This window comes from Lagopus muta, chromosome Z (assembly GCF_023343835.1).
Source record: "Lagopus muta isolate bLagMut1 chromosome Z, bLagMut1 primary, whole genome shotgun sequence".
In the NCBI taxonomy this organism is placed as follows: Eukaryota; Metazoa; Chordata; class Aves; order Galliformes; family Phasianidae; genus Lagopus; species Lagopus muta.
Genome location: NC_064472.1, coordinates 46,898,898 through 46,970,986, shown reverse-complemented (window position 1 = coordinate 46,970,986; position 72,089 = coordinate 46,898,898).

The window sequence follows — 72,089 nt, the reverse complement described above, 5'->3', positions numbered from 1 at the left end:
GTTTCCTTCCACACTTTATATATTTATAAACGTTGATCAAAAATGCTTTCAGTCTTCTCTAGGCTGAACAGACCCATGTCACCAGCCTTTCCTTGCACGAGAGTTTTTTTAAATCAAATTCGTGATCCTTCACTGGACTCATTATAGGAGATCCATGTCTTTTTCTAACTGAGGAGTTCAAAAATGGACACAGTATTCCAATGTGGCCTCACTGTTTTGCTTTGGTTTGTGGTTCTTTTGTTGTTTTTTTTTTTGGTTTTTTTTTTTGTTGTTGTTGTTGTTGTTTGTTGTTGTTTTTCGCCAGGGAACAGATTTTATTTTTTAATTAATTGGTAAATAAAATAGCACAGAGAACACCTCCATGACATAACATTTATTTTCTATTTTAAATATCTTGAAATTCACAGGTCAGATAAGAGCTGAGTTTAAAAGTGTAAAAGTGTAGTAAGATATGACTCAATAGATATTACCCGATGTAGATTTTGGAAATGAAGTCAACCTGGATGATTCTAATGTCACACTGATAAATCAGAACTAATGCAGCCATATTCTTAGTGACATTTGAGAGTATGATATGAGAAAGGATATTAGTATCTATTCAATTAAGAGAAATGTCAGCCAGTAATACCACTTTATTAGAATCATAGAATTATAGAATGATAGAATGCCTTAGGTAGCAATGGAACATAAAGATCATCTAATTCCAGCCCCCTGCCATGAGCAGTGTTACCAGTCACTAGATTGTGCTGCCCAGGTGCTATCCAATCTGTCTTTGAATGCTGTCATGGAAGAGGCATCCTATTTCTCTGGGCAGCCTGGTATGTGCCTCACCACTCTCTATGTAAATAATTTCTTCATAATGTCTAACAAATTTCTCCTCTTATAGTTTAAAACCATTCTGCCTTGTCCTTTCACTATGAGACCATGCATAAATTGTGTACTCCTTCTGAATACAAGGTACTTTCAAGCACTGGAAAGCCACAAAGTCTCCCCTGAAGTTTGTCTTCCCCGAGCTAAACAAGTCCAAATTCCTCAGTCTTTCTTCACTGAGAGAGGTGCCTCAGAGCCATAATAATCTTCATGACATGCCTCTCTGAGCCCTATCCAATAGCTTCACATCCTTCCTGTGCTGGGGACCCCAGACCTGGACGCAGTACTTCAGATGGGGCCTTACAAGGGCAGAGTGCAGGAGAAAAATCACCTCTCATAGAATCACTCAGGTTGGAAAAGACCTTAAAGATCATCAAGTCCAACCATGACCTAAGCATATTACCTGTCATGGTTTAGTAATTTTTTGCTATCGGTATTCCACAACATAACATCATGTAAAGCATGGGTAATTAAAGAGTTAATATTCCAGGTCTGCAGACTGACAACTTTCTGGATACCTGGCTCTCAGAAGAGAAGAACTACAAGAACTACATATCCCAGGAGACCTCATGGTCAGAGAGGAAGATGAGTCATGGGAGAAGGGATGTCACGGGATCATGTTCTCTCTCTGGCTCACTGCCTGGGAGAGGGTATGGGTATGTTTCCAAGCCGTGCACCTTCAGTTCAAAGTAGGCTTTTCGATTTTGGAAAACTCTCTCTCTCTCTTATGTGATTTATTACCCTCAATTTCAATTAGATTGTATTATATTGTGTTATCTTGTATTCCGATGTCATAGTAAAAGAAGTTTTCCTCCTTATATCATTGCTGCTGTCCTGCTTTTTTGTTTGTTTGTTTTTCTGTTATTTGATTTTTGTTTGTTTGTTTGTTTGTTTTGGTTTTGAGCCCACCTCCCATCTCCCTACCCTTCTCTTCTCTTTCTCTCCATTTTTTGGGGGCCAGGGTGCCTACAGGTTTACTGCCTCCCCTGTCATGGGCATAGATTGATCTAGATAACTCAGTGACAGTACCCTAACTCTATCAACCCTCTGCTAAATCATGTCCATGAGCACCAGATCCAAACAATTTTTAAACCCATTTAAAAATGGTGATTCAACCCCCTCCCTTGGGAGCCTATTCCAGTTCTTAACAATCCTTTCTGTGAAGGTTTCCTGATATCCAACTTAGACTTACTCTGACTGAACTTAAGGCCGTTTCCCCTTGTCCTGTCATCTGTCACCAGTGAGAACAGCCTTGATCTCATGTAACACCTTTCACATCTTGGAAGAAAGCAATAGCGTCTCCCCTCAGCCTCCTTCTCCCCAGACTGAATAGCCCCAGTTCCTTCAGTCTCTCCTAGTAAGGCATATACTCCAAGACCTTCTTTGACCTTGTTGCCCTTCTTTGGACCTGCTCCAGCACCTCCATGTCCTTTCTGTACTGAGGTGCCCAAAACTGAACACAGTACTCAAGGTGGGGCCTCACCAGTGCTGAGTACAGGGGAAGGATGACTTCCCTAGTCCTGCTCACCACATCATTCCTGATAAAGCCAGGATGTTGTTGGCCTTCTTGGTTGCATGGGCACACTGCTGGTTCATATTCAGCCAGCTGGCCATCAGTACACAAAGATCCCTTTCCATCAGGCCTCTTTCCAGCCACTCCTCCCCATGCCTAGGGTTGCTGTGACCAAAATGCAGGACCTGACACTTGCCCCTATTGAAACTCATACAGTTAACTTAGTTTTATCGATCCAGTCTATCCAGGTTCCTCCATGGTGCCCTTCTCCTCTCAGGCAGATCAACACGCCCTCCCAGCTTGGTGTTGTCTGCAAACTTACTGGGGGTGCACTCAAACCCCTCATCAAGATTGTTAATAAAAATGTTAAATAGAAGTGGCACCAGTACTGAGCCCTGGGGGACACCACTCGTGACCGGCAACGAACTGGATTAAACTCCATTGACTACAACTCTTTGGGCCCAGCCATCCAGACAGTGCTTCTTGCCCTGGTGGCCAACCTTCTTCTCATGCAGCCCAGCATAAATTTGGCCTTCCAGACTGCAATTGTACACTACTGGCTCATAGCCAACTTTCTCCGCCAGTGTGGATAAAGATTTTTTTAAAGTAGGTGGAAAAAAGTGATACTAAACTTATTATTACTAAGAAAAGAGATACTACATTTTATCTTATATAAAATGTATATTTCAGATAAAATTCCAAGCTTTCATTGTAACACAAAGTGCAGATTTTATACTTAATATATGTAGAATCAAAGTTTTGAGGTAGATACAAACATATGTAATAAATATTTTATCAGTTAATAAAATATATTCTATTTGACAGGATAAAAAAAGGTTAAAACAAAACAAAACAACAAAACACTGAGAACATACATTGGAAAGTAGAAAACTGCTAAAACCTTGTCACAAACCAAGAAAGTATCACTGAGAACTGGAACACATTTTGTCCTTGGAGAATGTATTCATCCTGGAATTGCAAGTTAGTGGTCAAAGTAATAACAGAGGAACAAGATCAGTTGTATTAATTTATTATGAATAGTCTTTCATAGGAAAAATGAAGGTAGCCCACTGCTTATTTTAAGGTAACCTTTGATAAAATAGTTGTGGAAAGATCTTTCATAATATGATTGCTCTTGGTAAGAGGCCTATGTTTCGATAGTTAGGAAATACCCTACATTTCATGTCTGTAAAATTTTGACTAAGCAGCTTTTCAATGTATTGTCTAACCTCAGAAACTCAAAACTATCTGCCAGTTCACAGTGAACTCAAAGACATCATCTGCCTATTACTAAGAAGATGTCTGTTCTAGCAAACAGTACCAGCAGATGCTGGCAGGTGATTCTCTGCCTTTGTTTGATTTGTAGTTTTCACAAAATTACTGGTTAGAGGTGACACAAATGTGCAATCAGTCTTTTATCCCTCTTTAGTAGCAGGAGACAGATCATCCTATTACCTAGCATTTAGGGATTTACAGAGATGCTACTCAGGATGTAGGGGATTGTATTAAAAATTTGAATAAAACATTGAAACAAGCTCACACTTCTGAATACTGATGCAGTAGCTAATCAGTAAATGTATTGTGTATTTTTGGAAATAATGCTACAGAATTATTTATTCCACATCTCACTACCTCAAGTAAGAGCAACATGTACTTAAGGAGTACGAGGCAGCCAAAAAAAAACATCTGCAGTTTTAATTCAAGAATCTGATTTCAGGTATAATACAAACAAATAATTTTGATAATTGACATTGGATTGTTTTTTGTTTGTTTGTTTGTTTGTTTTTGTTTTTGCAGAAAGAATTCTAGTGCTTGTGTTCTGATCTAGATTTGAACTTTATTGTGGGGAAAATTGAATCCAGTTATCCAATTTCTTCTTGTCTCCTACTGCGAGTTTTCCCACTCCCGGTCTTATGGATATTTTTTTGGTGTTTATTTTCTTGCTCCCTTGTTTCTTGAAAACAAACACAAATAAATCAAATAAGCGCTGCAAATATTGTTCAGGTGACACCTATAATGATCCATCAAATTGTTTTTCATTGTCTCATAAGAATACTTGTTAAATATTTTTGCAACACACTTTTAAATTTTTTTTCCAGAGATAGTTTTAAAATGTCAGTTTTTTTGTTTCTTAAAAAACTTAGAAAACATATTTTCTAGGGATTACACAATCTACTTACTTCTAAACAACCCTAAGTTTTTGCTCATCCATCCCTACAGTTCTGATGATTTTCTTTAGTTATGTTTTATTTCTAAAATTTAAGCGAAGATGAAAAGAACAAAAATGGCTTGCATGAATGAAAATTATTTGGGTTTTAGAAGAGAGTCAGATAATTAAGGACTATATTTTATGTTCAGATATGTATTAGTGATTGTATATATATTAGTGAATTGTAAAGATTATTGTGCACAAGATTTTTTTTCCAGAAAAATATAATTGATTATACTTTACAACATCTGGATAGCTTCCATATTCACTACTTGAAATTAACCCATGATTCTACAATGCTGATTTGGATCTTGTGCAACTAACAGCACTGGATATGCAAGTAGTTTTTGCAGTCTGAAGATTGATTTCCAACACAGCAGGAAAAAATAGGCATTGATTAGTAGTGTAGATATAAAAAATACTGATATCTTAAAATTTCATTTTTTCAAATCTTGTCAACCATACTCTTCTACTACAAAAATTCAAAATGGATAGTCATGCTTTCTTCTCTGAATAAAAGCTGAAAGGATCTTTTCAAGGGTTATTTTGGGCAAGATTTTTATCTTTAAAAAAGTCTTTAAAAGGTGAGAAAGATTTCTGACTAAGAATATGTCTGTGTTAAAATTTGCATCTATAAATAACTGACTAAAGTACCTATTTAAACAAAGAGAGCATTATGTGTTGAGTAATTCACTCTTCTTAAAATTAAAATTATGAGTATCTTCTAGCTTTATGTAATTGAGACTGCAAGTGTTCATCTTTCAGACACTGCTAATAAATTGGAGGCATACCTTAAGTGGATTTTCCAGCCTGTGGTGAAATTACTTAGTTTTAAGAATAATGGTGTCTGAACCTTCCCCTGCAGCTATTCAGAAGAAGAAGAAGAAGAAAAAAAAAAAGAGTTAAAATTTTCTGAATGCATTTCTTTGGCTACAACTGTGAAATATGCTTTTGTTCACTTCAGAAGGAATGGGTAAATTCCTGCTACCTCACTTTTTGTAAATAATTCACAGAATCACAGAACCACAGGTGTTAGAAGGGACCTAAAGAGATCATGGAGTCCAACCACCCTGCTGAAGGAGGTACTCTACAATAGGTCACACGTGACAAGTCTTCTTGAATATCTCCATAGAAGGAGACTCCAGAACATTTCTGGGTAACCTGCTCTAGTTCTCTGCAACCCTTACCATAAAGAAGGTCTTCCACATTTTAGTACAAAACTTCCTATGTTCAAGGTTTAGGCCATTAATCCTTGTCTTATCTCTACACACTTAAAAGAAGAGCATTTGCTTCCCACCATGCTGTAGGTATTTATAAACATTTATCAGATCCCCTCTCAGTTCTCTTCTCCCCAGGCACACCCAAGAACAGACCCAAGTTACTCAGCCTTTCCATGTATAGGACATACTCCATGCCCTTAATCATATTTGGGGTCCTCTGCTGGACACCTTCTATGAGATCCCTGTCTTTTTTGAGCAAGGGATACCAGAAATGGACACAGTAGTCTAAATGTGGTCACACTAAGGCAGAATAGAGGGGGATAATCACCTCCATCAACCTGCTGGCCATGCTCTTTTTAATAGACACCAGGATACCATTGGGCTTCTTGGCTACAAGGGCACACTTCTGGTTCATGGTCAACCTGCTGTCGAGCAGAATCTCCTTGTCCTTCTCTGAAGAGCTCATCACCAAGATATCATTCCCTAATCTGTTTTGATGTATGCATTTTTTCCTCTCCAGGTGCAAGACTTTTCATTTGCCCTTTTTGAATGTCAGCAGGTTCCTGCCTGCCCAATTTTCCAGTCTGTCCAGATCTTGTTGAATGCTAGCACAGTTTTCAGGTGTGTCAGTCAGTCGCCCAGCTAATTATCTTCAGCAAACTTGCTGAGGGCAGACACTATCCCTTCATCTAGGTTGTAGTTGAAAATGTTGAACAAAAGCAGACCCAGCACTGACCTCTTACAAATACCTCTAGTTACAGGCGTCTAACCAGACTCTGAACCACTTATGACAACCCTCTGAGCTGTGTCGGTCAGCCAGTTCTCAGTCCACTCCACCATCCACTCATCTATCCAATGTTAATTTTCTGTCATGTTTACATGATTTTTGATTATCAGTATTCTACATCATAGCACCATGTAGTGCACTGGGAGTTAAAGTGTTAATGCTTCAGTTTTGGGTACCTGTCCAAGAAGAGAAGAAGAACTACATTCTCCGGAAGACTGTTCACTGTGTTGTTATCATTTCTGCTCAGGGGGAACAGATATAAGGCCTTGGTAGGTTATCTGACGTCTCTCTTTTTGATCGTCAGCCTCTCCTCCCTGCTGCTTGTCCCAACAGCACTCATCACCTCAGCACTAGCATAAGGACTACAGCTTTCAGATACTCTTATCATATTTGATTTATTGGCTTCAATTCTAATTATATTGTATTATGTGCTGCTATCTTGCATTCCGATACCATATTTAGTAAATTAGTTTGTTTCTCCTCAGATCATTGCAACTGTTTTTAATTATTTTGGTGTTCCCTATTTCCCTTTTGAAGAGGCATGGATTTCCCAAATTCCTTCTGCCCCGCTAGTGATGGAACCAGGCTGAACTAGCCCGTAAACCACTGACAATTTGGAGACAGGAATATTGTGGGAGATGGTGTCAAATGCCCCATTGAAATCAAGGTAAATACACAACATCCACTGTTCTTCTATATACCCAGACAGTGATGACATCATAGAAGTCTATCAGGTTGGTCAAGCTGATTTCCCCTTGATGAATCCACGCTGACTACTTCTGATAGCCTTCTTCTCTTCCAACTGCTTGCAGATGATATTGAAAAAAAGTTCTTCCAACATCTTTCCATGGTCAGTGGTGAGGCTAGCTGACCTGCAGTTTTGCAGATTCTTCTTGCCTTTTTTGAAGACTGAAGTGACACTGGTTATCTTCCACTCTTCAGACACCTCTTTTGTTTGCCAAGACCTTTCAAAGATTATAGAGAGAGGTTCAGCAATCAAATGGGAGCATCCCATTGGGGCCTGTGGATTTGTATGCCTTGATTTTGGCTAGATGCTCTCTATCAATGGAAAGTCTTCCTTTATCCAGACTCCCTTTCTTACCTCTAGCATCTCGAGCTCCTGAGGGTTAGTCTTAGCATTAGACTGAGGCAAAGAAGGTATTCAGACTATCTTCCTTCTGAGTGAACGCTGTTACCAAGGCACCCACCTCATTTAGTAGCAGGCATACATTTTCCCTAGCCTTTCTTTTACTGTTGACATACTTTAAAAAATATTTTATTGTTATCCTTTACCTTCTTCACAAATTTTAATTCCAAAAGGGCCTCGGCCTTTATTTTTGCATCCCTACAGGCCCTGACAACATTCCTATATTCTTTTCAGGTGGACGAGTCCTTTTTCCACATTTCATGGATCTTCTTTCCTTTCGGTTTATCCATGAGTTCCTTGCTCACCCACACAGGCCCCTTCCATATTTCCTGAGTTTCTTATTCTTAGGGATGCATCAATTTTGAGGTTGGAAAAAGTGATGCTTAAAGCACCAACCAGCTCTCATGGGCCCCTTCATCTTCCAGCGCTCTGGCCCATTAGACACCTCCAAGTAGGTCTCAGAAGAAATCAAAATTGACTTTCGAAAAGTCCAGGGTAGAAATTCTAGTTATTTTTTTGTTCCTTCCATACAAGAACTTGAACTCCACCATTTCATGACTGGTGCACCCCAAGCAACCCCCAGCCATTACATCCCTGGTCAGTCTTTCCTTGTTAGGAAGAACAAGGTCAGGTTGCACAACCCTCCTCATCAGTTCCTCCACCATCTGTGTCAGAAAATTACCATCAACACATTGTACATTGCCTGAACCATTTGTGCCAGCTGTGTTGCTTATCCAACAAGGATGGCTGAAATCTCCCCATAAGAACCTGTGCAAGGGATTATGAGGCTACTTCCAGATGTTTGTAGAAGGCCTCAGTCACTTCCTCCTCCTGAACAAGAGGTCTGTAGTACAATTCACTACAGTGTCACCTATGTTAGGCTTTAATTCTTACCTACAAGCACTCCACTTGTTCATCACCTCCCCACCAAGTGGAGTTTAATACATTTTAGTTGCTTTCTTGCATAAAGAGCAGCTCCACCACTGCTTCTCTCACCATTCTGTCTTTCCTACAGAGAACCTAGCCATCCATGACAGCATTTCTATCATGTGAGCTGTCCTACTATGTCTCCATGCTCGCAATGAAATCACAACTGTGAGATCACACACAGATCTCTAGTTCTTCCTTTTTTTTCTTGTAAGCACTGAACTTTTAGGGTAAACATGTAAGAATGCGTTGAATGACTGCTGTAAATATTCCATCCTTTTTAAGAAATTTTGAATGACTTTAAATTATCTCTGTAAGAATGTGACACAAATGCAAACACACACACAAAAAAAATGCCCATTGGCCTGCTCCACTCCCCAGACAGAAAGGCCCTTCCTTGCCAGTGCTGGGGAAGTCCCTACCTTTTCCAGGTTCCTAGCCCAGAACCTGGCACTGCCTTTGCTGGTGGCTGAAAGCCAGTACAGGAACATCTCTTCATTTGGGCAGAAATCATATGCACCCACAAGTATGTCTGATTATAGTAAAAGTAAAACCTACTAATGTACTTATGAGCAGGAATTCTACGTATGTATTGTCATCCTTTAAGCTTCAGTTTAAATAGTCCCTGTGAAAAGAGAAACTTTTAGTAGCAATTGATCTATTTTGATTGTAGAATTTATGAAACTTTCAGAGCCATTTGTTTAATCAGTCATATCAATCTCTGCAAGGACAGAGACAAGAAAAGAAAATTAATCAAGCTTAAGCCTTATTATGCGTATTTTTCTTTTTAATCATTTCAAAAGGTCTTTTATGTATCAGGAGAATATTAATTACACATGCTATAAAATTAATAAATAAATGAGAGAAAGACAAAAAGTGAGGAGGGAAGAGACAAGAGAGAAGAACTAGTACATAATTTTATGTTTAAAGGAATATTTGAGACAGATAGGATCATACTTTTACACAAAAATAAATGTTCAACTATGAACTGTTTAGAACATTGGTTGGGAGAATCAGTTGGGAATCAGTCTTGAAAGGCAAAGAAGGAATTAGAATTGTTAGTCTGGAGAAGAGGAGACTCAGAGAAGATCTTATCATTCTGTTCAGCTACTCAGTAGATGGCTGCAGCGAGGTTTGAATCTTCATCTTTTTCCAGCTAACTAACAATAGGACAAGAGGTAATGGCCTTATGTTGCACTAGGGAAGCTTTAGGTTGAATATCATGAAAAATCTCTTCTCAAAAAGAGTTGTGAGGTATTGGAACAAGTGGTGCAGGGTGGTGATGGAAACACCATCTCTAAAAGTTTGCAAGAAAAAGGTAGATGTCACTATGAGTGACATGGTTTAGGGTAGCCATAGGCATGGGTTGATGGTTGGACTGGATGATCTTACTGGTCTTTCCTACCTTAATGATTCTACAGTTCTATTCTATGATTCAGTGTCCAGACAGCTTTTAAATATATTCTAGGTGGGAGACTCCAAAAACTCTCTGGGCAACCTCTTTATAATGCTCTGTCACTCTCCTAGTATAGAATTGCTCCCCGATGTTCACAGAGAACATCTTGTGTTTCAGTTTGTTTGTGTTGTCCTGGCACTAGGCTCCACTGAAGAGAACCTGGCTCTGCCTTCTTTGACCCAAACTTAAGCTATTTATAGAATTAGTAAGGTCTCCTCAGAGCTTCTTCTCCAGGCTGTACAGCCCCAGCTTTCTCAGCCTTCTCTCATAAGAGAGGTGTCTCTTTCCCTTTCAACTTTGAGGCCTTTTGTTGGAAAATTTTCAGTATGTCCATAGCTCTCTTATACAGGGGAGTCCAGAACAGACAATGCACTCCAGTTACGGCTTCATCAGGGCATTGCCTCTCAAATTGTCAGTACTTTCTCCATTGTAGCCAGAAATACCACAGGTCTTCTTACAGGCAAGCACTCATTGCTCAGCAATGATGTTCAACCTGTTTATCTCCAGGACTATCAGGAAATTTTCTGAAAAGCTACTTTCCAGTTAGGCTGTCTCTGGCAAATCCTAGTGCTTGGGGTTGCTCCTTTCCAGTACAAGACTTGGATCTTCCATTTGTTGAAATTCTCTGGGATCTTATTGATCATTTCTTCAACTTACCCAGGTTCCCCTGGATAGTAGTATGACCCTCTAGCCCAAGTTTAATTTCTAAAAGCTTTGTGTAATCTGTCCCATCATCCAGACCATGATGTTAAAAAGGACTGGACTCCTAGAGTACACTACTAGTTACTGACTTTCAATCAGACTTTACACTACTAATCACCATACCTTCACCTTGGATGTTCAGCCAGATTTCAGTTCACTTGATTGGAGTTGACTTCATTCACTGATGTGGCTAGCAATTTCATTGTGGATGTTTACCAAGCTAGTTATGCAGAACTTCATGCTTGGTGAATCTATGCTGATCATTTTCTTGACCTTCGTGTATCTTAAACTGTTCCCTGTATTAGCTACTCTATAATCTTCCCAGGGATCAAATGAATCTGACCAGGCCATAGTTCTCAGGTTTCTCTTTCTTGTCCTTCTTGAAGATAGCAACATTACTTTCATCCAGCATTCAAACACTGGTACCAATTGCCACAATTATTCAAAGAATATTGAGAATGGCCTCGTAATGACGTCTGTCATTACCCTCAGCACATATGATTGCATCTTACTAGGGCTCATGGGCATACATATGTCCGGCAAGCTTAAGTGCGTACCCTGAAATCATCCCATTCTATCTTCTGTACTCCAGCTTTCTCTGTGATCTCTAGTACCTGGCACCCTTGAGGATCAAACTTCTTGGTAAAGATAGAGACAAAAAAAAAGTATTCAGCAGCTTGGCCTTTTCCCTGTCGTGTGTCACAATGTCCTCCACTTCATTTAGCAGAAGGTCCAAATTTTTCCTAGCATTTCTTTTGTCATGAATGTACTTATAGAATTCCTTCTCATCCTTGATATCCTGCTTATTAGTTGGATAATGATAATGAGCTGAGTACCCTAGAAGTCAATGCTGGATCAGTCTTGCTTAACAACTTCATTAGTGATCTGGACATTAGGTTAGAGTGTGCTCTCAGTAATTTGTGGATGACATGACATTGGGAAGAATGGCTTACTCATATGAATGTTGCTCATCCATCAAGCCCTTCATGATGACAGAGTATGAGGATCAGCAGAGCACCTCTCCTCATTGATTTCTCTATCATTTGGTAATACAATTTGAATTATCTTGAATTATCTTCAATGCATTCCAAGTATCTCTTGGATTATGTCCTACTGTACTTCCACACCGTCACCAGGGTGGTTTATGTCACCCAGGAGAACTTGTCCCTGTGGACCATTAATTCTATCTACTTGCAAGGGACATCATCTGCTTCTTGGTCTTGATCAGGTGATTTGCAGCAGACACCCACCAAGATGTTAATTTTCCATGTTCTTTCTTCAATCCAAGTCCATAAACTCTCAATTACCTTCTTATTCATCCCCAAGCAAGTCTCTAGTCTCTCCAGCTGCTTTCTAAACATGTGGGATAACTCCCTCTCGCTGTCTTCTCAGCCTTTTTTTGCCTACCTGATTTTGTCCAGGACTCCAGTCATCATAGGAGCCAGCCTACCATATCTCCATGATCCCAACAGGCTCATAGCCCTGCAACTGGACATAGATCTCTAATGTACTGTACTTATTTTCCACACTGCACGCATTAGTATTTGGAAATTTTAGAATACTTCAGTGTGTTGACTTCCTGGGAAGAGTTTGGACACTGTCTTTGCAAGAAAGTGCCTCCTAAATTATTCCTTGCTTATATGCAACTGCTGGAGGTGGCCTTGCCTAAGCTCAGTAGTAACAATCTCCCCTATAGAGATATTTGCTCATCATCCAGAATTATGCTCAGACTAATAATTTCATTGTAATATCATTCTATGATAACTTCTTAAATTGCCCAGAATAATCTGGACAAACTGTCAACATTTAATTTGAATGAAAGTAACTTCTGATTTCACTTTGTCATAATTATTTTATTGTCACCTTCATTTTAAGCTGGTTTTTTAATGATAATTTTCTCTACAGTGTAGACTTACCTGTCACACTGCATTGAGAAGTACCATGGAGCTGAATGTCATAGCTTCACATAAAATATATATATATAAATATATATATATATATATGGCTCCAGAAAAACACTTGTTTTAAACAATGTGCATTATCTGATAGTCTGTGATTTATAACCACCTTAGTGTTGCCTGTTGTTCGATTTCAGGGTTTATTATATTATGTAGTTCAGGAAAAAAATGAAATAAAGTGCACCACAGGATCCTTACATTACAAAACTGTTCATTTAACAGAGAATTAATACTTAGAGGTTCAGAGCTTTGCCACTAGTTTTTCCACAGAAGTGTCAAATTCAGTAGATACATATAATTCTTCATTCCTGATTTTCCCCCTTCTTTTTTTTTAATTTTTTTTTAATTTTTTTTTAATTTTGCTTTTTGTTGTTGTTATTTTTAAGTAGGAATCCCATATTTTCAATCTAATGTATTTTGAGGCTTGTGGTAATGAACTTTATCCCCAGCTTCCTAGAAGCCTAATAGCTATTCTCTCTTTTTTTTTTTTTCCTTTTATTCTCATTTCAAGAGCAAAAATACTACTTTGTAGCTACTGTTGTGTTTAAAATTTAACATTCTCTTGAAAAATTTGATGTTTCTGAGAAAAATGAGATGTATTTTCCTTGTTTCTTTTCATGATAAATGGAATATAGATAAGTCTTATATGAGGATTTGAATTTTGAATATTTGAAACAGATAGAAAATCTCCTGAAATTCTTCTGTGATGTTACAGAATAAAATCTTCAAGTTTCTGGAGGTTGCACTACTTTTTGTTTGTTTGTTTGTTTGTTTGTTTTTGTTTATTTGGGGTGGATTGATTTGGCTAGAGTGTGCTTCATTTTATTGCTGTTTTTAAAGGTTTTTCTTTTGTTTGTTTGTATTTTTAAAGGACAACTTTATTATATTCCAGTCTTTTTCATTTCTTCCTGACAATTTTGTTTTAACGTTATAAAAAAAGATGAAGCCACAAGACAGAAAGTAAATGTCTTACTTCTTCCTGTTCAGTACTTATATAACTGTATGGTCAAATATGTGGCTAGGAAATTTCAGAGATCAGTTTTTAACATAATATTTGATTTGTGATGTATATATAAAGAAGAAGCATCAGTACTATTTATACTATGCTTTGAAACTGATAGAACATCTTCTAAATGATTGTCTGCTGTAGTAGGATGTAACTTGTCACACTCTTTTAATACGTAACTATTTACTACTACTTCTAACATCCAATCGTTTTTAAAACTACATCTAAGGAACTTAGTATAAAATGAGATTACTTCAGGACAAGTGATTTCTGTTCAGAAAGGATCAGATAGTATCCCTCTACAATACCACTGTGTCATGCTATGCTATGCTCAAATACAAGAAGAGATAAGTATGTATTTGGAACTTTTGCTTTCTCTTTGATACTTCTGTGGTCTTTCTGAATGTCTTTCAGATGACAGCATGCTACTACAGGTATTTCCTTAAAGCAGACATGTCCAACCCACAGCCCATGGGCCAAGTCTCGCACAGCATGGCTACCCCCTGCCCTGTGTCACCATGGCGGTGGCTTTGCCCTGACAAGTAGACCAACCAGGCCATGGGCATGCAGCCATCACTCACAACAGCCATACATAGGTCTGTGATATTTACTGCCTGAGCTCAAGTGATTGAAAACAATTTTATGCATTTTGATACACTGGCTAAACACAGTCCCATGAACAATGAAAAACAGGCAACTGTGTTTTCTATCTTGATAAAGGAATTTGAGAATTGGTATATATTTATTCCATTCTCAGTCAACATAAATACATTAATTGCAAATTTTAGAATTGCAATCAGATATTCAACTCAAATATTGGATCTTGACTCTTTACAAGACTTTTAAAAGACCTATCTTATCAGAGAAAAATATCCCTCTCTTCACAATCACACCTTATTCATGTTATTGCTTTTTGGCTGTGGATAGATTTGCAAACTGTTTTAAAGGATGAAGCACAGGACAAGAAGAAGTCATTAAAGGGCTCTGACAACACAACTTGAGAATTCACTAAGAACTGCGACTACTTCCACTGAATCAGACTGATGCATCAGTTTCACAAAAGCATGGTCTAATATTGTGCCCTTTTTGGTTTTGTTACTTTCTTTTTTTCCTTCATTATGTTTTCATAATATATATATAAATCAAATATATTTTGTTACTAATACAGATTAACTATATTGTACGTTTTATATTCATCCCAAGAAATTTTCTTTATCTTCAGTGTGGCCCAAATAAACCAAAGATTTGGACACGTATTCCTGAACCAAAATCTCAGTTCAAATAGGTCCTTAGGATGTCTATATAGGTAGTGTATATACTATTACAGTCTCTCCTTTGGTGAATAATCTTATAACCACAGATTTGATCACAACAAATATGAGTTGTTAACAGTGATTTCTCTTACAGTAACATGAACTAACATATGGTCTCATTGCTGTAAAACTTCCTGCTTACGTGTTTTGAAATATAATTCCTTCTTCAGTTCATTTTTGACTATAAGTCTAATAAGCTACAAGAAGTGTAGTGTTCTGAGGAATTTTTCAGGTGGTAAGTGACAGGTATCAATTACTGTTATCAACTGCTGAAAATATGATAATAATAAATTCTGTGGGAATTGATGGAAAATATGCACTTCATTTTTTTTCTTCAGTGTAGAATTAATGTTTCTCTTTTGAGTACCATTTCATAGAAGTATACTCAGAATGCAAGAAAATTCTGACGACCTCTCTTTGCCAATTGATGCTAAAAGTTCTTTGCCAAATTAACAATGAAATCCAAGAGCTGAGGTTTGATCAAATTCAATCACTTATTTTTAAAATTAAGCTAATTATTTTAGTGAACTGATATTAACTGGATTCCTTTGACTTCATTTTAAGAACAAAATTTGGGAGTATAGAATCTTACAAATGATTCTGTTGAATTTCATTATGAAAACGATCCAACACTTCCTAATTGACTGAATATTAGTAAAACAATGTAAGAGACTTATTTTCTGTTAAAATACTCCCAGATGTTCTCACTGATCACTGCCCTGTGTTCAAAAGAAAATCAGACATTTCAAACTGTTCTGAAATGAGAAAAATACAAGAATGAAGAATTCCAATCTTCAATTCAGAGAGATTTCTGAGACATATAATTGGAAATGATTGGAAATTGTTTTAATAAATGGCATGGATTATTATCCTTGCACAAGCTGTGACAGTTTGAGATAAGCTTGCTGTTATTTGAAAACACCAAAACACAAGTAACTTCTGAGTCAAGAAAATAGCATATTGGAAACTTTTTCTTTCTGCTATAATATATCCTAGAGAATCCTGGAGAAAAATAAGCCTGATTTGAAAAGGAAGATGAAAGGCCTGAAGCAGACTTTCAGAACTCAGATAACATAGCTGACTGAAGACAGAGTAACTAGCAAGGTGATTAAATGTGATTCTGCAATTGAGGAGGAATACAGAGAATCTATTTGGTATTTGCAGGAGGTGATTTATCCTTTCACACCTGCCATGTGGGGCATAAGGAGGCCCATTCAAAGGTACAGCATCATGCTGAAAAACGATATATTTTTTGTTACTTCCAAGTAAATAATCTTATAACATCAGTGTGGAAAATCAACCTTTACTGACTAAAGAATGCCTTAGCATTTGCACATCCTTTAATAGTAACCATTGTGATACATATGCAGTCCTGTCATGAGTGGAAATTTGTTGGAAGTTGCAAAATTCCTGACATGTGCTTTAAGGTTATATCTTAATATAAAAATATGATAGTTGCAGCTGACAAATAGGAATGCAAAGTTGTATTGCTTGTTTGTTTGTTTGGTTGTTTTTGCCCTATTGTATTTTAACAAATGACCTTCTCTCCATCTCCCCATTTGTTTGGACAGCTAGTTTTTGCATGCAGATAATTAAATATTCTCTATGAGATCCACAGCTAATGAGTTCAAAATAAGCTTGAAGTAAATGCCAAGATAGTTAATATGTTCTGAATGGTCCTAAGTTACACGTATACTGGCACCTCTGACAGCTCTGTAATGAAAAGTTCTGACGAATTGTTACAGATATCCTTACACTAGTTTGAAGTGTATTGCAGGACACAAGAGTTTACATAGATCTGTAAAATACTAACATCAAAAAAAAGGTCATTAAGGTTATTCTGTCTTATCTCCTGCTTCTGTGATGATCAAATTCTAAACACTACCCGCAAATAATTCTGAAGAATAAATACATTTCATTATTTATGAATGGCAAACCTAATCCAATAAGAGTAAAATTGTATATCTACTGTGGAATTAGGTATGTATTGATTAAATTAACTGGAGATATTTGATTTTGAAATTATGATGCCTCTAAAGTAGATAGTGAATTTTTTGGCAAATATTTAAATAATCACACTCTAGGGAAAAAATAAAGTAGAAATGCAAAGTAATGTTCTCTAATATTATTGATGAATATTTATGTGTAAAGTAGTTCAATTTATCCAGATGATAAAATATTTTCTATCAACACTTCAATTTTGCTTCTCACTGCAAATTCCAGAAATATGGACCAAGTTCATAAAAATATTATAGATTCTCTGCTTTGAATCTGAAAGTGCTCACTTTGATCTGTTTTTGAGTGAGTGATGAAAGCTAGTTATTTTCTGATCTGCTGCAAGACCATTCATCTGGACTAAGTATTCCAAGGCAGCTGAATGTGGTACTGGCTACATAGGTCTGACATATATTGCTGGCTACAGGAAACTGGAACAATTTAATTTTGCCAACTGGTTTTTAAAACTCAGACTTTTTACCAGTATTAGAGATGTTATCAGCATATGTATAGTAAGTACTGCAAGGCAGGTTAAATTCTCATAATGCTTGATGTCTGATAATGCAGATTTAGAGAGATCTAGTCTTTCATGTTAATGAATATGGCAAGGATGTGAACTCAAGGACACATACCACAAATCCAGTGGGAGCAGACTAAGGCACATCGTATACATAAGTGAGAATTCATCAACTCTGCATATTTATTAGTTATTGAATTACTATAAGTTATATTGGAGTATTTTCAGATTTACTCTTGTGTGACTTATGTAGCTCACTGACTCTGTGAAAATTAACAAGTGAATTCATTCAAAAGGTCCAGGTAAAATATCTGATAAAGTGGGACAATATTGCTGTGTCAAAGCTAATTTCAGGCTTTGAATAAAGCTACCAGGATGCTTTTCCAAGACTGAAAGCCTGAAACAAAAAGATTCTAACAGTTAGGAAATGGTACTACGGAGAAAAACTAAGTAAACAAAGCTGAATTAGGCATTTCTAATCAATTATTAAGGATGGATGGTTATGTTTTGAATAAATTGTACTGTATACAAACTGTTCATTTGTTGCTTTAAGAAGCCTTATTGCTCCTTTCAGAAATAAAAATATTTTCCTTAAGAACATTGTTTGATCTCACTATCCACAGTCACAGTTCAAGAGAGGAAATTTGATAGTAGCCTATCAGGTTTGAACCAGATAACATTGTAGGGAAGAAAGGTTTCCAAGGAGAATCAAGCAAAGGATTTTATACCTGGAAAATAAAGTATCATAGAATCATAGAATCACTCTGGTTGGAAAAGACCTTAAAGATCATCAAGTCCAACAATGACCTAACCATACTACAGTAACTCTAATAACCCTCCATTGATCATGTCCTTGAGCATCACATCCAAACAGTTTTTAAACACCTTCAGGTATGGTGAGTCAACCACCTCCCTGGAGAACCTATTCCAGTGCTTAAAAACCCTTTCTGTAAAGAAGCGTTTCCTGATATCCAACATAAACTTCCCATGGCACAACTTAAGGCCATTTTCCCTCATTCTCTTACCTGTCACCAAGACCAGAGACCAACCCAGTTCTAGCTTTACGCACCGTTCAGGTATTGAAAGAGAGCAATAAGGTCTCTCCACACAGAGTCAGAATCACAGAATGGCCCGAGTTGGAAGGGACCTCAAGGATCATGAATATCCCTAGACTAAACAGCCCCAGTTCCTTCAGTCTCTCCTGGCAGGGAATATTCTCCAAGCAAGAATATAGAAAAGTCCAGAAAGAAATGAAAATGTTTTCCAGCTCATGGATCAGGAGGTAAGCTGCAGCCATAGCCTTAGTTTGCCTCCTCTTGTGTCCTTGATTTCCAGGAGAAGAAAACATTTACGTTAGACATAAGAAAGAGATGTTGTAACTAATTCCCTAATTTTAACAATTAGTAGACAAAGACTGTTTTTCTTCGTGGTGATGCTGCCAAAACACATCTTACTATAATAAAATGATCAAAAAGATCCCTCTAACTCATACACAAAAAAATTTACAAATCAGCTTTTCTACTTTTCTCTCCTCTGCAAATTGAAATATTTACTTTGTTCTGCAGGTTTTTTGGAATATGTATTTTCAAAAAACAAACAAACAAACAAACAGAATTTATTTCACTCTTAGTTTCCATTTAATTTTCCAGTTTTTCTCACAAAGCATTCGGACCGCAGGGTACCTGCAGATAACAATTTCTAGAAATAAAGGTTGTTAATTTATCTGTATGAATTTTATCTGGTCATTCCTTCTAGTTCTATGGAAGTTGTCCTTTCTAGCTAATTCACAGTCCATATTAGCACAGAATCACAGAATCACAGAATCATAGGGGTTGGAAGGGTCCTCCAGAGGTCATCGATCCAGCCCCCCTGCCAAAGCAGGTTCCATACACCACGTCGCACAAGTAGGTGTCCAGGTGGGTCTTGAATATCTCCAGAGAAGGAGACTCCAAACCTCCCTGGGCAGCCTGTTCCAATGCTCCATCACCCTCACCGTAAAGAAGTTCTTGCGCACATTTGTGCAGAACTTCCTGTGCTGCAGTTTCTGGCCATCCCCCCTTGTCCTATCTAGGACACACTGCTGAAAACAGTCTGGCCTCACCACTCTGCCCCCCACACCTTAGAAATTTATAGACCTGGATCAGGTCCCCTCTCAGTCTTCTTTTCTCAAGGCTAAACAGACCCAGTTCACTCAGCCTTTCTTCATAGGGGAGATGCTCCAGGCCCTTCATCATCTCTATGGCCCTCCACTGGACTCTTTCCAAGACATCCCTCTTGGGTCTTTTTGTACTGGGGAGCCCAGAACTGGACACAGTACTCCAGATGAGGCCTTACCAGGGCAGAGTAGAGGGGGAGGATCACCTCCCTCGACCTGCTGGCCACACTCTTCTTAATGCACCCCAGAAGGCCATTGGTCTTTTTGGCCACGCGAGCACACTGCTGGCTCATGGCCAACCTGTCGTCCACCAGGACACCCAGGTCCCTTTCCGCAGAGCTCCCCTCCAGCAGGTCATCCCCCAACCTGTACTGGTGCATGCAATTATTCCTCCCCAGATGCAAGACTCTACACTTGCTTTTGTTAAACCTCATCTGGTTTCTTACTGCCTAGCTCTCCAGCCTGTTCAGGTATCACTGAATGGAGGCACAGCCAGGTGTGTCAGCCAATCCTCTCAGCTTTATATCATCAGCAAATTGAGGGTGGCCACCTCATCAAGGTCATTGATGAATATATTGAACAAGACCGGACCCAGCACTGACCCCTGAGCAACACCACTGGTTACAGGTCTCCAACCAGACTCTGCACTGCTAATGACGACGCTCTGTGCTCTGCCAATCAGTCAGTTCTTTACCCACCTCACTGTTCATTCATCTATCCCACACTTGCTCAGCTTTGTTATAAGGATGTCACGGGAGACAGTTTCAAATGCCTTGCTGAATAAGTATATAAGTATACAGCAGATAAGTATACTCATATTTTGAGTAGGAACAAATTTACTAAATCTCAAATGTTACAATGTCATTCATTTAAAGTTAGTAACTAGGAAGATCAGGTGCCTTATTCTCAGAAGTAAATGATGTGCGCAAAGCAGCATAGCTGTTTAGACAATATCTATTCAGATCACTGGATTGCTTAAATAACATGTTGAGCTGTAAATAAGGAACTAAATACTTCCTTGTATCATTTTCTTATGACAAAGCCTGTAATCAGACCTGAGAACAGCACAGCTTGCTTCTATTCCAGTGACAATTACAAAAAGAGTAAGAAATGTTAAGAACAAAAACCCACTGCTTTATGTCTGTAATCATGACTGATGAAGGTCATGTGCTGCAATGAAGTGTGTCCTCACCATCACAGAACTGTATGTCAAAACAAATTTGTGACTAAATCCCAAAGCAGAAGGATGCTGAATAATTTTCAGAAAGAGATCTTCCAGGAAAACTGTTGCAGGCCATGTAGTTAACTCTGCAGTTCTTAATTCAAGGAGAGAGCCATTGTCAAATAAATACATGGTCACTTGTCTACTTATGAGCAGAGGTGAAGGCCAAGAGTAAGATAAGCAAATGAAAATAAGGCAGATAGAAAGGCCATGGAATTAAATATATTTTCTGGATAAAATATTGTTTCTTTACTTTATGAAATAATTTCATTACCACAGACATTGCTAATCCTTCTGCTTAAGATTGCATATGTGAAGTTGTAGTTAAATTATAATGAAACTAATTTAATTTTCTGGTTTTCTAATTGTTTTACTGTTGTTTTATCCCTATGTTTAAATTCCTCAAGTTGGTTTTCTCTTAGTACCTTTGCCTTAATAGTTGTGGATTTTAAGAGTTACAATCTAGTGCTAAAGGAACCAGAAATTAGAATGATTTAAGATATATATTGGATATGGTTTGCTTTTTTCACTTATCACTTCAAAATGCTTGTAGATTTATTCATGAGAGCTTTATTTACTGTCATTTTTTCCTTGTTCTCAACAAGGACCTCTTCTCTGACTCCTCCCCCTTTACTCTGCCCTGGTGAGACTGCATCTAGAGTATTGTATTCGGTTCTGGGCCCCTTAGTTCAAGAAGGATGGGGAAGTGCTTGAGAGCGTCCAATGCAGAGCCGCAAAGATAATTAAGGGAGTGGAGCATCTCCCTTACAAGGTGACGCTGTGGGAGCTCGGTCAGGAGACTGAGGGGTGACCACATTAATGCTTATGAACACAGAAAGGTTGAGTGTCAGAAGGATGCAGCCAGGCTCTTCTCAGTGACATCCAGTGATAGGACAAGGGGCAACTGGTGTAAGCTGGGACACAGGAGGTTCCATATAAATATGAGAAAAAACTTCTTTACGGTAAGTATAATAGGACACTGGAACAGGCTGCCAGAGAGGTTGCGGGGTCTCCTTTTCTGGACGCATTCCTGTGTGACCTAAGCTGGTTGTTCCTGCTCCAGCAGGGGCATTGAATTCGATGATCTTTCACGGTCCCTGATATTCTGTGATTCTGTTAAATTTTCTCGGTAAAGTGCCAAAAAATATTCCAAAATTTCAAGGTGTATATTGTCATGTTGCTTTAGGCTATTTATCACAAAGAAAGAGAAGACTAATATGAGAAACTAGAGATATTGTTATATCTTAAAAACAAAATAGAACAAAAAAAAAAAAAAAAAAAAAAAAAAAAAGCCACAGATTCCTTGAGCATTTCTGAAAAGGAACAGTGATGCATCATTCTTAAAAATATAAATGTATGGTAATTAATTTGTGTTTATCAGACTGAATTAGAAGTAATTCAATTCAGTGTCAAGTGCAGTGCTTGGAATTGTTCTGGGAATGAAAACTGGTTACAGCTATAGAGAATTTAAACCTCTAAAAGGTTTTCTGTCCATGTTTTCTTGAGTGTGAGCAATTTCAAAGCTGTAACTTTGCCTGTAAGCTCAAATATTCTCCATCTCCATTGTCCTTGGTCAAACAAGATATGAACAGACCTTTATGTGAATTATTGTAGCAGAAGCAGGTTAGCACTGCTAGATTTGTAATTCTGAAAGCAATAATGTCGACAATACTCTGAAATCAACGGCGGTCAGCTGCCTAATGTATCTTTAACTAGAAAGTTATTTCCTTTGTCCGCATGGCTCTTCCTGATTCCAGTGACTGGGTTGTATGTATTAAGGCAACTGCCACAGTAGCTTAAGAAAGAAAATACAATATGTTTTTGCACACACTCCAAAGATGTCTCAGTCTTTATTCTAGGCCTGAGCCATACCTACTATGACCAATTCTAACAGAAACAATCTGTCAGGTGAGGAGTACTCCTGCAAATGTAAACATACTGCAAGCTTCACAGAAAATCCTGACCAGATTAGATAAACAATCATTAACTGTAGTTTTTTTCTACCTAGACTTCTTCAAAAGATCAGGAGTCAGCAGTGGGAAACTAAATGAAGGAGACAAGAACAGCAATCTCGTTAGGATATCTCAGTGACTTCTATTCCTAGTTAGTATCTCATGCAATACAAAAAAATGCTACTTGCTTGTCAGCATACAGGAAACTAGTTTCTTATGAGCAGAATTTTTCTAAATTTGCTTAGTGAAAAGGTGTAAGATGATAGTCATTATTTGGCAAAGATGTTTCTCTGTATTATCTCTCTGACTTTTAAATCAACATGATGGTTGCTGTAAGATACAGCAACAATTTTACATTTCCACATGGGAGTACAGGTCAATCAGAGCTTGCAGAAACTTGCATATCTGCTGTGGGCCATAGTCGCTATCAATGTTGGACAGGTGTATTAGTGTTCACTTCAAATCAACAAGAATTCATAAATGATATTCCCTACTTTGGAGAACAACTGTTGACTTCCTGTCTTGTTTTTGAGTATGAATAACTCACAGACAACAAAACTAGACCAAAATGAATATGAAAGTGACTACCTTGCACAAATAAACACTTTCTATTAAAAGAGAAGGTATTCTGAAGATACTAGAATAATGTGCTTTTGCATTTTAGATTTTTTTTCTCCTGGGTCTATTTTTTACCTTATGGGTATCTTTATTCAATAGTTTTTTATATACATTATGTGCTTAAATTTAAACCCTTCATGATTCTGTGATAATTACAATAGCTTTCAGTTTGATTTTTTTTATTATTATTATTATTTTGTTCTGTCTGTTTTTAGGTATCTGGCATACAAGTATTAACCCTGGATGGAGTTGGATGCTCCATACTTAGAATAAATCTTAATTTTAGTAAGATTGTTCTGTGTCATTTTGTTCTAATGCTAAACTTGTAATGCCAAACTTGCTATTAGATATCTGTTTTAGTGAATTCCATCCTTCTTGTGCTCTCTCCCTTACTCTTCCCGTCCGTCTCCCTCCCCTCTCTCTTTGTTCCCAGTAATATATATGTAATTACAAGTAAGACTATTCTTTATACAAGTCACGTGTTTCTTATCAGGCTAGTAGACATGGTGTACCTTCCTGAATTCTGTAAAAAGAAATTGTATTTTTGCCAATCAAAATGCAATTCATCAATATGATGGAAAGAAAACAGGAGAAATGGTTTTAAAAAAGATAGCAAATGCTTATCATCCTTTAAGGGCCCTAAAATTTTCTTATTAAATGAGGAAATTGCTGAGATTATATTCTAACTATTTGCATTCCACTGGGCTTAATTTCAGGTAATTTTAAGTCATGTGTATATCCTAAGTTATGCCTCTAGGAGATGACCATAGCAGTTTTGGTTTGTGTGGATTTCTACCATCTTGTTAATATGCAGCCATGGCAGTCACTATATTCCAGGATGAATCTTCTTGGGCACTTAAAAAATAATGTCAAACAATACCAAGGTATTTGATATGCAACAGCCTTTTTTGACATTATCGAATGTACCTCTCTATCTCTAGAAACTGGAATAATTGAGAAGACCTTATATTATTCGAAAGACTGGAGAAATGTAATCTGCACATTGTCACAGTATATTTAGAATTTGCTAGCATTTTATAATTCCCTGCTAAAAACTGTTGAATTTATAATTCTCTTATTGTTATATTTCTTATTTTAATCCACTACGTTCTGATTGTCTACATATTCTCCTTATTTTATCAATTTAACCAAAAATTTCTCGGGTGACTTACTTATCCCTGTTGTAAGTTTTTCTCACTACCATTCCATATCACTTGTTTTCCTGTTTCCCACTTTCTTATTTGTTTTCCTCAGATTTGTACCACATACGTTCTGTCATCATTCCTTCTATATCTGGAAATTTTTACACTGCTAGCAAATTAATGACTAACCATATCTAACTCATTTGAAACCATGTATATTTGGGCACATTTTTTTCTATATTTTAATGATTAGTATGCTGTGTTTAAGCTAACAATATAAAGATAGGGAAACAACTAGACTGTTTGCTCCCCCATCTTTAAATATCAGTATTATAATGTTGGCTTCATTAGGTGTGTCTAGAGTGCTGCTGTGTGTACAGACTCATGACACACGATTGTAATACCTCAATCAGATCTGGCAAGGAATAAGAGCCTGAATTTAAGCTTTGCAGCCCTATTAAATAAAATAACACAGACTCTGAACAAAAAAATAATAACTGTTCCTCATGTTTCATGCACTGACTTGTAATGGTGCTTTGTTGTACCCAGCATGTCATGTAGCAGGCTGAATGATCTCATTAGCATGCATTCTCTTCCTATTTTGGTGTGCTATCTCATAGTTTATCACTATTGAACCTGGTTTCATTCATTTTCTCATGTAACATAGTGTAAGTCCTTACTTATCAGCCCTGCCAACAGATTTGGTATGCATCCTGTGATTGAAAAACCCAAATTCCGCCAGTGAAACCAGCCTTGGAGCCGCATGTTGATCTGGATCTACTGTGCCTTTTAATATAATCCTAATGCTGCAAAAATGAAGGATACCTTTAACCAGCTGTCCTAACACCCTGCTACTTCACCTCCACAGTATGAAAAAACAATACTGACTGATAATCAGAGGGTTGTACCAAACTAGAGTGTTTTCCAATAACCTTTCTCACCCTGGCCTCAGGGAGACAGCAGACTTCCCTATGGATAGGTCCTGTCAATATATCATGCTCTCTGAATCTTTAAAAAGGGAGTCTACAACAACAGCAGTTCTCTTTCTCTTGACAGAGATGGTTGATATGGGGGACAGGATGACTAGCTACAGGTAACCCCTCCAACCAAATGTAGACATAATCAATTGCCTACCAATCAAGTTCCAGAGCCTCATACTTATTATATAAGAACACCTGGGAGGGGGAGGTAGAGAGATGATGCAACTACCGGCTCAAGCAGAAACCTGTTTTAATTCCCTTCTGTCTCTTTGATCATCTCCTTCTGCCTGGTGGTGAGAAGTTCACATTTTACAGCTGGCTGACTCACTGGTTTCAGGTACAGCAGAGCACAATTCCACCATTTCATCTTCTGTGACTCCCTGATGCTCCTCAACCTGTCTACCTCCTCCAGAAGTTCTGTCCCGAGGATAGCTGTATAGACTGGGGAACAGCTTAATGGAAAGGGATCTTGGTGTTTTGGCTGATGGCAGATAGAATCTGAGTCAACAGTGTGCCCTGGCAGCCCAAAGGGCAAACTGTACCCTGGTGTGCATCAGGCCCAGTGCTGCCAGCTGGGCAAGGGAAGGGGCTGTCCTGTTCTGCTCTGCACTTTCTGTCCTTATCTCGTGTGTACATTTGGATGCTAAAACTATTGGAGAGTGTGTCTGAAAGAGGACTATGGAGATGGTAAGGGGTAGAGAGCAAGATGTAGGAGGAGTGGCTGAGGTCCTTTGGTTTGTTCAGCCCAGAGTAGAGGAAGCTGAGGGGAGCAAAGGGTCAGCACTGAGCTCTGCTCTCTGTTGACCATAATAGGAATAACAATACCTGAAGGAATGGCATAGAATCCTGTCAGGGGAGTGTTGAAGGGAACGGAATCCTCAGGACAGTGGGATCTGACAGATTTGTCAGATTTTCAGAAGCATTTAGGCAGTATTCTTAGACGTATGTCTTAATTTTGGGGTGGTCATATGTGGAGCCAGAAGTTGAATTCCATGATCCTAATGGGTTCTTTCAAAACAAGGATATTCTATGATTCTTGGCAAAGTATGTTTAGTTGTGCAAAGTCTGCATTTTTTGCACCTGTAGAGCACAGAAAATACATATGTGTATATATTTTACATTCAAACAGCCTGTTAAACTGCTTTAAGACTGTTAAGACTTCTTGAGTAGGAGATTCCATTATTCTATGATTTTATAATCACTGGTTTCTGAATACTTTTCTTGGTCTTGCTCTTCTATGTGAGACAGATATGAAACATAGTTGAACTTCTGCTTGCATATACATTTGCACTCTAGATATCTAGGAAAGACCAGAAAAAAAAACACTGAGAAATATAACTTGTTCTGCAGAAGAGGGAAATAATTACACTTGGGAACTTGGTTCAAGTCAATGAAGAATTTTTTCATCCTCTAAATTATCATTCATATGTCTACAATAAAGTTTCCATTATTTCAGAAGTGCTATTTAGGAAGTTGAGGGGAATAACAGTCCTTAGAGCTGTACCAAATTGAAAAGAAATGTTCCTTTGTACAGCTCTTCCTATTCACATCAGGTAAACAGTAACATCAAATATAATCATGAAGAATTTTCACTGCTTTTATAGCTATGATATCTTACTAAGCAATAAATTCAGACAAGCCAGGTGACCACAGTGCAAAATCTTGCATGCCAAATCTCTACATACAAAATACTTTCTGACTGCACTGTAGCCAGGGGACTATTTGAGCAGTGTGTCAGTACAAGTAGATCCACACCTTTGATCCAACTCAATGGAGATATTTCAGAGAAAGGAAGAATCACGAGGATAAGGAGCATTATTACAGTACATTTCCAAAGGAAGGGAAGCTACTACTGATTCCATATCAGTGCCTCAAACAGCAGCAGCAAAGACAAAGATTCGAAAATTTTCTGTGTTTGCTGAGCTGTGAGAAACTGCAGTAAAAGGGGCACTCAACCCTGCAATGCCAGACATTGAAGACTCCCATATTCAAAAGTTTCATTTGGTATCTAGATGTTTTGTGCAAAAAGTTTTCTTTATGTATTTAATCAGCCATAACTTACTATTTTCTGTCCCACTAAACTATAGTCTTATTAGATGTTGAAAACTTCTGCCAGAAAAAGCAATATCAGGCTTATCACTGGGCTTGGAGTACAGAAATAGCAGCACATATTGAAACTGCCAACAAGTGATAAAGAACAGCTCTGGCGTAAGGATATCTAACTCTGAGCAGCTGTTGAAACACTCCACAATTGGGCATACTGCTTGTTTTTTCAGTATTATGTGTTTTTTTCCCCCTAACTTATGCACAAAGATTCTAGTCATGTTTACTCTCAAACATAACATACAGAAGAACTAACTGAAGTAATTTCCACATTTTCCATGTTTACTACAGTGAGCTAATTTTGTAGTACAACTTCAGATAATTCCACATTAAATTGTGAAAGAGATACTAGGGAGAATAAATATGATATTATGTCTGAATTTTATAACTTGGGTTTTTCCAGGAATAAAAAGAAAAATGGTGTTCCTGAGAAATTTAACACTGTTACGCAGGGATAAATTCTGTATTTTGTTGTTTGTTTGCTTTTTTCTCTGCAAAAATGTCATATCTGAAGTGTATGAATATATATGTCTATACATCACCTGACTTTAGTGGAAGAGGTCTATGATCTGGGTTTCCAGAAAATGTGATTAAACATCCATGAGATAAGCATGTCATTGATCCAAATGAGTTACTGACAGAATATACTAGAGCATGATATTTAATCCAGATCAATTTATAAAGTCATTAATGGAAGAATGTCATTTGATTTTAAGAACAAGCAGACCGTTATGAATCACAATTTGGGAAATTATATATATTTTATAAAGTTTATGGGCTTCTTTTTACCTCCTTTAGAAATATTCTGGACATAGTTTGAATTGCTTAACCAGAGGATATTCAAAGTCCTCTTGTTCATTGGTGAAAATTAGAAGAGCTCTAAGACATAGCAAATGTGAGAAGTTAGGGAAAGAATATGCTTTAGTATTTAATCCAAACCAATGTGATCAAAACCAGAATATTTTAATAGTAGATTGATTTCCACATGGGCAAAAGAAGTGATAATTTTACTTTCTTCTGTACAATCAATAGTTTCCTTCTGGTAAACACATCAGTAAAACAAGCAAAAGTTTGAATAAAAATCCTGTTTGTATATAATGCTACATATTATGCTGCCAGTAGCCATTTCGATCATTGTTATTAGAGTGATATATAAATAAATCTAAAAACAAACTGTGTTGTAGAGGAAAACTGACAAAACAACCACAGGTGTTTCTGTACTTCAGGTCAGGTTACCCACAATTGTTCCAGCTTCAAAGGAGACATTACTTTTATTCAAATTGGGCTGTCCAGCCTTTAAAAATAAATAAAAAGAAGACTATAAAATATTGTAGCAACTTTGCAAAAAATTCTTAAAAATGAGATGTAGTCAGTCGCTTTGCACAACTTGCAACCCTCCCTATCTGTGGCAGAGAGGAAAGAAAGAAAAAAAAAAAAAGGGGGAGAATTCAGAATCTTCTGAATATCCTAAAGAGGGTTTTGTGTTTAGGCAGCCTTGAAAGTTATCTCCTTCTTCACCCTGTTATCAACTAATTTTTTCTTAACTTGCTTCTTGGCTTTGTCCTCTATATTTAATTTATTCCTTTACCAGCTCTCTTCTTTACTGAAATCTGGCTGTATGGTGACAAAAAAATATCTTCTCAACCCTTTTTTTCTTGCTGTAGCATCCAATCTGTACCAATTTTTAAATTGGTGTTTGTTTTCTGAGGTTTTACATGTGTTAAGGCATGAATCCTGTGTGCTTAGCTGAAGGTTGTCTTCTAGCTGCAAAAAATCCTGGAATGTCAAAAAGTTAAATTTTGTTACCCTATGGGTTTGAGGACAGTGGTTTGTAAGATTTGGGCAAAATATAGATTTTTTTTCTCTCCTGATAAATATTAAGTATAAATATAAATTTATTACATAAAGCATAGATGAAATCTCAACATAAATAGCAAGTAGTATTTCCAAAAACCTAACGTGAATCCAAGCATAGAACAGACAAACTAGGAACAAATTTTTCCACTTAATTTTTTGAGCTAGATTAAGCGTTTTTAATATTTCATTTCATATAATATTTTATAATTTTTTCATAAATCCACAGTTACTGGAGTCTCTCTGTTTCTATCATACTCCTACCTTTAAAATCAGCGAATCCTAGCTCTGCTTCTCTGTTATCATGGCAACAAGAGCTGCTACCATGAAGTCAGTCATGAGGATTTTATCAGGGTTTACTTTGATTTTCCTCCTCTATGTTATGACTCAGTATGCTTTTCATATTACACTGCACTCAAGCATTTAGTCTACATAACCTCAGGAGATTTTATGCAGAATCACAGTATGGTCTGATTTGGAAGAGACCTTAAAGATATCATGTTCTGCCTCCTTTACTGTGGGCAAGGACAATTTCCAGTAGGTCGGTTGCTCAACCTGGTCTTGAACTTCCAGGAGTCGGGCATTCTCAGATTCTCTGGGAAACCTCTTCCAGAGCCAGAAATACATCCAGAGATGTATTTCTTACATCTGTTGTAGTTTAACCTAACAGCAGATAAGAACCACAGAGTTGTGTGCTCACTCTCCCACCCCAGAAGGATGAGGAAGAAAACTGGAAACAAAATAGTAACTGTGGGGTGAGATAAAATCTATTTACTATGACAGAAAAGGATAAGAGAAAACAAAAAATAAATATGCATTTATACATATGTATGTACATGCACAGTAAAATTACTTGCAACTCATCAATTGACTAACAGCTGACAACACAATTGCTCACTGATTGACACCCCACTTAGCAATGCAACAACTCAACTGCTGCTGACTGATGCCCAGCTAATACCATAACAGTGGCCTGTCCTCAGCCAAGTTCTTACAGATTTTAGCCTTCATAAAATCATGGAATCACAGAACTGTAGGGTTTAGAAGAGCCGTCCAGAGATCATCAAGTTCAACACTCCTGCCAAAGCAAAGACTCCCTACAGCAGCTCGCACAGGTCACATTAGATGTCATATAATATTTAAGGAATAATCTGTGGATTCAGAGCAGATATCTGCCCCACCACTTTCTGCTGCACAATAATGGTGTCAGTTCTTCCCCATCTAGCATCCTAGGGCAGCCCAGACCCCAGCAAGAACTCATAGTTCAGTAGTAACTAAAATATAAATGTGCTGTTACCACTGTCTCAGCTGAAACTAGGACAGTGTCTAATCTAAATCAACAGCCTTTTAATTTAATACCATTCTCCCTTGTACTATTACTGTGCTGCTGGCTTATAAGGAATCCCTCCTCTTTCTTTCTTGTAGGACTTCTTTATACATTGGAATACCACTTCAAGATCTTTCCTGAACCTTGTCTTTTCTAAGATAAATAATCTCCCTTATTCAGCTTTTCTTTTTGGGAGATATGCTCTAGTCTCTGGTCATCTTCCTGCCTCATCTCTGGACTCATTCCAACAAATCCATGTATCTTTTATGATGGGAGTCCCAGAGCTGAATGCAGTACTGAATGCAGGTGAGAGAGCGGAGGAGAGTCTTATCAAATCCTAGAATCACAGGGATTTTAAGATACCTCTGGATTTTACGTAGTTCAATCACCCTGCTGAAACAGGCTCCATAGAGTTGATTGTACAGACAAATGTCCAGGCAAATTTAGATATATACAGAGAAGGAGACTCCACACACTTTCTGCCTTGTCACTCCTATAGTAAAGAAGTTCTTCCTCAGGTTTGTAGGGAACTGTTTGAATTCCAGTTTGTGCCCATTAAGCCTTGTCCTGTTGCTGCATACCACTGAAAAAAGTGTGGCCCCATCCTCTTGATTCCAGCACTTTTGATAGTATACATGCTGATAAGACCCCCTCTCTGTCTTGTCTCCCTAGGCTGAACAATCTCAGGTTTCTTGGCCTTTTCTCATAAGGGAGATGATCCAGATTCCTAATAAACTTTGTGTCCCTCTGCTGCACTCTCTTCAGTAGATCCCTGTTTCTCTTGAACTGGACTCTGTACTCTAGATCTGGCCTCACCAGTGCAGAGTAGAGAAGGAGAACCTGCTGGCCACACTTTTTAATGTAACCTAGGATACCATTGTCCGCCTTGGCTGCAGTGGCACACTTATAGCTCATGATCAACTTGTCGTCCACAAGAACATCCACATTCTTCTCCACAGAGCTTCTTTCCAGCATTCAATCCCTAATCTGTACTGATGTAGGCAGTTATTCCTCCCCAAGTGCTGAACTCTGCACTTGCCCTTGTTGAACCTCGTTAGCTTCCTCTTCACCCAACTCTCTTGTCTGTTAAAGTCTCATTGAGATTGCCTTATGCAGGTGCAAGACTTTGCACTTGTCTTTGTTGAGCTGCATTTTGTTTACAGGGGCTCAGTGCCCTTGTTGGTATCCCTTCCCTTCAGCATCTAGACTACACTGTGCAGCTTAATGCTATCCATCTTGCTGAAGGTGTATACTCGATACCATTGTTCATGCCACCAATAAAGATGCCAAATTGTACCAGTCCCCATTTGTGGGGCAACACTACATGCAGGCAGGTCAATGGCAGGAGAAAATTGAAAAAAAATTTTGGAAGTGTGAATAGGGAGATTTTACACAAGAATTTCAACACTTGATGTGTGGATTTCTGCTGTTAATTTTTTATTAGTAACACTGACACCAGTTTTAAACTTGCTAATCTATTGTAACTATTAAAAGTTATGTTTGCAATGCAGAAGATATGAAGCACAAAAACAGTAAGAACCACTACAGGATTGTGTCAGTAAAATCAAAGTCAGTATGACCAGGTTCTCACAACTATGTAATAAAAGAAATCATATCACCACAGGAAGATCTGCAAACAAATGATGTATTATTTTTGCCTGTGTGTATGTGCTATGTTTAGCTTGTTTATTACTTAAGAAAAAAATGACAGGTTGAAGCAATTTTAGAGCCATTTCAAAGACAAATATTTTTCAGATTTCTTTTTTATTGTGTGCATTTCTTTATGCGCATAATACACTGTTAAGAACCCCAAGTGACTTTGCAATTAAATGTTATGTACAAAATACCAGTGAGACGCAATGTAGTCTGATACTAAAGCTCTCCATATCTTTAGTGAAACCTTCAATTCTGGCCAGCAGGTCACAGTCACAGGTACTCTACTTTCACACATCTTGCTCTCTCTTCACTCCAACCACTACTTTTTCTGTGGTCTCTTCACTTCTGGCTATAGCTGGTGCTCTGATACTACATCTCTACTCTTTTTTCACAACTTCAGTTAGCCGAAGTTCAACTGAAGATGTATGAGTCATCAGAAAAATGGAATGCTCTGCCACTATCACGTAGACATAGGTAACCATGCTGAGAATCAATTTAAGCAAATGGAAAAATTCCTGAAGGGCTTTCTCTGTGTTCAGTTAAAGCAAAGGGTTTTGACTGCATTCAATTAAACCTTAATTATAACTAAATAGGTACCCCAAAGAGGTTTTAATTCACTGTAGATCTAGGGATAACTTGAATATATCTGGCAATGAGGTCTGTCTTTATTAGTGGTATAATCCATTACCAGTAGGTCTTGGCAGACTGTGAAAAGTTTGCTTCCCACCCACTAGTGATTAAATGAATAATTCCTAGAAACAGTAAAAGGTGGATGCTTCACATAGTATAGACAGAAATTATTGCACTTCATATAGGCTCGATAATACATATGTCACATGAAGCCAGTAGAACCAGGAGCAGAATCAGGACAAACACAAACAAAATCATCATTGTTTGGCAAGGGGTATGGTGACAAATTATTCTTGCAAAGTATGCTGTGAGGAAAGCTTAGGTGAGTTTGACAAACAGAAATACAGCAGAAGTTACTAAGGAGAGAGATGTCATATTTGGCTCACGTATTCTCTAAAAACAGTTATAAATTGGGACACACATCACACAGAATAAGTTATGATAACTAGAACTTCTGTAAAATAAACAAAATTCAGAAGTTGTAACAGATACTAAGCTAACCCAGCATACTATTTGTCAATTAGACTCTTGAAACTTTAGTGATATTCTTCCTTTTGCTCCTGTTTCTGGCAATCTTTTTTTCTGATGTGGTTTAATGGAATTAAGTGATTTTGTGCCCTTATTTATAAAGATAATTCAATTAACAAAGATAAATTCTCTGATGTTTATTTATTTCATGATTATTTGTACATAGTTGCTAGGTAGCAAGTTTAAATTAAGTTTAAATTAACCAACAAGTCAAATTCACAGAAAAAGCAATGTATAAAATAAAGAAGGAAAGAATGAGTGAAAATAAGCTTTGAAAAAGTCATTATCTTTTCAGAGAGGAGTTATATTTATACTATTTATGCATTTTATCTGGTTGTTGTCCTTTTTTTTTTTTCCCCCAGTTAAAATCTTCAGAGTACCTTACAGAAGAAAATAAAGCTTATGTTCCCCAAGAATGTTATTTCTGCATTACAAGAAGAGTCAGCATACAAATAATGGTACAGTTTCTTCATTAATATGCAAATGATCCTTGACTAGACACTGAAAGTTGATGAAAGATAAAAACTCATTACGGTGTTCAGATTCCTCAAGAAATTTCATTGTCAAACATCTATAAAGAGAATTATAAAGGTAAAACTAAGCAAAACATAATAAAAACAAACTCCTATAGGTCAAATTATAAGAAAAATGGTGGCATCTCATCTCTCACTTTCTGATTTATGTCCTTTTAGTCTGTTTAAAGTATGTCCGTTTACTATAACACAGATTCTGGTCTCTGATGTACTTACGCTTGTTAAATTCAGCCCTATTTTAACAGCAAAAACTGGTAAAGAGTAATAACAGCTTTGGACATATGAACTACAACCTATAGTGTATACAAATGTGTGCTAATGAAGCGAAAATGCTAGAGTCCAAATAGCTAAGTTGATCTAAAAATTCTGGTGCTAATTTCACCTGATATCTATAACTGTCCTAATTTCAGTGGAATCTTATTTTATGACGATTTTCATTCAGTTAGTCAGTTTTTCACTGTTTCATAATCAGTGAATATCAGTACCGTCTGGTTTTGATATATTTTTATTGGCCTGCAATCAGTTTGGTAAGATATTGAAAGTTTTCTGATTAGTTTAGTAAGCATTTAATTTCCTCCTCAAAGTTTTAAACCACTGAAATTTTTATATTACACACCATACATATCCAGCTATAAATCACTACTGGAAAAAAAAAAAAAAAAAAAAAAAAAAAGGTCAGAAAGTTCTAGAAATCTAAAATTTAAAATAAAAATTAATCTTTAGCTGATGTAAACATTTTCTGAACAAAAGCTTCAAAAAAAAAAAAATTTACATATATCCATTTTTGCATTGGAAATTCCATTTTTATGATTTATGCAGTAAAATCAGTGTTACCCAAATATTTTTGTCTGTTCATTTTACTAAATACACCCCGCTTTTATTTAATCTTGTTGGCTTAAAAAGAAATTATAAAATAGAATAAGATTCTATCTTAACTTCTTTCACATCTTTCGGATCTTTCTCATTCTGCTAGAGAGCTCATAGTAAAAGTAACTTCCAAAGAATTTTGGATAACCAAAACTAACCATCCTGCTTTAGGAATTTTTTCAGTGGTTTTCCTAGCAGACAGAAACAGGACCTGAGGTATTTCTATTATAATGTATTATGTATTTGAGAAAAACTGTGAAATAAAATTTGAAAATGAACTTTTTCTCATTTGAGAATCAATATATTCCTATTTTACAAGTCCTTCAACTGCAATATCCTAATTCCAAATAAGCTTACAATTCCAGTTCCAGTTCAGGTAAAAAAGGAATCATCACCTTAAAGTATTACTGTTATTTACAGTCTTTCCTGATCTTGAAATGCATTCATGTTGCTTGATGTGAGGTCTGTGATGTGATGAGAAGGAAAATATTTCTGCTTAGTTCAATTATTTTTTTCTATAGAATTTAGAACATTTTACATTTTTATTACCATGTTTTGATTTTTTCTGCCTGTTCTTAACAATAGTCATTTCTGGACAGGAGAATCCTGCATCCAGCACGTATGCTAGATAAAGAAATGCTTAAGAATTTAGAAATAAAAGTAGTTACCTAATTCCATATATTTAGTAATTAATTATTTTGAAAAAAGGTTAGTTTAAAAAAAAAAATCTTCGTGTTAGAGAACATATTCAGATAAACAAATTATTCTATTGTAAATTCTGTGTAAACTAAGATTTATCCTTGCACTCCAGAAAAATGTGGATAACATTTAGTTGTACGATTGCTAAAACTTTTCTGTCTCCAATTTACTTTATTATTTTTCTAAGGGTATTCAGCTATGTTTTTTAATCATGGTATTATTTGTGGCAAATATGAAATGTGTATACTTACTATGGCATTAGACTGTTGCTTACTCTTTATCTGGCTACTACCATAAAACTCATTGAAAACAGTCAGAATTCACTCATGTACATACAAACTGAATTCTCCACAGTACAAATAACTCAGACGTTGTCCTTTTTTTTTTCACTGTTTGTCTTTCCATTGAGTTCAAGCTTTAGGCCATTGCTCCTTTTCTTATTTCTACACACCACTCAGAGGAGCCTGGCTGCATTCATTTGCCTACCACCTCCCCATAGATATTTATAAACATTTATCGGATCCTCCCTCAGCCTTTTTTTTCCTCAGGCTGAAAAGACCCAGCTTATTCAACCTTTTCTCATAAGAGAGATCCTCCAGGCTCTCTAATATATTTGTGGCCTACTGCTGGACTCCTTCTAGGAGACCCCTGTCTTTCTTGAACTGAGGAGCCCAGAAATGAACACAGTAGTCCAGATGTGCCCTCACCAAGGCAGTGTATAGAGGAGAGGGGTGGGATCATCTATTTCAACCAGCTGGCCTCTCTCTTTTTAATGCACCTCAGAATAACACTGGCCTTCCTGGACACAAGGACATATTGATGATGATGATGATGATAATAATAATAATAAAAATCCAAAGAAGTAATGAGTGCAATTTCTCATGACCATCTGATTGATATCCAAGATCAGTTCCCAAGCAGAGGCTGCTCCGCACAGCATACCCCCGCCAGTGCTGCTTTTCAGCATGAACCTACTTGGTATGGGACTCTCCTTTTACCAGTTTGGGTCACCTGTTCTGACTTTCTCCCTTTCCAGCTTCCTGTGCGCCCCTGATACTCTTGCTGGCAGTGCAGTGTGAGAAGCTGAAAAGTCCTTGATTGTGTTCAACACTATTCTACAACAACAAAAACATAAATGTTTTATCAAAATTATTCTGATCCTAAATCCAAAATACAGCACAATGCCAGCTGCTGGGAAGAAAATCAACTCTATCTCAAATTAATCTGGAACAAATAGGTATTCTCACATTTCTCAGAACATTAGTCTGAAGAATTTCATCCTGATCTTTTCATTCCCACTAATGTTCCTATTAATTTAAACAAGAAAAAGGTATTCAAAATTAAACCTTACTTTTTCCCTATTTGCAGAAAAGGTGAAAATAAATGGTACAATATCTACCAGTGAGCCATAGTAATGACATTTGGTGAGATATCCTTAGATCACAGAATCACAAAATTTTAGAATGGTTTGAGTTGGAAGGGACTTCTAAGATCATCTAGTTCCAAATCCCCTGCTGTAGGTGGAACATCTACCTCTAGATCAGGTTGCTCAAAGCCCCATCCAGACTGACCTTGAATGTTTCTAAGGGGCATTCACAACCTCGCTAGACAACTTGTTCCAGGGTCTCGCTACCCTGAAAGTGAAGAATTTCTTTCCAATATCTGATCTAAATTGTCCATTTTCCAGTTTAAAATCACATATGTTTGTTCTGTCACTACATGCCCTCATAAAAAGTGAATCCCCACTTTTCCTGGAAGCCCCTTCAGGTACTGGAAGGCCTCTATAATGTCCCTCCCACAGCCCTCTCTTTTCCAGGCTGAAGATTCCCAACTCTCTCAACCCAGCCCCCTGAGTATCTTCCTGGCCTTCTTCTGGATCTGCTCCAACAGCTCCATGTCCTTTTTATGTTAGGGGCCTCAGAGATGAACTCAGTACTCCATGTGGAGTCTCACAAAAGCAGAGTAGAGAGACTGAATCTCTCTGTGCAAACCAGAATACGATTGGCCTTGTGGTCTGCAAGCTCACACTGACATACTGGGAGAACTCCTTGAGAGTAGCTCTGCAGAAAAGGACCTGGGTGTCCTGGCTGATAAAAAAAAAAAGAAGTGAATATAATCTAACAGTGTGCTCTTTCAGCTCAGAACACAATGGCGTCCTGAGCTCCTTCAGAAGAGAGTTGGCCAGCATGGACAGGGAGGTGATTTTACCTCTCCACTCTGCTCTCATGAGGTCCCATCCCAAGTAATGCATCCAGGTCTGGGGCCCCCAGTAAAGGAAATATGTGGAGATGATGAAGAGGTTCCAGAGGAAGACCACAAAGAAGATCAGAGGTCTGGAGCACCTCCCCTATGAAGACAGGATGAGGGAGCAGGACTTGTTCAGCTTGGAGAAGAGAAGGCTGCAAGGTGACCTCATTGCAGCCTTACAATATTTAAAAGAGGATTATAAACAGGAAAGAAATCAATTTTTTATTTAAGTAGATGGCGACAGGACAAGGAGGAATGGTTTTAAGTTCAAGGAGGAAAGATTTCAATTGGATATCAGGAGGAAGTTCTTTACAGAGAGAGTTGTGAGGCGCTGGCAGACTGCTTAGAGAGGTCGTGGATGCTCTGTCCCTGGAGGTTTCCAAGGCCAGGTTGGGTGGGGCCCTGGAAAACCTGGTCTAGTACCAGATCTGGAGGTTGGTGGCCCTGCCTGAGGGAGAGGAGTTATAACTTGATCCTTGGGGTCCTTTCCAAGCTAAGCCATTCTGTGATTCTATGGTTCTATGATTCTATGATTTCTGGCTCATGTTGAATCTTTCATTGATCAATACCCCCAAATCCTTCTCCTCAGGGCTACTCTCAAGCCATTCTCCACCTAACCTGTATTTATGCTAGAGATTGTCCTAACTCAGGTGCAGGACCTTGCACTTCGCCTTGTTGATTTTCATGAGGTTGGCTTGGGCCCACCTCTCAAGCCTCTCCAAGTTCCTCTAAATGGCATACCTTCTCTGTAGTACGTCAACTGCACCATTCATTTGATGTCACCTGCAAACTTGTTGAGGATGCACTTGATCCCACTGTCTATGTTGCCTACAAATATGTTAAATAACGGCACTGATCCCTGAGGATTGTCACCCATCACTATTTGAACACTGAGCCATTGAATGCAACTCTCTGAGTATAATCATCCAGCCAACTCTTTATATAGTGAGTGGTCCGTCCATCAGATCCATTTCTCTCCATTTTGATGATCAGGATGTCATGCAGGACAGTGTAAAATGCTTTGCACAAGTCCAGGCAGATCATAGAATCATAGGATCATAGGATCATAGAATCATAGAATCATAGAATCATAGAATCATAGAGTCACAGAATGGCTTGGATCCAAAGGGAGTTTCAAGCCCCCTGCTACAGTTGCCCCTACTTTATCAACTGACACTGTAACACCATCATGAGAGGCCAACAAGTTTGTCAGGCATGAATTTCCCTTGCTGAAGCCATGCTGGTTACCACCAATCATCTTTATTTCCCATGTGCCTTAGTAGGGCCTTCAGGAGAATCTGCTCCATGATCTTACCAGGCACAGAGATGAGACTGAGATGAGTAAGCAATATCAAAAATTAGTCAAATAGTTTTAGAAATCTGCTTGAGTTTCGTGGGGTGACTTTCACATGTATAAATAATTAACATTCTGCAGTGTGATCATCAACTGAAAGTTGTTACAAATATGATCAGAACAAACACACCATGAATGATCTAGTCTGTGTTACAAAATAACATCTATTAAAAACATATCTTTTTATGAAATCTTAATAAAGAGAACTGATAGATAGCAAGAGTGAAGATCTTTGTGTTATCAGGCCTTTTAAATTGATAGTAGCAAAGGAAACCAGATATCTGAAGTTATGTGGTTAAGTTGTCCATGAAAAGATCTGATGATGTGTTGGTCTTTAACCCATCACACAGCTAAGCTCCACTCAGCTGTTTGTTCACTCCTCTATCCCAGTGTGATGGGGGAAATGAGAAGAAAAAAATGAAACAAAAAACAAGGGAAGTAGAACTCATAGTTGAGATGAAAACTATTTATTAGGAAAGAAAAGGAAAGGAGAAAAAAATAATAGTAATTGTAATATTACATATAAAATCATAGAATCATAGAATCACAAGGTTGGAAATGACCTATAGGATCATCTAGTCCAACTGTCTCCTCATCACCATTGCCATCACAAAGCTACTAAACCATATCACACAGCTCCTCATTCAGATGCCTCTTGAACACTGCCAGGGACAGTGACCCCCCCATCTCCCTGGGCAGCCATTCCAGTGCCTGACCACTCTCTGAGAGAAATGTATATGTATATAGTATGTATATATATACTATATATACCATATATATACATAATATATACATATATAGTATATATATAGTAAATATACTATATATACTCTATATGCTATATACTATATATAGTATATATATACATAATATATACATATATACTATATACATATATACTATATATACATATATATACAAAATATATTTTGTAGAATAAGCGATGCACAATTCAGTTCTTCACCACTTGTTGAGCAATGGTCAGCCAGTTCCCAGCAGTAGCAGCCCTTGTCACCTGGACAACTTCCCCCAGCTTTACTATTCAGAATGACATCATATGGAATATCTCTTTGGCTAGTTTAGGTCAACTGTCCAGGTTCTCTCTCCTGCTATCTTCCTGTGCCGCTCAAGCGCTCTCACTGGTAGCACAGTACAAGAAGCTGAAATACCTTTGGTTCTGTGCAACACTGCCCTGCAACACTGAAAACACTAATGTGTTATCAAAATTTTTTTTCTCTTAAAGTCAAAGCATAACATTGTATGAGTCATGATGACTATAATCGACTCAAACCCAGCTGAAACCAGAGCATCATATCACTCTCAATCTTAATCAGTAAGTGTTTACTTCATAAACACAATATAACAGAAAGCTCGTACTGAATGTCAACCTCATTAAAAATATCAGACTGAATGGACTTGAAAACAGTCTGCTTGACCTTTATTGCTCCAAAATTCAGCTCCTTCTAGTCTTGGCTGATATTTTTTTCCAGGATATTTTTTCCCTGTAGAGAAGGACTCCAGTTCTGCAGCAAATCAATATCTTCAGTTGTTTTTGCTGTCTATCTAGTAACATTCATGGACAGTTTTGTTTTTTTTTCCACATTTGGGAAAAAAAAAGGAAATCAATTTGTCCTTCACCAAACTCTGCATGGAGCTCTAAGGCATATTCAAAAAGCACAGTTGTATCATACAAAACAAAAAGAAAGGAAAAAGCAAAGGGAAAAGGAAGAGGAAGAGGAAGAGGAAGAGGAAGAGGAAGAGGAAGAGGAAGAGGAAGAGGAAGAGGAAGAGGAAGAGGAAGAGGAAGAGGAAGAGGAAGAGGAAAAATACTTTCTCTATCTCCTCCATTTTAGTGGTGCAATACTTTCCATTTTCCATACAACTTTATGTACATTTATTTATTCAATAAATATTGTATTTCACAGGTAAGCAACAAAATGCTCAATAGAGTTTTGGTATAAAGACCATCACTAAAACATAAAACACACTCTCTAGCCTATACATCTGAATACCATAATCAGTAAGTGTGGTAGAGTACATCTAGAAAGGGGAAGAGAGGCCAAATGCTTTGGAAATTTGTTAAGCAAGTAAACCTGGGAGATCAGAGATTATGAAAATACAAGGATGATGGAGTTTTGAAAATGTGTATAAACAGACACTGCTGCAAATTGTCTGATTGGGTTTAAATCTTGAACAACAGAGTCATTTCTAGACGGGCAGAATTATACATGCAAAAAATATTATAGGAATGCAGCTGGAATATTGACTTCCTCCTTGCATTATTCAGTGGTTTAATTGGTATGAAAAGTTTGATTATAGCCTAAAGCATTGAACAAATGAAGAAGCATGGTTATTTTTGTTTTCAAAGATTCATATCAATAGAAAAGTCTATTTAAGATTTCACTTCTCCATACTCTGAATTTAGGAATCCACTGTCTGTACATTTAGGTGAGAGGACTACACCCATGGCAAAAATACAAAATCAGGTTTCAATAAATTTTCTAAAAATGTGTTGTATTTAAAATTAAGTACTTTAAAAGTAGAGTTACCTGGGATGACTGATTAGTACCTAGATCTGAAAACGTATTTCTTTCTACAATTTGCTTTAAAAGGAAAGTCGAAACAATTTTCACTGATCCTACAGTATAAAGCCAATCTAGTGGACTCAGAAAATAAGAGGTTTCCTAGTACATCCAAAATGCTGAAGTACATCCTGAAGTGCTATAGAATCCACTTTCTAATCTAAGAGTCATTAGCTCATTGTATTCTGTACTTCAGATTGTAACTAAACAAACAAATGAATCATAGAATCATAAGGTTGGAAAGAACCTATAAGATCATCTAGTCCAACAGTACTCCCATTAGCATTGCTATCACAAGCTACTAAACCATAACTTGCAGCTCTTCATCCTGATGCTTCTTGAACACTGCCAGGGATGGCAACTCCAACACCTCCCTGGGCAGCCATTCCAGTGTCTGACCACTCTCTGAGAGAAAAAGTTTCTCCTTAATCTAAGCCTCCCCTGATACAACTTGCGGCCATTTCCTCAGGTTCTTCTTCTGCAAGAAGAGGCCAAACTCCTCTTCAAAACAACAGGAAGCTGTAGAGTGCAGCGAGGTCTCCCCTGAGCCTCCTCTTCTCCAGACTGAACAATTCCAGCTCCTCATTCACACCTCGTAAGATCTGTGCTCCAGACCCTTCACCAGTTTCATTATCCTTCTCTGAGCATGTTTCAGGGCCTCAATGTCTTTCCTGTAGTGAGGGGCCCAAAACTGAACACAGTACTCAAGGTGCAGCCTCACCAGTGCTGAGGGGGATGATCACCTCCCTGTTCCTGCTGGCTATGCTATTTCTAATGCTGGCCAGGATAGCATTGGCCCTCTGGCCACCTGGGCACACTGTTGGCTCATGTTCAGCTGAGCATCATCCAACACCCCTAGGTCCCTTTCCTTTTCACAGTCATCCAGGCTCTCAGCCTCAAGCCTATAGCAACTGGGGGTACTGTGGCCAAAGTGCAGGATCTGGCATATAAACGCCTCAACAGTTTCTGAGAAGCACCTTATGCATTTACACTCTAAAATTTATGAGTTCATAAAAATGACAGAGAGTTTCGTCAGTATTATTTTCACTTTATTTGATTGGATTACTTCAGCAGCATCTTATGATTTTACAACTTAACAGGCTTAGTAGTAAAATATTATACAGCAAGTGAAATCACAGTATATTCAGAGCTTCTTCTGCAGACTTTTTCAATTTTTCCTCTCAGTAAGATGGAAAATTTTAAATGAATAACTTGAAAAGTGTATTTACATTCCAAACATAATTTTAAAGTTTTATCTTTTCATTACTATGATTAGAAAATTCTTTACAATGGCTGAATGATTAAGGAGGACCAGAAAATACTCACCTGCTTTAAAATGCTTCAAATGACAAAACTATTTTTTTATTATGCACTCTATTAATTTGTACATTTTTTCTGTAGTTCTCTGTGAAGTCTTTATTCATGTTACAACAGGGAAAACAGCAAATAATTCCCATAGATCTGAGAATCAAGCCATGAAATGTAAAATGGCTCGCCAGATGACAGCTATTTACATGCCATATACTGTCAGTACACACTTCCACAACTCATACGTCATATGATTTCAGTCTTCATTATAATTGTAAGCAGTAGGATAACCCCAATGAAAACTTCTGCATATTTGTGTTCATAGGCCTTCCCATATATTCATGTTTTCACTACTTCCCTTACCAACACCAAAAAATCTTTCTTCCATTCCAGTTTCTGTACTGTGGAAGTGGTGATGGAGGAGAAAGGAATGCAAAGGGAGAAACATACAGGTGTGGGAAGTCATTTTATGCTTGAGTAAGGGATAAAGGGATACCAGACCTGGGAGAAAATGGGTGGGTTATTGTTCAGCTAATACTCAATTTCATGCTGGTGTGGATTGCCTGTCTTGATGTAGAGCAGTGAAATAAAAAAATCACCAAAGTTTTCTCACAATTGAATTTTTCTACAGCAAACCTGTCTAGTACTTAACAAATTTTCTTTTCTTTTCCTGGTTTTATTCAAGCTCACAGATTCATTCAACACCCAAAAAAAAAAAAAATAAAATTATCAGACTGTCTAGTCATTCGCTCTTCCAAGGTGAATTTTTTCCTACTGTGTATTTACCAGTGTATTTACCAATTTCCCATTAGGCATACAGTCTAGCCTCATTTTACATCTCACTGTCAGGAAGCTTTTGCGTTAAATTCAGCTTGAGTTTTCCCTTTTTGAATCTCATCCCATTACTCAAGGGTGAAGCACCATAAACTAATATAAATATTTCTTCTCTTTCCCAACCATTAAACTTATGCAGGAGCTGTAAGCTGTCATCATGTTTCTCTATTAGTTATTAATCACACACTCTACAGAAGTATCATTGAATTCTGGTATTTTACTATAGAAGATATTAAAAACACTAGCCAAGGATCCATTCCAATTGCAGGAAGTTGCTGTTAGCCATATTTGTAATAAATACTCCTAGTATATATATCCAAATTTCTTCTACTGTACTAAAATCTCTACTGTCCTGTAGAATACATTCCTTCTGTTTCAGTTTTCCTTTCTTATTTTATTATTATTGCTGTTGGGTTTTTTTTGTTTGTTTGTTTGTTTTAATTATTTTGGGTTGTCTATTTAGCGTGCAAGAAATTTCAGTCTTTGAAAACATAAGTACAAAATGACATCTCAGATTAAATTTTATTTATCTAATAAACAGCGAACTGTGGTTAATCCATTTGTAGCTTCTGCTAGAGGAAGAAAAACTAATTGGTGAGTGACTATATGGCTATAAGTAGCTGGCTGCCTTTTCAAATATGTTGCCCTTGCTTTCAGGTAACCTATCACCTGACTAATCACTATTGGATGGATGAACCAGCATATTCAAAATGCAATCCACTCTTTGGCTATCCCTGCATATATACTTGTGTATATACATACATATATGCACATTATATATTTACGTGGCATATATATGCCAATTACAAAGAGAAGGTTAGAGAGAATGAGACAGTGAGAGAGGAAGGAATTCTACAGCGGGTGAAGAAAGCTAAATTATTTTCTTTAGCAAACTATGATCCTTTAATGTTTCATTATTTTGCTTCAACACATGGGCTTTTAGACCATATAGTGAATTCTTTGACTAAAATCTCAAGAGAAACTGGTTCATCTTATGTTAATATGTTAATGAACTTAACTGTGTAAAGTTCTTGCATAGAATGCTAGTGACATGTTGCAAATCATCATTATATGTATCCAAAATTAGAGTTACTTATCAGATGGAACTTACTAAAAAGAGAATATCTTCAGCATCTTCTCTCTGGAAGGTGACATGAAGTTCAAGAGTAAAACTGAATAAAGTCTCATAAAATCAAATCTCCTTTTACAAAATAGCAACCTTTTTACCAGTAGATGGATTTTTTATTTTAAATTATAGTCTCAGAAGGATTTATTCATTTGCAGTTATTTTTCATTTTGCAACTATCTTTACAACAACCAATTCTGAGGAGCAAAAAGAAACATATATTCAGAGGATGTCCACTTAGACATCTTCACACTGATGAAGTCTTTGTTTCATGGTGGCCTATAGCTCTTCATGAGAGAAGAGAAGGTTCGGCCACAGATCTCTCTGGTGACTGAGACAAGACCCAAGGGAATGGAGTGAAGGTGCATCATGGTATGAGGGGCAGGTTTTGTTTCAGAGAAAAATTCTTCACTGAAAGTGTTTTCTGGCACAGGAGGAGGCTTCCCAGGGTTGTGGTCAATGCCAATCCTACCAGAACACCAGAAGCATTTCAACAACACTAAGAAATATGGTTTAATTTGAATTCTGGGTGTTTCTACGTGGAGCCTGGAGTTGGACTCCATCGTTGTGTATTCCTTCCAGCTCTGAATATTCTATGATTCTAGGTGAAATATGTTTAATTTTATAGAATTTGCCATTTGTGTACTTGATGAACAGAGAGAATTATGGATTTTTTTTTATTATTATTATTTTTTTGAGTTACTGCTTCCAGTTAAACTGAGAAATTGCATTCCTTAAGTAGGATAATTACAATTGTACAGTTAATGCATAAAAGCTGTTCAATCATCTGTCATGTAATTCAATATTTTATCTTTTCAGAAAATATGTTAACAGATTACAAAAACCTTAAATAACTCTTTCTAAACTGTATTTTAAATTTTCCTTAGATCTGAACATGTGGATGTGGAGTTTCATCATTTCTATTGTATTCCAACCTTCAAATTAGAATTTCAGAGGCTCTTGACTTAACAAATGATCATAATTTCTAATTCTAATCTATGAGTCTATCTGCTGTCAAATAAGCACAAAACCAGAAGCTACAAAAGAAAAGTCTGTGTTGTGCCTGTATAATAATAGCATAATAGCAGTTCAGACAGCATATAAATATACTTTCACTAAAATAAAATAGCATGATCTCTTACTGTAAGTTCCCAGAAGATTTCAGCAAGACATTGCAATAAATTATGTTTGGAAAGTAATAATTAAGAATAACTGAATAATACAGATATTTCCTGCTGAAAATTATTACTGACTGAGTGTTGTAGGCGACTGCGAGACCCCCCCACGGGATGTGACGTGATAGGCCCTCTCTATGGCTCTATGATTGATGTGTGGCACGTGCCCTTAGGGGCGTAGACGAAGCGCATAGGTTATATAAGCTAGAGTTCACGTGTAATAAACACCATTTTGCTGTTCATCATGACGTGCAGTCATTTGGTCCTGGCCTGGTTTTAGGTCAGTACCATAGGAGGCAATGCAACACTGAGAACACTAGAGAAAACCAAAATGTTTATTCCACAGTTCAGATAAACAGACAAAGAAATAGCCTTCATCTCATAAGTAAAATGTTGCAATCCACTATAGACAACATAAATTTATTTTATATGTAGCTATTCTTATATATTCTACAAATATATACATAAGTTGATAAATACTTAAATTTCAACTCTGTTTCTTGATTTTATTGACAACTTTCCAACTGGTATCAAGCCCTGCCTTTTCAATCATTAATCACATTTTCATTTTGTCTTTAGTGCACAAAGCACTAAGCTTTTTTTTCAACCAGTCCCCATTGTTTTCCATACTTCTACTTTTTACATCCTCCAAATACATTTTCAGTATTTCCATCAAGCTTTTTCTCCCTCCTCTAACGAGCTGAATTTTCACGCCCAACCCATTGACCAAAATTGCTGTACTGTGTCCAGTCTTCATCTATTTGGCCTTTTATTTGTAGATATTATTTCTATGTTTTTTCCATCTTAGAGAGAAAGAATTTCCTGCAGCCATATTCTAACATAATTGTTGTCTTTCCCTCTATTGATATAGTTACTGTTCCCTTTGTCCTTCCCTTGCTGTAACTATTTTGGCATAAGCAGAGAGAGTCATAGTTATGCTTTTGCTTAGGTATGACAAGACAATGAACAGAGCAGTCACCGTGATGTGAGCATTCCTTATGAAACTGTTAACAGCGATCTCACTGTTAACTTGTGTGTTCCCTTTCTGCTCTGTTAAACTCAATCATGTTACTGCTCCTTAACTTTTTGTTATAAGCTCTAGGCTCCCTAATTTCCAATTGACAATAAGACTTTACCAATTCACTTCACTATAAGATAGGCAACTCCAGATAGGTGAGGTGAATTACCATTTAGTGGGTAATTATTCCATTACCTACAAATATATCTGAATAACCAGCTAGTGAAACATTGCACCATGTAAATAGCTAAGCTATAGGTGATGAAAACAAGTTATTTTCTAAGACATACTAGTTGACCTCATTGTATACTATCACATGATATTTTAGGTAATAAGGTAGAAAGCAAGAGTTTCCGTTATTATGTTCTAGGAGTCACTCCTGCACTCCAAAAAGACACCAAAATTGGAACTACAGTAGCACATTAAGGCTTCATCACAGTCTAATATCATACTAACTAGTCCTTCCTATAATTAAAATAATACAGGTTTAAACTACCATTATTAATTTAAACTTCAAGAAAGGAGATTACTGTGCACAGCTATCCAGAATGTGGCTTGTCTTCCATATCATTCACTGCCTCACTGTGCTAACATCCATTGTTTGGTTTCCATAAACATTCAGCAAACATTGATGAATGTCCAGTGGATGCTATTTTTTTCTGCATAGAGAAATTCAGTGACACACCTTTGCTTCATATGCACTTCCATAAGAGACTCTATTCTGTCAGACTGCCCTTTGGCTGCCATTGTCATCCAGCAACAAAATGGAACAACAAAAACTTTTAAAATGCACCATATCTGTCAGAAACTGTTCAATATTCAAACATCTTAAGGGAACATCTTTAGTTGTTACCAGAAGATTTTTCAAATGTAAGGAAAGAATGCTGTATGTTATTCACATCAATGAAATAGGCTGGCAGATATAATTATTAGTTCTGATCTATAAAACTGTTTTAAAAGTAAAGCCAACAGTCTTTGTAATTGAAAATGTAGTCATATGATTCATAAGATCGTCTAGGTTGGAAAAGACCTTCATGATCGTTAAGTCTAACTATCAAACTGACCTACGAGTCTCTGTGGGTACAAAATTGTCCACACCACATAGTGAGTTAAGTATTCTTTTAGCAGCAAAGTGAAATAAAATTGGAACAAGGACAGCTAGTTTCTGGCATATAGTCCATGCTCTCTGATGCTGCCAATGGCTAATGAAAAGCACATAGAGTATTTTGATTCCAGACCATATTATCTGTAAATATAAACATGAGAATGAAATTCCACTGCTATGCGAGTCTTCGACATGACCCAATAAACTGCTCTGGTATAATTCACTTAGTTAGTAGAAAGCAGAATTTACTGCTTTCCTTCAGTGACTTCACTGTCATGTCCAGTCATATCCATTCAAAATAAGCAGTCAGCTTTTAACTTTTTAACTGAAATGTTATTCTAACTGAATATTTTATATTTTAACAGGTATTTTAAACTGAAATAAGTAAATCTGCTTTGGAAAATAACACAATGCAAATAAAATATGTTTATTACTAGGGCCTACTTTGTTATCTTGATCTGGGTTTTCCATCCACAATAAAGTCCCCAGCACTTACAACATAAATTGAAATAGCATTTTATAGACACATATTATGCATACACCTGAAGATAATAAATATATATAATGCACACATTTTGCATGGTAGGTTGTCAAAATCATATGAAATACAATATCCAATAACAGAATATGATTAATAGCACCAAACACAAACGTGATTTCAATAATCTTCCTCCTATTGACAAATACTTTTTATTTTCATATGAAACACAACAAGAGTGAAATCTTACCCAAGTCACATATGATCACACAGAAAACTGAATATTGAATGAAAGCTCCCATTTGTTCCTTTTTCCTTTAATTTCACACATCCTCACTATTCACTCCTGAACTTTAGTGGGAAAAAAAGAAGCAAAGTTATGTTATTTCTTGCTAAGTTATTTACCTTGATATGAAATGTATGCATATGCATTGAAAATATACAATGTCTTTCAAAATAGGAATCTGCAAATGCTTTCTTTGTAAACATAATAAAATAAATGACATTCAATAAAAAATATTCCAAAAGTACCTTCAGCAATTTAAGACTTATAGGAAAGAGAGAAAATATTCCCTGAATGGAGGTATGATTCTTCTCTTATTTGCAATGTAATGAATGAATAACTCTTTCAATTTTGCCACTGAAGTTATAATCAGTGTGAAATGAGATCAGCACTGCAGTGTATCCAGAACAGAACTTTGGCACAAATTCAATGAGTAGATTGTGCAGACAGCAGTGTCCTTTTTACCCTATTATTAAACAGGTCTTTAGCAAACAGTACTGTAAGTATTAAACTTTTCTCCTAATTAATTCACTTTAAAATATTCAATTCTTCTTTTTGAAATGGAAATGAAAAAATGTAGAATAGTTATTTAAAGCAGCTCTTAATTAGAAAATGTTAGGGGATGCAATTTCAGAACAGCAGTTTTAAGTCTAGACATATGCTTCCACCACAGGAGCCGTCCCAGTGTCTGTAACACATGAAGAAAATTCATTACTTAGCATCATAAAGATTCACTGCTCATTTCCTATAAAATCTACAATATGAAGCCTAGAAATATGTTAAGCATTGCATTTATGTACAGTGGTAGACTTTTTGTGTGTGTATCTATTTTTCTAACATATATAGCTGACATATAAATATATTTATAAGTAAACAATTTCTATGTTTTGCAGAAGCTGAAATACTAGCCTTCCAAACTCAGGATATAATCATTTGTGGTTCACTGCTAGCTGTTTTAATCAACCTGCTTGGATTTATTTGCATTTCTTTTCTCCACCCCAGTTTTTCCAAGATTTTTCTTCATCTTATTTTTTTTTCTTTTTCCCCAAGGATTTTTTCCTAATATTTGTAATTTCTAATTCTTCTTTCTTGCAACTCTGTCTTTTCTTCTACTGCCTTTTTTTTCCCCTTAATCTGTGACCTTGCTTTTCAGTTTTTTCTCTATTTCATCTCCCCCTTCTCTTTCTATTTACACCCTAGTTCTCTTCAGCAGTAACTAATATTTAGCCAATTTTCCTTTGTTTTCCACATCCTTTCCTGAAAAAAAAAAAAAAAAAAGAAAAAAAAAAAAAAAAAAAAGTATTTCAGCAGCTATCTAAGAGAAATAAGGATGAAGAACAATGAAGTTTTCCCAATTTTGACCTCTCTTTTTTGACTTCCTGGGGAATGTGGAAAAAAGAAAATGTTGCTGTGAAGTTGTTGCACTTTGCTTTACCCTGCAACTCTGAATTCATGTTAAAAATGTATTCCTTAGTGAAATGCAATTGGTTGAACAAGTGTGAGAATCCTTCTTTGTTTTTTTTTTTTTGGCTCAAAGCTTGCTTCCTGAGGTTTTTCTTGTGATAAGACTCTGAGTGACTTGTCAATGAGGCAACTGATGGGTGCTAACTGTATGACAATCGATATCGCTTTGGGAACATTTGCAAGCCCCTTCCCCCAGAGCTGCTTGCTCTGTAGAAGAGCGGAAGAGAGTGCTCAGGAGTGTTCACTGGCGGAAGATCTGGCCTGTGGCCAAACTGCTCCAGCTTAGTATAGGAGGCTGGGGGATGATACCATTGTATCCTGCTAAGGCAAGATGCAAGTTGGTGCCTTCCTGCTTCCTCTTATCTGCTGGCAAGGCCAGAAAGATAAGAACAAAGGAGGTTCCTGCTGAGATCCCAGAGCCAGAAGCTGCCACCGCAAGGAGAACTGACTCAACCACCTTGAGTTTGAGCTGTCACTCCAAAAACAGCTGACTCAACCACTTTGAAGCATTGAAAAAGGGCCATCATCACCATGGTCGTCGTCTTCGTTGTCAACAGGACAACTGCCTGATGACCCACCGCTACTGAAGATCAAAGACTGAACTACGAACCACGCTGGATCCATGGTGGTGACTATCTCCCTCTTGCTGCCTATAAAGACTCCTTGCTTCTTCTTTTCTATCTTTTCTATCGCCCTCCTTCCCTTCCCCCATTACCCTAATTCATAATAGTGTCCGTTTTCCCCTTCCCCATTTCTCCTGATTAAGATTTGTAATAAACTGGTTGGACCAACATTTGAATCATTGATTCTTAATCTCACGCCGGGTATATAGATAATAAAAGAACCTCCTCTCCCTCCTATAAATTGGAGCGAGACAACAAGCACATATATTTGGCAGAGCCTCCAACTTATTTCAACTTGTGCGTAATGCAGTTTTAACAATCACTTCTTCCACTGAAAGTGATGCTCACAGTAAGCCAACAAAATCAGACCAGGAAGGATTAAATACATTAACTCCTCAACTCTAGAGGTATGTCAGTCTTTGTGAAACTCTTTTCCCTATGGATATTGATAGTACTTTTTTTTTTTTTTTTTTTTTTTTTTTTTTTTTTTTGTTGTTGTTGTTGTTGTTGTTGTTGTTGTTGAAGTAAAATGTAGAAATGCTGTGCCATATATATATAAATTATTTGCTTATGACTCAAAAGTCATTTGTATTATAATTTGGTACAAAGGTAAACAATTTATCATATCACTGTATATAAAAATGCCTTGTTTCAGTAATGTTTCTAAACAGAGCAAAAGACATACAAATCTTTGATCTCCGTGTTTAAATTTTAGGGAAGAAAATGTGAATTGAGAAAACCCATAATTAATAATAATGAGGAAATTATAAAATAAAACAAACAAATAAAAATAAAAATGTGTTAAGTCTAGCAAACTCATGGACTGAAGCAGATTCATTTCTGAAGGGCAGTCTTTCACCCCTTCTATCTTCCATCAGCACAGTTCATTTTCCTTTTCTCACCTTTACAACTTGTAAGAATTCAAAAGCAATCCAAGATGTAATTCTGAAATCAGTAATATATATATATATATATTTATGAAACTTTCAGTTTGATTTATCCAAGTTTATTCATCTTCCTTCTCTACTACTCTTTAAATCTGTCACCTATTGCTACTATCAATTCAATATACCCTGTGCCTTCTAAAACATTATCACCAGCTGTCAAAGCTGGCATGAAATAGCTTGCAAGGCTTTTTATGTTGATTTTAAGGAATTAGAAGCAGGGGCCTGTTATTTATTCAGAGCTTTACTAAAGCAAAATACAGCGTCTAGTAGCTCCAGAATGCTTCCTAACTTGCTCTGAGGATGTGCAGCTGAGATACTAGAGCATCATACGTATGAAAGTTGGGCATACTGTCCATCATGAAGAATCTTAGGTAAGTAAAACTACTGTGGAGTATATTATTCAGTAAGTTAAGACAAACTGAATCACTATCAATATTGTTAAAGACAAATCTAATTCAGTAAGCACGTATTTACCAGATTTTAAATGCTTTGAAGTAAGATATTCTTAATTTACCTAGAATTCTGTTTTGCCAATGACTAATTTTAATGTGTGTCATTTTCCTCTTTGTATACAGGGAGAAAAAATCAAAAATTTGCACTGCCTAAGGTGCCAGGAGAAAATTTCTTGGATGGGTACATTATTATAATGTACTGCAATTTCATTGCAGTTGCATTGCATTGCAATTTCTCAGTATTTGACCACTGCAGAGCATAATGAGACAATAATTCACTACAGAGCCTGAGGAAGACATGATCACATTTCAGAAAATTATCTTCACCACAGATGCACCACAGAACTTTCACTTTGAATAGCTCAGTAAAAAAAGATGAGTTTTGGACAAGCTCAGAAATTAAATGTTTATATATGAAGTGATTATTCTTCCACGTCAATTTTACTGTTAGATTTCATCTTAGTTTACATCTCATGCTGAATTTTCCAGTATCATTTTCAAAGCCAGAACTAGCAGAACATTCTACTTTTTTTTTTTTTTTTTTTTTTTTTTCCCCAATCTATTTCTATAATGGAACTTCCTTACAATTATACTGATGATACATAATCCAAAAGCCATATGATCTCTCCAAAAAATGCAAATTAAAAAAATATTCAAGGCAATTACAAATATGAAATGATTTACAACAAACATATACTTGATGATCTGTTGTTTCTGATTAAACCTTTTTTTCAGTCTCAGTTTTCTTTTGTTTCTTCATAGTCTCACAGATAAGATAAACCCACTCCATGGTAGCAATAGTTCCAGCTGTCTTAGCAAAGAGTTGTAACGCAGAGGGTTAGTGGAAGTTGATCCTACGTGTATCCTGTTCTCATGCACTTATGTCATCAGGAGCTATCAATGCTGTTGATTTTATTGGATAACTCGTGTTGCTTTTCTGATAAAATCTTGCATTTTTCTAACCAATTGAAGAAAGAGATGGTATCTCACAGATAAATCTGATTGTTAGAGAGAAGTAATTTTTTGTTTACATGACAGAAAGGGCAGTTACCTTCTGCTTCTGTTGACTTTCAAGTAAAAGAGGAAAAGTACAGAGTTAAAAACAACTGCCAGTACTGATCATGCACTTACTGCTATAGTTATTCTGATCCTTCTTCAATTTCAACTACTACTTGAATTGAAGGCTTGTTAAAATCAGTAAAGATTTGGTACATTGGTTATGAAAGTCCTACTATATCTGCCAGTCTTCCTCCACTATCTTTCTGCCTCCAAAACCCAACTATATGATTAATTTTTTTTTTTGTTTGTTTGTTTGTTTGTTTATTTCCTTGTTGGTTTGTTTCTTTGCTTTAAGCAGAGGTAAGTCACCTGCCTGGTTACTACAGAAAAGCAGTCTACAGAGTATCTCAGATTCTGCCCATACATTAAGTGCTTGTTACTTACAAGACCCCACCAGCACTCTTCTATGCTGATCTGGACTAACCATGATGGTCTTTCAGTGTATAATTTTTTGTTAATTCTCTAAAAAACTACAGAGTAGTTGAACTTACTGCAATTGCTTACATCAAGCTGCACTTAGACCTACTCTGAGATAAGCAGTATATCTACAAAGAGCTGTGGAAAGATGTGGTGTTTTTGAAAGAACTCCCCTTCATGTACTGCAAAAACATTTTTTTTCTGTTGTCAGAAGTTAATAAGGAAGCTAGTTTTTCATTAAATTATCCTAAAAAAGAAATTTCACCTACCTACCTTTACATAATTGTACATTCTTCCAGTAAAGGACATCCTACTAGTTGCAGAAGCATTCACACAATAATTTCTTATTTCTTAAGTTTAGATTCCTCATGTCTCAAAAATCGTATGAGGTCTTGCTCTGTTTTGAATGTCACAGTGTCAGAGATATCAACCAAAAATGATAGTATTGATCATGTAGCTGGAGAGCAGCTGAACATCATCTGCCATAGTGCCTTGCAATGGCACAGTAATAGAGAATTTTGATGCTGACATGCTTGATAGCAAATACATAGTGTTTTTAAACGTATGATATAGAGCTAATAAATAATTTAGATTATATGCTTCAGCTGAAGTCAATGACCTTCTGAATTGAAAATGCTACAATGAAGAAGATAAAGCCAGTTATTCCGAATCTGTTTTACAAATATAGTGGCTTATATCTGGAGAAATTATTTTTCAAATATTTCTCTCAACCATGCCAGTATCAGTATTAAACACCCAGCTCCATAAAAACCACATTTTTTAATACAAAGAAGAGTACTTTTTGAAATAAATTTACATCTGTGCACACAAATTATCCCAGTAGTTATAAAAACAAGATATTTTTTTTCTTCCATAGTTGGAAAAATAATGCAAAAAATTGTCGTTTTGACAAAGCATAAACTCGGCTACTGACTCACTCTTATCAGTAAACTAGATTCTAGGTTTCATCTACAGAATCCATGTTAAATTATTGAATATTTCTCACACAAAATATTACTAAGGCCTATGATCAAAGTGTTTCCATACAAAATTTAGTTTTCACATGGATGAAAAATGTCTGCTCTATTTACATGCCTTGACAAATAAATAAAGAAATAACCTGTAAAAGGTACCATGCTTGCAGCATTACAAACATACAAAAAATATCCATGTATCATGGAACTGCCAGTGATATGGAATTATGTCCTATTATTTCAGATGCAAAACCAATCTGCATGACACTCATAAATATCGTGCTTCTATTTTTCTCATCTTGGAGATAGATAGTCCTACTGGTACTTAACAAAGCAGTGTCAGGCAACTTCTTTACTCATTTAGCTATCTTAAATGAATTCTGCCTGCCACTAGTCACATTTCTGGCCACTATTAGTATTAAAATACTAGATAAAATGAATTGAATTAAATGAAATTAGAACAATTTCAATATAAAATGGATTTTATCATATAACAATGTGAATAGAAAATATTTTAATACATTCATAAAGAAAAGCAATTTCTATGGCAATAGTAACAATGCAAATAATAATCTCAAGTTGAAACAAACATATGCTAAAAAAAAAAGGTAGTGGCTAGCAACTTTTTTCAGGCTCTGCTGGCAAAATCAGAGACCAGATGCTAAGCACTTATTCCAACAGCAGCATCTGGTACTTTGGCAGACTCCATAAGCAATTTTGTTTTACAGCTTTAAACCTGCTCTAGGTCTATTACATGGTTAATCTGATGGGCTGACTTATCCTCCTGGATGCCGTATGCCAGCAGCTAGAGATGCAGTCAACTGTTTACCCATTATACTTGTATTAAAAAGCCAGGTTAAAGATCTGCTGAAAATTTTGCACTTTGCTACATCTCACCAATTAAGCTTATGACAATGAGTGACTTGCACTAAAAGAATGCCAAAGAGCTGCCAGGAAAGACCATCAAGAGCCAAGTTTGGCTGAGGCAATATGAACCGGGTATTTTTTTGAATGAGACCACTGGATATGTAGTAGACTGTGAAAGTGTTGTTTTTTTTTTTAATCCTTTTGAATGCATATTTGTGAACAACAAATTAGAATGCTAGACAAATGTAAAACTGATGTCTCGGATAATTCAGACTAGGGAAATAAGTGGTGTGTCATAATAAGAAATAATGTGAGACAAGGTGGAGCTCTCCTCCCTGTTGTTCACTCCCACTGCACATATTGCCTCAGCACTACTGTAAGGCTTACAGTTTTCAGATTTTCTCTCTTACTATATTTGATTTATTAGTTTCAGTTCTAATTATATTGTATTATAGTGTGTTATCTTGCATTTCGATACCATATTTAGTAAATTAGTTTGTTTCTTCTCAGATTGTTGCCACTATTGTAATTATTTTGGGGTCCCCTTTGTTTCCATTTTCCAGAGATTCAAGAAATCCCTCCGCCCCACTAGTCATGGAACCGGGCTGAACCAGCCCGTAAATCACTGATACCAGTTATTCTGAGAAGTTGTGGAATTAGTTCCACTGCTGATGACACCAAAAGGAAATTAAAAACTTACTTTGCATGACTAATAGACTAAATTTTATATTCTGTGCAGCTTTAATTCAGGTGGGTTTTTTTGTTTGTTTTTTGTTTTTTGTTTTTTTTTCAAATTGACAGAAAAATTATCTTTCCATAGTCATTTACAGTTGAGGTTCAGATTGAGCTTGTCTCAAAAAGATTTTTTTACAAGATATTGAATTTCATTCAAATGTCTTGAACAAAATTTCTGAATGGTAACTGTAGCTCCCTATTCCTTGTAACTATAGACTATTAAATGTCGATTTATTCCTAAATGAGCAAAAGGACTTCATCATGACATTGAAATTGTTTTCAGCATTATTTAAATTATCAGACTATTAACCACCATATACGCATTACAGTGGGCATTTCCCACTGCTTTACAGTTGTATTAACTTGAAGCTTTTAAGATAGAAATTACATATTACAAGCAAAGGTACTGTAACGAGCATTCAGTTATTCATTTAAAAATAAAACAGCACATCTTGAAATGAAAATAATAATAATAATAATAATAATAATAATAATAATAATAATAATAATACACTTTCTTCACCATAAATTTTTTATAAAGCAACAATTTTTAACAGGTTCTTAAAATGACATTTATGCTGGAGTCAACCAATGCATAGATCCAATATTGTTCCTTTGCACTGTGCTGAATTTCTCTTGTAGTGAGAAAAAAATAGATACAGTAATACAGTATTAGATATAAGATAAGATACAGGATTAGATATAAGGAAAAAATCTTTTACAGTGAGGGTGGTCAGGCACTAGAACAGATTACCCAGTGATGCAGTTGATGCCCCGTCCCTGGAGACTTTCATGGTGAGGATAGATAAGGCTCTGGACAATCTGATCTAGCTGTGGATGTCCCTGTTCATTGCAATGGATTTGGACTAGATAGCCCTCAGAAGTCCCTTCCAACTCTAAGATTCCTATGATTCTACAATTCTGTGAATGCACAACACATTGAAATGAAGCCCTAGTCTTTGTACTGCATCAAAGTAAGCTTTTCTAGTTTCTCATAACATATTTTGTATGACAGTTAAATATATATATATATATTAAAATCATGTTTTTCCAGTATGGGAGATGCATTCTATAAAGACAATGCTTTGGTAGTATTTTTTCTGAGCACAGTAACCACAGGACTATTCATAGAATGATAGAATCATAGAATCATAGAATCACCAAGGTTGAAAAAGACCTAAAAGATCATCCAGTCCAACCGTTCACCTATTACCAATAGCTCCCACTAAACCATGTCCCTCAACACAACATCCAGTCTTTCCTTGAACACCCTCAGGGTCAGTGACTCCACCACCTCCCTGGGCAGTCACAGACCCTGGTGTGACTTTGCATCTTTAAATGCATATCATTGGAACTGAAAACTCCTGCTGTTCAGCTCCATATTAAACAAAACAAAACAAAACAATACAAAAAAAAAAAAAAAAAAAAAAAAGAAAGAAAAAAAAAGAAAAAAAAAGGAAGTAATTGGAGAATAGTATAGCCTATCCAGGTAGGCTAGATAAGGTAACCAAAGAAGTCTCTGTCACTGGAGACAATCAGGACATTAGTGGTCATGTGGTCATGGTACTGTGAGTGACCCTGTGAAATACAAGGAGAAACACTGGCAGTCATGGACAATGATAATACTACTGCCATTGACACAGATGAAACATTTCTCTACTCCATTTTTTCTTTTTTTTTTTTTTTTTTAATCAATACGAAATGATTTAATCTACATTTTGACTTTGAATACACTTTTAATACTTACAAGTTATTATCAGTCCTGATGTAACACTTCAGCTGAGAGAGATGAGAGGTGGAAGAAATCTCACTTCCGGTTTTCCTTCCAATATTTTTGCAGATACGGAAACATTTTTGCCACTGTACACACATATCCATGTCTTTATTCATTATCCATATAGACTGTAATCATCAGAAAACATATGCTGTCACAACTCAAAATCATGAGCAGATAAGTGAAAAACCGAGTGAAATTCAAAGAAAATCTGATACTAAATATACCATTTATTATGACATTTACTAGCAACCAGTGTTTCAGGCTCAACCTTTATCTAATCACAGGAATATATGAGTATGCGCACAGAAATAATCAAGTAAAACTACACGTTAAATACTGTCTTTTACATTACCTTACATTATCTTCAAGAAGCTCAATTAAGTTCTTAAAAGATAATTTTCTTTTTAAAGCTTTTACTGTATTGCAGCTTTTTTATAAGATCAATTTTAATGAAATTTTGTTTTCAGTTCCTTACTTAAGTTTCTTTATTAGGATTCTGTCATGGTTTTATTATTTTTATTATTGGTATTCCACATCATAACATCATGTGGCGCACAGGGAGTTAAAGATTTTATGCTCCAGTTCCATGGATCTGGATAGTTCTAGATACCTAGTTCTCAGAAGACAAGAATGACATACCTCAGGGGACTTTGTGTTGCTCTGTTTCCATTTTCCGTTCAGAGAGAATGATAAAACTGTTCACAGATCATGAGATCCCTCTCTCTTTTGCCTTTCTGTTCATTCTGTCCAGGCATCTTGCCTTCAGCATTAGAGTAAGGCCTTTGGTATTTGGACACTTTTTCTTGCTTCATTTGATTTATTAGCTTCAATTCCAATTATATTGCATTACACTGTATTATATTGTATTATATGGTGTTATCTTGCTTTCCAATATTTTTTCTGATAAATTAGTTTGTTTCTCCTCAGATCATTGCCAGTTTTGTTTTTAGACACATCTCCCTACCCTTTTTCCCCTTTCCATTTCCATGAGCATGGGTCTGTGGGTCCCCCTGCCTCATTAGTCATGTAACCATGTCAAACCAGCCCATAAAATGCTGACAGATTCTTTAACTAAATCACAGGTTAAACATAGCTTTTATGATTTTCCCATCTAACAAAGACATAGGGGGTTTAGAGATGTCATGTATGACTTCCATCTAAATTTGTAAGTGTATTAGGAATTTCTTGATGAAAATTTATTTTCTGTAACACAATTCTAAGGTCAACTGAAGGAGAAGAAAAAAGAAATAGTAACTAGATCTGACAGCACCTGTTACTCACGAATATTTTTTCCTGAAGGACATCATTAAGAACATTTTTTTCTTTTTTTCTTTTTTTTTCTAATATAATGATATCACATATTCACTTCAGTACTTCAGTCAAGGATAATGTCTTGATTTAATGTGTCTTGCCTTTTGTTTTAAAAGTTCTCAGTATCTCAGTACCTGTTTTTCATTAACATTTAATTTCTAGACTAATAGCCACAGATGAAAGATCTTTAGCAGAGGACAAAATTGCATGTACTAAATAAAAATACCATATTCGTTGTTAAGACTCCATAAGGTTATATCTATTAAAATTACAAGGAACAACACTGCTAGGAAGAATGAGTAGAAAGTGTCTGTTGGAAAACATTGTTTCTTAATCTTTTTCCTGATATTTATTTGCTAGAAAGATCTCAGCAAGTCATTTGATAATGCTGGATTTCCGAAGTGTTGGTCAGATAGTATGTCTGTGAAATTTATACTAAGTAGCTAAAGCAAAGTGAATAAAGCAACAAAAAGTGTTAGACTTGTTTCTCCTTTCAAAGCAAAGAGTAATAATCCTCTGTGTCATGGTTTTATAATGTTTGGTTCTCAGTATTCCACATCATAACATCACGCAGTGCACTAGGAGTAAAAGAGTTAATGTCCCAGAAGAGAAAAACTGCTACATTTCCAGGAGAACTGTTCACTTTTCTCATTTCTGCTCAGTGGGAAAAGATAAAAGACCTTCATAAGTCACATGATGACCCTTTTTTTCCAATCAAGTGGCTCGCCTCTGTTGCTCATCTAGTGACAGTATTAAGAGTAAGGCCTTTGGATTTGGGACACTGTCATTTTATTTGTTTTATTAGCTTCAATTCTAAATATGTTATATTATATTGTATTATAGTGTATTATCTTGCTTTCTGACATCTTATTTAGTAAAATAGTTTGTTTCTCCTCAGATCGTTGCCTGTGGTTTTCTTTGTTGGCCCATCTCTCTATGTTTTTCCCTGTTTCCCTTTCCTGGGCTATGGATACATGGGTCCCTACATTTAGGTAGATGCAAAAGAAATCTGTTAGCAGTATTTTTTTTTATTTTTTTTTTATATATTGCTTTGCGATGTTGTAGATGAAGTTCACCAGCTGTTTGTTGTTTGACTGTTCTTGTTATGTTGACAGGGTTGCTTTAGACACACTTGCTGCATTGCTAAAATCAAGTAAGTTTTTGACTACAAGAAACTATTTGTCTAGTTGGGATATTTGTATATGTATAAACATATAGATGTGTGCTTATATAGAAAAAATAGTAGAATTAGTACTAAGTCTATGGCCAAAACAAAGTAATGGATATGATGCTTAAAAATAGAGTTTTATCTCCAGTCTCTGGTACAATTTTTCTTTGGTGTGTATATGTATTAGTTATTGTTTCTACAGTTCTGCAGCAGAAAGGTTGCACAACTTCTACAGAATTTGTCTGGATGCAAGATGGAGAAATAACTTTTTGTATTCATTCACCTCAGCTCTTAAGACGAGAGATCTCTAGCTTGTCTCATATGATCTTCTTCATACAAATATTTGAAAATATCTATTGGATGCCAGGGAAAAATAGAGTTTCTTTGTGTACCTCTCTGCTAAACAGGATGTTAAAGACAAGCCTGTTGGTGATGTCCATGAAGTACTACCAAGGGTAACAAAACAATGACCTGTTCTCAGACACTGGCTGTGTTGCCTAATGGCAGTGGATAACTGATGAATGCCATCGCTGTTGATTTTGTACCAGGTTATAACTGACAAGGGATTAAAAACATTATTGCATAAAAGATACAGCATTCTTAGTTGTTCTAGTAGAGTTTGGTAAGAGCTGAAGCCTGTTTATATTTTCAGAAGACTATTTCAGACATACAAGAGGAAAAGACTGTGCTGCTTATTATGCAGTACTGAATTCTCTTGGGTTTGATCAGAGTGATGCTTAGGTGTTACGGATTTGTGTATTTACTAATATGGAGGTTCCTCTTGGGGAAATTCAGGAAAGGAAATATTTATGAATTTCTGGTGTGTAGAGTGCAAACTGATTACCCAATTCATGTGTCGTATTTGGGGTTAAAGTGTTTTTGTGAGTGATTATTGCTGCAGTACCACACGGATTACACACAGCAAGGAAGTTTGTTTTACCTGCTGTGCTTACACTATGTTCGGATAAACATTTTTTTAAAAATTTACTATCTGACATTGCCTTACAATTACCCTTCAGTGTAATCCACATTGTTCTTCTGATAAACTGTAGAAATTACTTGCAATATTATTCTGAAGAAGGAAGTAGAGGGTATTGGAGTTGATCATTTAGTCGGTTTTCATTGGAGTAGTATTTCCTATGCTTGCTCTTTAAAGTGATACTTAATTATATTGTATGTTCTAGTTAAAGTTTTTCCAAACTCACATTCCAATTTGGAATTTAATTAAAAAAAAAAAAAAAAAAAAAAAAAAAAAAAAAAGCTGTCTGAAAATCATCAACTTTATTTCCATCTTGGAGCAAGAATAACTAGATACTAGATTCTGGATACTGGATTCATTTTAACAATGTAGAAATACATATGGAAATTTTCACAATCACTTCTTTATTAATAATATTTTGCCTGTTATATATTCTGTTATACACTTTGATATGTATACTTCCTGACTATAAAAAGTAGTTAAACAAAAAGTTCTCTTCCATGGCTGATGTATGTGTGGCTTAGAATGAGTTAGTTAAAAGTTTGGCAATACTGACAATCACAGAGGAAATAAGGCTTCTAAGAAATGTCTCGAAAATATGGAAACAAACTTGCTAGAATTTTGATTATTACTTTAATATAGTGCACTGCCAAATGCGGCTGAAGTAATGCCTTCGATGAAGTAGTTCAGTACCTTGTGTAAAAAATCACTTAAAAATAGATAGGAAAGTATTGCTGAAGATATAACAATATTGGAGTAATTGCTGAGTTTTTAATTTACTTTCCTCTTTTTTTTTTTTTTTTTTTTTTTTTTTTTTTTTTTAATAAAGAAACAAATGCCAGGAGAGCAGTAGATAGAGGATATGTACACATGCTTTTAACAATTTACATTGATTGGCACCGTCATGATAGTCGACACAGATATATGCTGATACGTAAAGGAGTTTTACAGTGCATTAAGAGTGTAACAGACATCAAATTGGGAAGAAAAGCATTCATTGATGCAAATGGGATGAAAATTCTTTATAACACTTCACAAGTAAGTTTCTCTTTTCTGTCTTTGCTGTTCTTGTTCTTTTTGTCTCTTGGGAATTAGAAATATATTCTGACTTTGTTTTTTTTCTGATATTCATGTTCATTCCTGATTGTGAAGGCAATGGTAGTTTTCTTTACCTATAGTAGAAGTAAAAGATACAGGATGAAATTTATATTTACTGTTACTCAGATATGATTATTTCTGGTAGGATGTCTTGATTTTATTTATTTTTAAAAGGAGTCTTGATTTTTAAGTCTGCATTTTGAAAAGATGAATCTGGGTTAACAGAAATTCTCCTTCAAAGGAGGCACATAGATATTTTTAAGTTAATTTCTAGTAAAATATTTTAGCTGTTAGGAATGGATTTTAGAAACTAATGAAATTTACTACCGGTTTGTGAGACGCTCGTTTCTTCATTATTTTTCTTTTAATAGGAGTGCCTTGCAGTAAGAACTCTTGATCCACTTGTCAACACATCCAGCCTAATAATGAGAAAATGTTTTCCTAAAAATTGTCTTCCTTTACCAACTATTAAAAGTGCTTTTCACTTCCAACTCCCAGTTATACTTTCCAGTGGTCCTGTGGCTCAAATGTACAGTTTGCCTCCTGATGGTATGGTAATTTTGTAATGTTTCTCCTTTGAAAATGTCTAACACTACTGTTTACAAGGTGTAATCAACTCAGGTTATTTGTGATTTTTCTCTGCTAAAACCTAGACTCTGGTGAGATTCTTGTCTGCTAACAAAGATTCTCTGGCTGTTAGTGTGGAGCAACAATTTCTAATGTTAACCTTTAACTGATGACAGTTTTCTCTACGCATATGTGGTTTTGTTTCTGGAGATGCATAAAAAAAGGAAATACAGTGTGATCAAAATCTAAAATGTTCATCAAGCTCTGAAGTGTCAAACATCAACTGTGTGTATTCATCTCTGAACTTACCTAGACTCTCTTTTTAACTTATCATATATATTCTTCAATGTGAAATGTAATACAGTATCCTTCCTGTTTTGTAGAAATGCGTATGCCCTAATTTATTATTTATTCTGATAAACTGAATGTACAGAATTTAGATTGACATGTATTTGATTTTAAATCAAAATATTGATTTTAAATCATTGTGCTTCTCCCTTCTTTTACATGATGAGAAAAGTTAGAACTGCTTTCTTGGACTGCTGCAGTCTTCTAGGCATCACTCATCTGTAAAATGTTTGCATGGTGCCTTGAAAGAAATACCCTATTGTGCTTCGCTCTTGTTATTTTTGGATAGTTAATGTTTAGTGCATTTCCAGATACAGGACAACAGCTTAGTATTGGAGTAAGCAAATAATGAAGTTGCTGTGGGGAAGTTACTCCAAAATAAAGAGGTGAAGTTAGCTCTTTTAGTGTTTTCTTATTGACAGTATTTTCTAAGATAAAGTGTGATAACAGCGAGAAAGAAGATGAATATTTATTCAGGGTTTGTATAGGAATGACTCAGGCTACAAGTGTTTAGAGTTTTGCTTTCAGAATAGAAAGAGATCTAGAACTGTTGTAAAATCCACAGAAGCTATATTTCTTTTTTTTTCAGTACAGTGTTTGGGTACATGCAATAATTTATCTTCAAGATCTCTTTTCTGTTGCAGTAGACTTGATGGGCTTGAAAGAACTGGAGAACTTGTAGAAGTATGATTCATAGTTATTATTTCTTTTCCGGTTTCCCGTTTCGGGTTTCCTGTTTCCTGTTTCCGGTTTCTGGGCTCCTGTTTCCTGTTTCCGGTTTCTGGTTTCCGATTTCCTGTTTCCTGATTCCACTTTCCGGTTTCCTGTTTCCTGTTTCCTGATTCTGGTTTCCTATTTCCTGTTTCCGGTTTCCTGTTACCCTGTTACAGGTTTCCAGTTTCCTGTTTTCTGTTTCCGGTTTCCTATTTCTGGTTTCCTGACTCCTGTTTTTTGTTTCCGGTTTCCTGTTTCCGGTTTCTGCGCTCTGGTTTCCTGTTTCCGTTTTCATGCTTCCTGTTTCCGGTTTCCGGTTTTCCTGTTTCCTGATTCCTGATTCCTGTTTCCGGTTTCTGGTTTCCTGTTTCCTGTTTCCTGAGTCCGGTTTCCTATTTCCAGTTTCCAGTTTCCTGTTTCCGGTTTCCTTTTTTTCTGTTTCCTGATTCCCGATTCCCGATTCCTGTTTCCTGTTTCCGATTTCCGATTTCCTGTTTCCGGTTTCCTGCTTCATGTTTCCGGTTTCCGGTTTCATGTTTCCTATTTCCTATTTCCTGTTTTTTGTTTCCGATTCCCGGTTTCGGGTTTCCGGTTTCCTGTTTCCGGTTTTCTGTTTCCTAGAAAACTGTATTAAAACAATGCTTTACATTGTTTACATTTACATACATTAAGTGCATTACAGAATGTTGGAGGGTATGGCTTTGAGTTTATTAAAAATATGATTTTGTATAGTCAGCATTGTAAAAGCAATATATTACCTTTATTAAATGAATATAGTTTGTAAAGCTCTAAGTGAGCTTTTTACTGGGAATCAGCAGATTTCCTACATGGAAAGCACTCAAATAAAAAAAAAAAAAAAAAAAAAAAAAAAAAAAAAAAAAAAACCTTAAAAAACCACCAACCCAAAAAATGTCTAGAAAAAGATGAAATTTACCTACTGTAAGTTACACATCTGTGAGTATAACTAGGTAATGTTAGAGAGTTAGCCTGATGCTCTTTCGTAAACAATTACATTACTTCCCTTGTTTTCTTTAGTTTATGAGTTTATGAGTTAGGAGTTTAAGTCCTAGGTCCTTCAGTGTCTAAATCCCTTAGTCTCTAACTAACTTAGAAGTTGATCAGTAATTTCACAAGTCTAGAAAGTAACGTCTTGCTGTAGTTTTAGGGAGTAAGGTTTCACTCCCAGCTTTTGTTACACAAGTGCACCTTAGTATTTTCCTTGCTGGTTTCTAGTGATAAGTTTTTGACTTCTCAAAATAATATTAGATTCTTAATCTAATATTAATATTAGATTAATATAATAATAGGTTAATAATGTCATATAATATTATTATATAATATTAACCAATATAATATTAACCTATTATAATATTATATAATAAGTTATTATTAGATTTTTCTGGGCTTGTCAAAAAATTGTGTACGGGGCACTTTGTACCACACTTCACTGGTTAGTATCAACTGGCATGACTGAAAGGTGCTAAGAACCTCAGATTTTTTTGGACGTGCTCATAAGTACTGGGAAAAGGTTTCGGAGTCTTGTTTTGTGCTGAGCTCAAGTCATGCCATACAGCTGCACTGTAAAATAATTCTAAAGGTCATGTTCTATTTTATGTTTTTGGGGGTGGAAACTTTGGTTTTGCTTTAAGCCAAAGATTTTTGTTCTGACTTAAACTGGAATGAAATGTCCTAAATGGAGTCTGTAGAACTATCATACAAACATTTTGTTGGTGGGGTTTTTTTTGTTTGTTTTTTTTTTGTTTTTTGTTTTTTGTTTTATAAATTATTAATATTTGCAAAGCTTTATGGGACCTGATGACTTTTTAAAATCAACTGGTAACTACAAAAGGAAAAAAAAAAAAAAAAAAAAAACCACCTTTTTTTCAAGTGTATCTATTGATTTAAACTGCCTTACAAAAAACTTTTCATATTATAGTGGATGATGTGGTAGATGAAAGTGATGACAACGATGATACTGAAACAGAATCAGAAATTGAAACTGAAGATGACAAGGACCAAAATTTTAAGGTCGGTATGAGACAAAACTAATGGGCATAAAGGAGGCATCGCATTTTGTTATTATTATTACTTTTAAAATTTTTTGAATTGTTTATACAGCCATAGATTTACATACTGTGATAATGTTGAGAAGGCTTTCTGGGCAATTTCTGAAATTAAAATATGTGCTGAAACTTAGAATTTCCTTGAGAATGCCAGCCTTTGTTGCTCAATTTGCCTCAAGATTTTTTCTTAAACGTATTTCCTCCGCACTTAATGTGACTTGAGTACAGTGGAACAGAACACTGCAGAAAGTGTCTGTGAACCCTGCAGCATTGTTTGCAGGTGCAAGACACTGCAAGTCTTTCTGCAGCATTGTGCTCTGTACTTGAATATCTCCTAGCCCTCACTTCACAATTACCTACACAGTGCAATTGGTAAGACACGCTCTAATTTTTTCCCTTATTCTGGAATGAGATTGGCTAAGTCAGTGCTTCAGTAAGGTAACTTTAAAGTTCAGCCAGCTGTGGAGACAGAGATTTAATCTCACACTGCTTTATGCTTTTGGAAGGGCTTTTTCTTCTCCCCGTTCCAATAAGGATATGAACGGATGCTTATTCAGAGCAGTCTTATTCTACATTTTTATGTTACGTATATTTGGGAGTTGGTTGAATTGTCTGTCTATGGGCTGCAATGAGAACTTCTATTCAAGACACTCATGAGATGTTGCAAGGAGTATTTTCCTCCATTTATACATTTGTCACTGCAAGTCGGATGAAATCTCCACATTTTGCAGGTTTTGTCAGGTTATGTGTAGATCTCATGTAAAGTGTAATCTGTGCATAATGCATTTGGGTGAAAGCAAGAAGGTTGTTCTGTTTATGATGTTTCTACTGAAATAGAGGTTTAGACCTACCACTAAAATGAAGCTGCTTTTAAAGTCTTATGATGAAATGCACAACTCAACTAATTTTAAAATAGTGATATCACACTCTTAAAGCATGGCCATGAAAGAAGAAAAACCTGAGTAACGCTTTTTTTTTACTAATTTTACTAATATTACTAATATTACACTAATATTTTTGTTCGTTAATCCCAGAAGCAAGATTAATTTGTTCTTTTTATTTTTCAGAATGATGATATTGAAACTGATATTAATAAACTGAAACCTAGACAGGAACTGGTATGACCCTTAGAAGAACTGGAAATGTATGAGCAATTTTTCCCAGAACTTACTGAAAACTTTCAGGTAAAGTACATGATTCTCAGTGCAGTTTTTACTGTGAGGAACTGGAATGTATTTTGATATGGTTTTTTGTTGTTGCTGTTGTTTTTTGTTGTTGTTGTTTTTTGTTTGTTTTGTTTTGTTTTGTTTGTTTGTTTGTTTCAGTGGGTAGCTACTCTAGTTGAAAAAGGGAGAGAGTCTGTAGTTCTAGAGCTTTGCATGGGGTGCTATATAGTGAATTATTTTACTTAATGTTCTGTGTTACTTTATTCTGACTGAGAAAAGGATAGCGGGCAGATATAAAAATGCTTAAACAATGTCTGATTATTGCACACAGCAGATAGTAAAATAAGAAGGAAGGACATGAGATATTTTTGATGAAGTGTACTGTGCACCTATTGGCATTAGCTAGTTGTAATATCTGGTGAATGGTATTCACTTGACTTTTTTTTTTTCTAATAAATTGCTTGTCTATTTTTTTAACATATTTTTTAAATTTCTTTTGTATTTTAAGGAATGTGATTTAGTATCCAAGGAACCAAAGCCTTTTGTGCCTGATGCAAATCTGGGTGGACCTATTGTGGTTCCTACAGCAGGAGAGGAGTTCTCAGCTGAAAAAAATCCATCAGTGATAGGAATTTCTTTGAAGGAGAGCAATCCATTACTGACAGAGGAATATAATAGAAGGCCAGCTTTTCTGGAACTACCAAAGAAAGATAGTATCAAAGACAGTAGCTTACTTCGGCAAAATGTTCAAAGGAATCTGCTTCCATCATGCAAGTGTCTAAGCCAAGAAATTGTGAAAGGCTTGGACAGAATCAGTCTGCAAAACACTGCAGAAAATTATCAGTACTATGCTACAGAGTGTGTTATAAAAAAAGAAAACAAAACTAGCTTCAATTCTAATTATGTTATATTATATTGTATTATAGTGTATTATCTTGCTTTCTGACATCTTATTTAGTAAAACAGTTTGTTTCTCCTCAGATTGTTGCCTATGGTTTTTTTTCTTGGCCCATTTCTCTATGTTTTTCCCAGTTTCCCTTTCCTGGGCTATGGATGCATGGGTCCCTCTACCCCAGTAGTCATGGAACCAGGCCAAGCCAGCCCAGAACCTGTTGACACTGCTTACTGTTCATCTAATATGTGATGTCTATTTTCTCTTACAACCATTTTAAGCCAAAGGGAATCTGGGAATGTGGTGGTGGTGTACATATCCATACAAAGAATCATAGAATTATAGAATCACAAAAAGTGTCTTAGGTGGGAAAGGATGTTAAAGATCATCTATCTTTGCCATAGAAGAGTTGACAGTCATTAGATTATGCTGCCCAGGTCCCCATTCAACCTGGGCTTGAATGCCTCCAGGGACAGGGCATCTACAGCTTCTCTGGATAGTCTGTGCCAGTGCCTCTGAGCAATGAATTTCTTTCTAACCTAAATCTCACCTCTTTTAGTTTAAAGCCATCCCCCCTTGTCCTATCAGGATCAGACCACATAAAAAGTCAGTCTCCCTCCTGCTTGTAGGGATGGAAGCCATGCTGTCACCAAAATCAAAGAATAGAACTGGCCACCTGAATGGCAGAATCATGGAGGATCATTCCCTCTCAGCATGCACACCTGCAATCAAAAACATACATTCTTTATAAATTTTATTATTTGAATACCCATACAATTTCTACAAAGTGACCACCTATACCCAGAATTGCTATACATATTAAAATCTAATACTACACATGCTCTTTCTTAATTCGAGGTTCTGGTAAAGGGTCTTTGGTGGTGGTATCCAGGCAAACAATCATGTTACATAAGCCAGGTCCACACGTAGTCATAAACCTATTTACAAAAAAAAAAAGACTGTTGGCTAAGTTTTTAATTGGTGCTTTAACTTTGTTACGGTATCTATTATTCAAACCTAGCAGGGTACAGTTTACCTCTTACCCAAGTCTGATGGAGTCTTGAGCATCTACTTTTTAGACTCCAGATATTCTTCTTATCTAGGAACAAAAACTTCTCCAGAGAACAGTTTTGCTGAGGCATTTGAATAAATTTGAGCCCTGAATGTATTGACAGGTAACAATTGTGCAATTATTGAACTATGATGTAATTATTATCACATAATCACATTCACACAAGTGGAATACTATGATTGAGGGTTATGAGTTTTTTATAGAAGGGATTGGTAAGGTAAGAAAAATGGTGGAGTTGCTCTCTATGTTAAGAAGTGGATAGATTGGAAAATGCTGCCACTGAGAAAGCCATGATCTGCTTGAGAGCTTATGGATTAAAATTAGGGATCAAATCAATAAAGGACATATGATGATCAGGGTCTACTCCAGACTGCATGATCAAGGTGAGTCTTAACGAGGCTTTCTTGTTTCAGCTACAAGAGACATTATGCTTGAAGGCTCTCATCCCAATGGAGAATTTCAACCACCCAGGTATCTGCTGGAAAAACAGAAATCCAGGAGATATACATTGTAATTGTAAAATCTGTAAACAGAATTCCTGATACATTGAGGATCATTTCCTGGCCCAGGTAATTGACAGAACAGGAAGAGGTGAAGCATTATTGAACATGGTACTCATCAATGAAGATGAGATTATTAAAGAGATGAAAACCAGAGGCAGCCTGGGCTGTATTGTAGTCATACCGTGGTTGAGTTCATGATCTAGAGGAACATAGCCCTCGTAAAGTGTAAAAAAGTGAAAGAGTGAAAGCATGACCCTAAATTTCAAATGAGTGAACTTCCAGCCATTTATGAAATTGCTGAGAAGATCTCCTCTGAAACTTTTCTTAGAGGTATAGGATTGGAACAGATCTGGAAGATACCTTTCTGAGAAGAAAAGAGCTCTTCATCCTTCAGCATAAGAAATCAAAGGAGGAATGAAACCATCATGGCTGAGCAAGGACCTGCTGGGATAAAAAGAAGGAACCAGAAGATAAGATGAAAAAGTATAGGCAGTGGAAGCAAGAATGGGTGGTCTGGGAAGAATATACTGATGCCATCCAATTGGAAAAGAACTTGGAGAGGGACATGAAAAATAACTAAAAACAACAACAAAGAAAATAATAATAATGATAATAATAAACCCAAACAAACAACAACAAAAAAGAGGGGTTTCTTTAGATACATTAACAAGAATTCACTGGTAGCCAGGCTTCCCATGCCTCTCATATCCTTGAAACTCTTGGTGAGGGTCAGAGGACCAAGGAAACAAAATCTCTCTTGCTGTAAAAGTAGAGGAAGTCCAAGACTACTTAATGAGACTGAATGTATACAGGTCCATGGGATCAGACAACCTGCATCTGAAGGTCATGAGGAACTGGCTGATGTGGTTGCCAACCGATCATATCTGAAAAGTTATGGCTGTAAGGTGATGTTCTTGTGATTGGAAAAGGGATTCAATGATCCAATTTATAAGAAAGTGAGAAAGAAAGACCGGGAAAACTACAGGCTGGTGAGCCTCACCTTAGTGCCTGGGAAGATATCCTCCTGAAAGCAACATTAAGGCACATGTGAGACAACAAGGAGATCCAAGATAGCCACCATGGCTTCACCAAGAGCAGATTGCACTTTACAAATCTGGTGGTCTTTTATGAAAGAGTAATGGCATTGGTAGATAAAGGAAGAACAACTGATGTCATCTGCCTGGAATTTTGCAAGGCCTTTGATATTGTCCTGCATCACATTCTTATCTCTAAACTGGAAAGATACTGATTTGAAAGCTGTACTGTTCAGTGGGTAAAGTGTTGGTTAGGTGGTCACAGACAGAAGGACTGTGGTCAACAAATCTAAGTCCTGATTATAAGTGATGCTCCCCAGAGTTCCATCTTGGGACCCAGCGCTCTTCCACATCTGTATTATTGACAGAGACAGGCAGGGGGAATGGAACTACATGATATTTAATGTCCCTTACCACCTATTCCCAAACCAGCCATTCCATGGTTTTGTGATGACCTCGCTTA